Genomic DNA, 72,089 nt, shown 5'->3' on the forward strand with positions numbered 1-72,089 from the left:
TTTTAGATAAGTAGGTTTGAGGTATGAATTGATGATTTTTCATACCTGGTTTTAAAGCTGCTTACAGCATTGCTGCTCTGTGTATCCGCTCTCCAGAGAACAACACAAAGGGGAAGCTTTTTTCCCCCAATTTTAAAAAGTTCTAGCCTTCCCATTGGCTCTTTTGGTCAGGTGCCCACTCCCTTTCCTTTACCTGGGGGACTTTTTTTATCCCTTTACAGGTAAAGCAAGCAGAGAACAGCCACCAAAAGGGACTTTATAGCTAACTGGTTGGCTGGGTGTCCATAAAAGGGAGCTACCTTCCCCCCCACTTCATTTATCACAGCATCAATCTTCATGACTGAGGATGCGAGGGAGATTCCCAAACCTGAGCCATTCTTTTTAGGTGACAAATCTGAGGAACTGTCCCAAATTGAGGTGTCATTAGAGGAGGTTTTGGAACCAATTGATAAACTAAAGAGTAATAAGTCACCAGGACCAGATGGTATTCATCCAAGAGTTCTGAAGGAACTCAAATGTGAAATTGCAGAACTACTAACTGTGGTCTGTAACCTATCATTTAAATCAGCTTCTGTACCAAATGACTGGAGGATAGGCAATGTGATGCCAATTTTTAAAAATGGCTCCAGAGGCGATCCCGGCAATTACAGGGCGGTAAGCCTGACTTCAGTAGTGGGCAAACTGCTTGAAACTATGGTAAAGAACAACATTGTCAGACACACAGATGCACATAATTTGTTGGGGAATAGTCAACATGGTTTTTGTAAAGGGAAATCATGTCTCACCAATCAACTAGAATTCTTTGAGGGGGTCAACAAGCATATGGACAAGGGGGATCCAGTGGATATAGTGTACTTAAATTTTCAGAAAGCCTCTGACAAGGTCCCTGACCAAAGGCTCTTAAACAAAGTAAGCTGTCATGGGATAAGAGGAAAGGTCCTCTCAGGGATCTGTAACTGGTTAAAAGATAGGAAACAAAGGGTAGGAATAAATGGTCAGTTTTCAGACTGGAGAGAGGTAAATAGTGGTGTCCTCCAGGGGTTTGTACTGGGACTAGTCCTATTCAACATATTCATACATGATCTGGAAAAAGGGATAAACAGGTGCCAAAATTTGCAGATGATACAAAACTACTCAAGATAGTTAAGTCCAAAACAGACTGCAAAGAGCTACAAAAGGATCTCTCAAAACTGGGTGACTGGGCAACAAAATGGCAGATGAAATTCAATGTTGATAAATGTAAAGTAATGCACATTGGAAAACATAATCCCAACTATACATATAAAATGATGGGATCTAAATTAGCTGTTACCGCTCAAGAAAGAGATCTTGGCGTCATTGTGGTCAGTTCTCTGAAAACATCCACTCAACGTGCAGTGGCAGTCAAAAAAGCAAACAATGTTGGGAATCATTAAGAAAGGGATAGATAATAAGACAGAAAATATAATTTTGCCTCTATATAAATCCATGGTATGCCCACATCTTGAATACTGCGTGCAGATGTGGTCACCACATCTGAAAAAAGATATATTGGAATTGGAAAAGGTTCAGAAAAAGGCAATAAAAATTATTAGGAGTATGGAACAGCTTCTGTATGAGGAGAGATTAATAAGACTGGGACTTTTCAGCTTGGAAATGAGGCGACTAAGGGGGGGAGATGATAGAGGTCTATAAACCATGACTGATGTGGAGAAAGTAAATAAGGACAGGTTATTTACTCCTCATAACACAAGAACTAGGGGTCACCAAATGAAATGAATAGGCAAAAGGTTTTAAACAAACCAAAGGAAGTATTTCTTCACTCAATGCACAGTCAATCTGTGGCACTCCTTGCCAGAATATGTTGTGAAGACCAAGACTATAACAGGGTTCAAAAAAGAACTAGATAAATTCACGGAAGATAGGTCCATCAGGGTCACTGGCTACTAGCCAGGATGGCAGGGATGGTGTGCCTCGCCTCTGTTTGCCAAAAGGTGGGAATGGGCGACAGGGGATGGATCACTTGATGATTACCTCTTCTGTTCATTCCCTCTGGGGCACCTGGCATTGGCCACTGTCGGAAAACAGGCTACTGGGCTAAATGGACCCTTGATCTGACCAGTATGGCCGTTCTTATGGTCTGCCTCTTTCTGCCACACTCATCCATTCTCTAAATTAACTGGCAGTCTTTTGTATTTTTTTCTCCCTCACCCACATTGTGTTTTTCTAAGCTTGAAGTTCCCCTGTGGTGCAGGGGAGGTGAGGAGTCGCACGGCCACCAGACCACCCTTTCTTCCCATGCGCAGCTCCCCGTGATTCCTAAGAGAAAGAACCCGCCTTGAACTGTTTCTGGCCCCTCTGGCTGTCCGTAGCCGGGACTGTTCTTTACTCGGCGGGAGGCTTGGAGGCTGCTGGGAGCTGAGTAGCCATGGCGACGGCGGGGCGCTATGGCGCCGCTGCTCTGCTCCTGGCGCTCAGCGTGCGGCTCTCGGCTGGGCAGAGCTTCTCCCTGCCTCTGCGCCAGCCGCAGGACTGCGGCGATGCCCGTTACTTCGATATCTCCAGCCTGGCGTGCGGCCAGTGCGGGCCCCACCAGGGGCGGAGCGCCTGGGGTGAGCGCGAGCGAGGGGCCCATCCGCGACGCGGGCCGGGGGAGTCCTGTCTCCTAGCAGGCGGGGTGGGGTGTGTGAGAAGCCTAACCTGCCCCCAGCCCCCTCCGACTAGGCACTGGGGGGGGGGTGAACCCCCATCTCGGGGGGGAGCTGGTCTGAGAGGCTCCGCTCGTCACGGGGTGGCAGAGCCCCTGGGCTGATGGGGGCTGCGTCATGTTACGGTCCGCCCCGCCTGCGGGCTGCGTTCACAAAGTACCCTTTAAAGCTGTGTTTGTGGTAGCCCCTGGGAGCTGAGCAGTGCGTCACCCTAATCAGGGGCGGACGGGGGCGTTGTTCAACCTTTGGCTCTTACAACACTGAAGCGTTTGTTTCAATTCATCTTTTGCATGTCAGAAACCGGGATGTTCGCTCTTTGCCCATGAACTACCTGCGAAATGGTGACATGTCTCCAGTGATCAAACATGGATAGTGGGGTAGTGATGCTGCCAGGGGAAAGTGGTGATCTAGAGCATTTTGTCCTAAGACTTTTTGTTCTTCAGAATAGCATAGGTGGGTTGAATTTCCAGTACATTCACCACCGTGGGGCAACAACTTCACCTTGTGGGAACTTTGCAAGACAAGTTTCTCATTTCTGCAGTGTTTAGTTTGTTTGTGGGTTTGGGTTTGTTTTTAAGAATAGGATTAAACCTGAAATGAACGTCTTATTTTTATTGACTAGCTCTACTACAATAATACAGCTGAGGAAGAAATTCAGTCTCCTCGGACTGTGTGAATCTTGGACAGATATGAAGCAGAGAAAGAGGAAGGTTAAAAAATATATGGTTTGAGCATTGGCCTGCTAAACCCAGGGTTGTGAGTTCAATCCTTGAGGGGGCCACTTGGGGATCTGGGGCAAAATCAGTACTTGGTCCTGCTAGTGAAGGCAGGGGGCTGGACTCGATGACCTTTCAAGGTCCCTTCCAGTTCTAGGAGATGGGATATCTCCATTAGTTATTATTAATTATTATATCATTTTGACCAGTTGAATGTCATTCTGATGTGATCAGCTTTTTCATTTCATGTAACAATTATCCCAAGCTACAGCCTAGAAATGAAAGAACAAAGTTTGTTCTGGCTAGTTTACACTGGCAATGCTGTGCTTTAATGTGGCTTGTGTGGTTGCTGCACAGTGCTGGGAGAGAGCTCTCCCAGCGCTGGTAAAAACCCACCTCCACGAGGGGCATAGCTACCAGCACTGGGAGCCCGGTCTATACTGGCACTACAGCGCTGAAACTTGCTGTGCTCAGAGGGGTGTTTTTTCACACCCCTGAGCGAGAAAGTTGCAGTGCTGTAAATTGCCAGTGTAGACAAGCCCTTAGTCTTTTTCCTTTTTGTATTAAATATGTGTGAATGTGGTGCTCATTAACTGAAGAGTTGATAGCCTTGATTAAATAAAAAGAACAGGAGTACTTGTGGCACCTTAGAGTCTAACAAATTTATAAATTTGTTAGTCTCTAAGGTGCCACAAGTACTCCTGTTCTTTTTGCAGATACAGACTAAGGCCTTGGCAGCACTGTGAAGCATGAGTGTAGTTGCGCTGCCAGCGCTGCGAGAGCTCTCTCGCAGTGCTGCAAGTACTCCACCTCTCTGAGGGGAATAGCTTGCAGCGCTGCACTTGCTGCGCTCAGGGGGGGTGATTTTTCACACCCCCGAGCGCAGCAAGTGCAGTGCTGTGAATTGCCAGTGTAGCCAAGGCCTAACACTGCTGCTACTCTGAAACTTGATTAAATACTCTTTCCACAATATGTGGTTGATATACGATGATTATAAGTATTTCTGGGTCTTTGACAAAATTGTACATTTCTGCAAACATTTACTTGATCAGATAGGTCCAGTATAGTAAAACCTCAAAGATATGAACACCAGAGTTACTGACTAAATCAATGGTCCCCAACATGGTGCCCGCGGGCACCATGGCGTCTAAGTGCACCCGCGTACTGGCCGGCGGACAAGCATCCGCTGAAATGCCGCTGAGAAGCAGCGTCATCCAGAGGCGTCGCCGCCGAAAATCAGCAGCATTTCGGCAGCGACGCCTCTGGATGACGCTGCTTCTCGGCAGCATTTTGGCTGCGACGCGTATTGACATTGCCGCTTCTCGGTGGCATTTCGGTGGATGCTTGTCCGCCGGCCACGGTCCTCGGTGGCGCCAGACGAAAAAGGTTGGGGACCACTGGACTAAATGGTCAACTGGACACCATGGGGAACCAGAAGTAACCAATCAGGCAGCAGCAGAGACTTAAAGAAAAAAAGCAAATACTCTACTGTGCCTGTATCTTAAAGGTAGGCACATCTGGGCTGCCTGTCCCCCACTATCGGGCAGCCACTTACAGGTGGGAGGTGGTGAATGCTGTTTTTCCCTCTCCTTCCACCTTGGCCAGGAGGAGGACAAGCTTGCAAGCTCAGAGCCTGGGAAGAAAACTTCCTGAGCTGCTACTGAAACCTGGCCTGGAGTGTAAGCTGCTGGAGACGGAGCCTGAGCTCTGGAGGAGCAGCTCCGTTTTAAAGGACCACAGCTTGCACCATGCACCCACTGACACTGCGGTGCCCCAGGGTGCCTCACTCATCACCCTTGCATCTGGGGGCTAAAACCAGCTACCTGTCCCCACCTCCACTCACTGGGCAGCCACTGCAGGGCTGTGAGCCCCTGCTCTGAGCAGTCTGCTCTGAGGAGCATCCAATAAAGGCTTGTTCAGATTTACGAACATTTCAGCGTTATGAACAACCTCCATTCCCAAGGTGTTCGTGACTCTGAGGTTCTACTGTTGAATAGCCTGAAATGAGCTACAAGGGCAATGCAATAACTAGTTCAAAATTATGAAGCAGATTGGAAGCTGAAAAAGCAGGAAAGCTTATTTTCCTCTTTGAATCTATATATAAAAACTAGGTGTGAGAAAGGCAAGATCTACTACAGTAGAACCTCAGAGTTATGAACACCAGAGTTATGAACTGACCAGTCAACCACCCACCTCATTTGGAACTGGAAATATGCAAACAGGCAGCAGGAGAGAGAGAGAAGCAAATACAGTACAGTATTGTGTTAAATGTAAACTACTAAACAAAGGAAAGCAGTATTTTTCTTCTGCATAGTAAAGTTTCAAAACTGTATTAAGTCAATGTTCAGTTGTAAACTTTTGAAAGAACCATAACATTTTGTTCAGAGTTACGAACAACCTCCATTCCTGAGGTGTTTGTAACTCTGAGTTCCACTGTATTATGCGATCTGCTGAGAGCATTTAGAATAGCTTCTGTTTTAAAATGTGTATATATATAAAAAATTAAAAACATGCTGTTGATACATGAGTACTGTATATTCATGTAAAGAAGGGAATAATAGTGATATGAAAAAGTTCTGAGAATTTTTTTAAATGGCATTGTCAAATTGAGTATTGACATAGCTCAATATTTTACATATTTAATTTTATATCAGCTTTTGTTTTGTAATAGAAATAGCAAAAAATGTAAACAATTAGTGGCCCATTCCTGTGTGGCATGGTGTGCCCTCAACTTTCACAGCTGAAACCAGTGGAAGTTGCAAGCACTGCACACTTCACAGCATCAAGCCCGTGGAATAGTATTTGAGGATAGGTTATTTTACTATTCATGTTTAAATAAAGGAAAAAATATATTTTAAAAGTATTAAATTTAAAATAGCTCACAAAATAACTTTGACGCTCTTTGCACACAAAAAAGACAGTTGTTTTCCTTGGCTATCTTTAATCTTTCAGAGTTATTCTGCTTTTGAAGGGTAAAAACTGAACTCTAACATGAACATTCTAAAAGGAGTGTTTTTACTGCAGTTCTTACTCAAACATTGTACTTGTTTAAGCAGGAAATTGAGAGTCTTCATTTAAGAGCTGCAGCCATTGCTCTAAAATAGAGTTGGGTTTTTTATTTGTATAAATTGGGGTGTAAAATAAAACATTTACTTTTTAGGTATTTCATGTGTATGTCTACCAGGATTCAAGATGGTTTCTAATAATGGTGGGCCTTCTGTTGTTTGTGAAAAATGCCCAGAGAATATGGTAGGTATAAACTTTACATGTTGCGATGTGATGATACATTTTTGCAGTTTTACAGGTTTTCATGTTTCGATTAAAAAAAATTACAAAATTTATTTAATTTTGTTTGGAAAATTTTAAACTTTGTTTTAACAGCAGTATTTTTTTATTTAGAACTAGTCAAAATTTGTATTCAGGTATAGGTAAGAGTGCCATATTTATGAAACTTGTAATTCATCTTACAACAGTTTTAGCTGACAAATTTAGCTATGACAAATGTGGGGAGCTTCCTTTGAATGTAAGATGAGAACATTGTTTTTAATTTTTGTGGGAAAAGTTGACTTTTTTTTTAATGTTTAAAGGCTGTAAATTTTATGTTTGCAAAAGTGAGCCATTGCCAAGAAATGTTCAATGAGGCTAGAATAAGGATACTGAAATAAACAGTAATACTGAATGTAAATAAGTCAATAGGCAAGTGTAAATCTGCCTAGAATAACTGTTTGGTTTGCTCATTCTCTCAACCAAATACTTTTCTAATCAAATAAGTTGTAGAACAACAGGTTGCTGAAAAGCTGACCAATTTAAGCGTGATTTAAGAAAAAATAGGCGTATAAAATGTCATGAGTGAGCAAACAACTTACGGGTATTCTAAATATTGGTTTAATCTCTTATTTATGTTATAGTCTTATCTTTATGGCTATGTCTACACTGCACTTTCATCAGTAAAACTTTTGTTGGTCAGGGGTTTGAAAAACAAAACAACCCCCCCCCCCCGACCGACAAAAGTTTTACAGACAAAAAGCCTCCTTGTGGACAGTGCGAGACGCTCTGCCGACAACAAAGTTACCATCCCTCGTGGGGTGGAGGATGGGGGTATTTTTTCGGCAGGAGAGCAGTGTGAAAGTGAAATGAATTATATTAAAGAAATATAATGAATTAAAGAATGCTGTATGTACCTTTAAGTAGAAATGAGAAATGCTGCAAGCCAGGGGGCAGGAAAGCAGACATTAACTGCTTAATGAATTGCCCCACTTAAGGGCAATTGGTGAAGCATTAGCCTTAGATCGATAAGAGTTAATAAGGAAGCAGGATATGCATATTGTGTCCTATGCAAATTTTACAACTTTGCTCTCTCTGTCCCTTTGTTTTAGTTCGCACCCTTTTATCTGTATAAATAAGACTGTTTGAATCTTGCATGGAGGCTCACATTATCTGAATGTATTAGCAGAGCGCTGTGCTAATAAAACAGAGTGGTCTAACAAACTATGAGTCCTGAGTCTGACTTTGACAGCAGCTACACTGTATACCTTACAGCGGCAGGGTAAGGTGTGCCGTGTAGAAATAGCCATGAGTCACTTAGGCTCTCTCTATACACAAAGACTACTCCTTTATGAAGTCCCTAGGCTCAGTTGTTTTTTTTGCTTCTTTTTTCTTGTTTATTTTTTAGTATTTGGTCGGAAGCCTATGGGGGGGAGGGTCGTAGTATTGCCACCCTTCCTTCTGTGCTGCCTTCAGAGCTGTGCAGCTGGAGAACGATGGCTGCTGGCCAGGAGCTCAGCTCTGAAAGCAGAGCCACTGCCAGCAGCAGCGCAGAAGTAAGGGTGGCATGGGGTATGATGCCATCCTTACTTCTGTGCTGCTGCATGCAGAGCTGGGCCTTCAGTCAGCAGCCGCCACTCTCCAGCCGCCCAGTTCTGAAGGCAGCAGCCCAGAAGAAAGAGGTATGGTATTGCCAACCTTACTTCTGCGCCGCTGCTGGCAGGGTGCTGCCCTCAGAACTGGGCGCCTGGCTAACAGCTGCCGCTCTCCTGCCAGCAGCAGTGCAGAAATAAGGGTAGCAGTACTGCAACCCCCTGTACAATAACCTTGAGACACCCCCCCCCCTCCCAATTCCTTTTTGGGTCAGGACCCCAACAATTATACCATTGTGAAATTTCACATTTAAATAGCTGAAATTTATTATTTTTAAAGTCCAGTGACCCTGAAATTGACCAAAATGGACCATGAATTTGGTAAGGCCCTACTTATAATCACTTCTGCATTGGTGATAACCATAGCATTCTTTTTGTTGTTGTTGTTAGATGTTGTTACTCCATTTCTATTGTAAAACAAGCACTTTTAAACACTTTATTTCCAAGATGGCATAAATGGATTTCAACTAATGCTTTTGAAGAACAAACTAAGTACAAACTCCTCTTGTACTCTAACTAGGTACTGTATTGTGACCCCAAACCTCTGAAAAGATCCGTCGGATCCTTAAGTCTGAATGGAGCCCCATTGAATATATTGATGGTTCTCCTTGCTAAGGTCTTTAGTATGTTCTTCAGACAGCTTTGTGAATGTTATGCATGTTAGAATACATGAATAATTTCTATTTTAAATAATGTATTTCAGTTCTAGAGGACTTTTATAAAGGATTTTACAAATATTTTAAACTTTATTTAGAGTGGCGTTACTGAAGATGGGTGGAATTGTATTACTTGTCCTAAAGGCTTAACTACAGAAGGAAAATGTAAATGCGCCATTAATGAAATTTTGGGTAAGTAATCTATACACAATATGAAATGTTGTTCTTAAACATCTGAGTTTATCAAAACAGCATTGTGTATTACCACAGCAAGCCAGAGTTATCAAAGTATTGATGTTTACAGTTCTAATGTAAAAAAAAAAAAAAAGTATTCATCTTGTTTTTTAAACCCATCTCCCCTAAAAAACCCCACAAACCCATAGCAGACAAAACAGTGTCCTCTAGCCATTATTCCTTGCATTTGAAAGTAGAAAATAAAACTAAAGACTGATTATTCTTACCGGACCCTTTCTGCCTACCCCTGGCAAGCATAGAATGATCTCTGTATATCCTGATTTTTATAGACCTGCTTGAAGCATAAAAGGCTTCTGTCAATTTGGTGTATTTAAGATCTTGCTCGTTGCTGCAAGGTGGCACAGTTCTGAAAAACCCTTAACAGGAATTATTGTAACTGAATCATATGTCTCCTATTTCAAACGCTTTTGGATGTAGAGAAGCCTGATCATTATTATTTATCTTACACTGAAAATAAGACCAATACAAGATACGTTATCCTCGCCTCATAGCTTGCTTTCTGGCTACATACAGGCTCGGGAACTTGCTGTAGAAATGTTTAGTATTGGTTATCCAAAAGAGTTTTGTTCTTTTAAAAACAGAAACCAGGTGTCTTTGTACTAGGTTCATTCTTCCTGATCATTGATTTAAGTCTTAATAATGTGACTGAGGGTGGCTTTAAGATACACCCAACTGTCGTTTAATGTTAGAAAAAGAATACCAGTTTAAGAGCCAGAATACATTTTTAGCTGAAACCTCTCCCTTTAAGCATCATGAGGGTTACAAAATACATTTCTTATCCCCATAGGAAATAATCTAAAAACTACGTTTAAAAAAAAAAAAAAAAGAAGGAAAAAACTTAAACACCAAAGAGCTTTGGGGGAAAAATATCTTGCGTTTGTGATATGTTCACATGTGCATCATCTTTGCACAGCATCTATAATTTAGTTCTTTAACACTATTAATCTATGGTTTTATTAGTTGCTTTAGAAAGCTTAAATTTCTAAATTTAAGCTATTTTATCCCATAAAAATGATTAAATTACTGCTGTTCAAAGAGAATTATTTCTTACTTCAAAATTTTGCAGTTTAGTTACAAATATCCTGTTTTGAATATAAATTCCTCCTTAACAAAAGTGTAGAGAAACTCGCTTCATTTTTGCCCCTGGCTTATAATTAAAACTACTAGGGTGTGTGTATTACTTACACAGGATATTTGTTAATTGTGACTCAGGAGTTTTAGAAAATGCAAACTGATTTTGTATTAATTTCTGAGCCAGATTTTCCTAGATATGTTCTTTAAAAGCATTATTTTTGTAAGCAGCTTTAACACCTATGCGGAATACTCTATAGCATGCTATTGCTCACATTTACATTTTTTTTCCCCACTTAGTGGAAAGAGATGTTAATGGCACGTTGTTGAATGAAGCATTGTGTATACGCTGTGATGCAAATGAACCATCATTCTCTGCTTCAAATGTTTTGGGAGATAGGTAAGTATTCTTTCTTCTTCTAAATGTATGTATTCAGATCTGCTTTGTATGGATCCTGATGATAATGATGATGTGATTTAAATGGAATGCTCCCTGGGAACAAACTATCTGTTGGATAAAATATGAATACTTCTGGTTAATTGGGGCATTCTCTCTTGCATATACTATAGATGTCCCTATTGCTTTGTGGCAATATAAATAGCAGTAAGACAAGAGGTTTCAACTCATGTTCAAGTCAGCGGGAGTAGAAGTTGCTAAATATCTTGCAGGGCCAATATCCTAAATTTGCAACTCCAGTCTTTCTTCTGACTGATGGTAGAGTGGGAACAACGTGTTCTCTTATTAATATGTACCGCTTTATTTGTTGCTAATTGAATAATAGTGGAAATGAGCTTGTAAAATTAATTTTTGTCCAGCTCCCATTGAAAACCATGGAAAGCCTCCCACTGACTTCATTGGGATTAGTCTCAGGCCTCTAATAAACATTGTGCTATGAACACAGAGGGAAAAAAAAGACTCGATACTTGAGCTGAAATGTGATCCCAGGACTTAATCTGAAGTTTTGAACATAAGAATAGCCATACTGGATTAGACTAATGGTCCATCTAGCCCAGTATCCTGTCTTCCAACAGTGACAAGTGCTAGATGCTTCAGAGAGAATGAAGAGAATAGGACAATTGTTGAGTGATCCATCCCCTGTCATCTACTCCCAGCTTCTAACAGTCCCAGATTTAGGAACAACCAGAGCATGGGGTTGTGTTTCTGAACATCTTGGCTAATAGCAGTTGATGGACCGGCAGTGTTGTAGCTGTGTTGGTCCCAGGATATTGGAGAGACATGATGGGGATATCTTTGGTTGGATCAACTTCTGTTGGTGAGAGAGACAAGCTTTCACAGAGCTGAAGGAGAGCTCTGTGCAAGCTTGTCTTTCTCATCAGTAGAAGTTGGTCTCTCTTCTAGGATGAAAAGCCCTAGTCTTTTTTTAATCTCTCCTCATATGCAGTCTGTTCCATAACCCTACCTATTTTTGTTTCCCTTCTCTTTACCTCTTCCAATATATCTTTTTTGAGATGGGTGACCAAATCCGCATGCAGTATTCAAGATGTGGGCATACCATGAATTTATATAAGGAGCTGAAGGGTGAAAACATTTTCTGTTTTATTATCTATCCCTTTCCTAATGGTTCCTAACATTGTTAGTTAGTTTTTTTGTTTGTTTTTGTTTTTTGACTGCCACTGCACATTGAGTGGATGTTTTCAGAGAACTATTTACAGCTGACTGCAAGATCTTTCTTGAGTGGTAGCTGCTAATTTAGAACCCATCCATTTTCTATGTATAGTTTAGGATTTTTTTTCTAGTGTGCATTACATGGCACTTACCACCACTGAATTTCATCAGGCATTTTGTTGCCCAGTCACCCAGTTTTGTGAGATCTCTTTATATTTCTTCATGATTGGCTTTGGACTAAACCAATGTTTTTGAAACCATGGGACGCGACCCAGTACTGGCTCACAGCATGAGCTGCACATTAAAAGTCCCGTCAGCAGTGCTGCCCAGCTAAGGCAGGCTAGTGCCTACCTTCTCCGACACCATGCTGCGCCCTGGAAGCGGCCAGCAGTGAATCTGGCTTCTAGGTGGGGGAGCCACAGGGCTCTCCCCGCTGCCCCCCACCCTGAGCACCAGCTCTGCATTCCCATTGGCCGGAAACTGGCCAATGGGAGCTGTGGTGGAGGGGACGCGGTGCCTGTGGGCGAGAGTTGTGCAAAGCGGCTTGCGCACCTCCGCCTAGGAGCCGGACCTGTTGCTGGTTGCTTCCTGGGTGCAGCGTGGTCTGTGGTGCCAGGATAGGCGGGAAGTCTGCCTCTGCACCCTAGCTACACCGCTGACTGGGAGCCACTGGAAGTAAGTCCAGGCCCTAACCCCATGCCCCAATCCCTGCCCCAGCTCTGAGTCCCCCCCCAAACCCAGAACCCCTTCCTGCACCCCAACCCCCCCACCCCAGAGCCTGCACCCCAAGCCCAGAGCCTTGACCCCCTCCTGCACCCCAACCCCCAGCCTGAGCCCCCCAAACACAGAGCTCCTCCTTCACCCCAAACTCTCCATCCCTGGTCCCTCCCCAGAGCCTGCACCCCCAGCCCAGAGCCCTGACCCCCTCCTGCACCCCAACATGCTGCCTCAGCCCAAGACCCCCTCCACACCCTGAACCCCTAATTCCTAGCTCCACCCCGCCGCCCTCACCCCTGAGCCACTCCCAAACCCTTCATCCCCAGCTCCGTTAGGTCGCGGGCATCAATAATTTTCTTCAACTGGGTTCCCAGAAAAAAAAAAAAAGTTTAGTCCAGTGGTTTTCAACCATCTTGAGTAATTTTGTATTGTCTGCAAATTTTGCCACTGACTGCACTGCTCCTAAAGCAGGGGGAATGTTGGCTGGGCTTGCTGAGGGAAGGCAGCTGTGCTTTATGGCTAGGGTGGGGGAACGAGGTTGGAAACTGCTGCAAAGGATGAACGGTGTTCAGCTTTGCAGTGCTGACTCACCCCCCAGGATTGTCAGGTCTGAAGACTAATAAAGGTGGGCATTGGAAGCCCCTTTTTCCATGCAGCAGAGAAGGCAGCACCCACCCTCCTTCCCCTAGAGATGGCGAATATCTGATTGGGTTAGGACCTGCTGTGGGCATTGTGCTAGCCACTCCTTTTTAAGGGGGGCTGGAAAGGAATTTTTCCTGCACCAGATTGGCTTCAGTGGAATGAATTTTTTTCCACCTTCCCCACAGCGGGTATCAGGGAGGACCTTTTCTGGTAAGAAGAAAAGATGGTAGGCTATATGTCACAGCTTATTTTGTAAGTGTGAGGCGGATGTCCAGTGCAGGTACTCCATAGGGAAGGCATCCAGTGAACAGATAAATGGCCTGGCAAAGGACTTAAAAGAACATGCAGGATAAAGGAACAGAACAGGGGGAGGGGGTTGGGGTCTCCTATGATTAGTACAGCAGGGAGCCAACCACGCTTCCCCCCACACACACCCCGTTCTTATAGTTTACCTTAACCATCTTACGAGGAGGGTGGATAGTAAGGTCTGAGCCATGGGTTGGCTGGGGGCACCTGGATGGAAAATGAAGGGGGGCTGATGGAAGCCCTGGGTAATGATATGAAGAAGCATGAATTTGACTGCACTATATGCTTTCTGCTGGGTAGTCCCAGACATCTATATAATAAAGTTGCAGCATGATTAAAATCCATATCAGGTGTCTCCTGTGCTTCTTTCGGTATATCCAGACAACTGTTTACCCCTTTTTCCGTATCATTTATTAATATGTTGAATAGCACTGCTCCCAATACAGTTCCCTGCTATTTACCATTTTCCATTATGAAATCTGACCATTTATTCCTACTCTGTTTCCTACTTCAACTACTTACTGATCCATGAGAGGACCTTCCCTTTTATCCCATGTCTGCTTATTTTGCTTAAGAGCCTTTGGTGAGGGACCTGGTCAAAGGCTTTCTGAAAGTCCAAGTAAACTATATCCACTGGATCACTCTTGTCCATATGCTTGTTGACCCTCTCATAGAATTCTAGTAGATTGGTGAGGCATGATTTCTCTTTACAAAAGCTGTGCTGATTCTTCCCCAACATATCATGTTCATCTTCTGTGGTTCTTGCTACACATTGCACTTTCCGTAATTGAACAAACTTGTTCTAATCTAACGTTTGAAGAGAATAGCGTTCTTAACATTATAAAGTCTTATAGTTAACCCTATTTTAAGTGTTTCTTCATGTTCATATTTGTGTGTGTGATTTATAGGTGTATAAGATGTGAACAAACATTCATCAATATAAGTGAGTCTTGTGACTGTTCGGACCCAAATATTTTGGTAAGCGAAACAGTTTATATCAAAGTGTAAAGGAAAAAAGTTATGTTGTAAAGTGGTGTGTGTGTATAAATATATTTAATGGAATTTGTCTTAATTTTATCTTTTCAGACTGGAGGGTTATGCTTCAGTAACAGCAGAAACTTCCCCTCAAAGGCAGTTGCAACTGTACGTTATGGACAGCTAGTAAGTGTTTTTGTCCTTAACATTATCAAGCTTCATGTTATATATTATGAATAGGTTTTTTTGTGCTGAAATGTTTTAAGAGCATTTTGTTACCCAACTTAATTTTAATGGAACATTTTCTTATGCCTGGTATTTCAGTTTTTCATCTACTTATGTATCTTTCAAAGTCAGTTTCTTATTTTCCATGCTCTACCCCAATCTGCTGCACATACAGTAGTCTCTCAGTGAGATGGTTTATGTGAGGAAGTACTTACCTATCAAGGAAATAGCATGGTCAATTGGTTTAATTAGGGCCTGAAGTCTAGAGGCCAGGGTAATAGTCCTGATTCTGTAAATAATTTGGTGTGACCTTGGACAAGTCACCTAAATTTTCAATGGCTCCATTTCTCTGTGTTTATTAAAAAACAAAAACAAAAAACTTGCTTACCTTTTGAAAAGTACTTTGAGATCCTGGGATATAAAGCACTATATAAATGAAAGGTAGTTATCCAGCATCACTCAATACTGAGTGTCAAGGGGTGTTAAGTCAGCCAGGAAGCCCCTCTCTAACTTACAGAAGAAGAAAAGATCTTTAAGTTCTAGTGATAGTTATAATGACCAGCAAAACCACTTTGGCTGGTGCAGGTTGGACATCAGCCCACTGATGAAAAAGTGCTAGAGACAACAGGTCTATGCAGACTTGATAACAAAACATGTCTGAGTAAAACTGCGTTGGGTGTTGATCTCTCTCCAATAGCCTTTAAAAGTGTATGTTTGTGTGAACACAAAAGGGGTTTCAGCCTGAAGTCAGTGCCAGTCTTTGAGGGCAATCATCGAGTAATCCATCCTGTCATCCACTCCCAGCTCCTGGCCATCACTGGTCTAGGGAGATAGTCAGGATGCAACCCCATGGTCTATCTTGGTTTTCATAGATTCATAGATTCTAGGACTGGAAGGGACCTCGAGAGGTCATCGAGTCCAGTCCCCTGCCCGCATGGCAGGACCAAATACTGTCTAGACCATCTCTGATAGACATTTATCTAACCTACTCTTAAATATCTCCAGAGATGGAGATTCCACAACCTCCCTAGGCTGGTTAACAGACATTGATGGACATATCCTCCATGAACTTATCTAATTCTTTTTTGAACCTAAGTTATACTTTTGGCCTTCATAACGTCCTCTGGCAAAGAGTTCCACAGGTTGACTGTGCATTGTTTGCAGTACTTCCTTATGTTTGTATTAAACCTGCTGCCTGTCAATTTCATTGGGGGACACCTAGTTCTTGTGTTATGTGAAGGGGTAAATAACACTTCCCTATTCACTTTCTTCACACCAGTCATGATTTTATAGACCTCTGTTGTATCCCTCCCCCTTTAGGTAGTCTCTTTCCTAAGCTGACCAGTCCCAATTTTTTTTTTTAAACTCTCCTCATATGGATGCTGTTCCATATCCCTACTTTTGTTGCCCTTCTCTGTGCCTTTTCCAATTATAATACATCTTTTGAGATGGGGGACTAGATATGCACACAGTATTAAAGGCAACAAAGAGTCCTATGGCACATTATAGACTAACAGACGTAGTGGAGCATAAACTTTTGTGGGCGAATACCCACTTTGTCAGATGCAACGTCTGAAGTGGGTATTCACCCTCAAAAGCTTATGCTCCACTACGTCTGTTAGTCTATAAGGTGCCACAGGACTATTTGTTGCTTTTTACAGATCCAGACTAACATGGCTACCCCTCTGATGCTTGACACAGTATTAAAGGTATGACTGGACCATGGATTTATATAGTAGCATATATTTCTATTCCTTTCTCAATGGTTGCTGTGATGGGTTGGATTACAGAAACCCCCTTGGGGGCTGCCACCCAATGTACCAAGACTACCCCTGTTCCTGTTTTCCCTGCCAGCTCAGGACTCCAGCACCCTGTCTTGCTGAGCCAGACACTCCCGTCTGCTCCAACACAGACCCAGGGTCTGAATCATTTGCCCCAAAGCTGCAAGTTTACCTGAAAACAGCTCACAGAAGTGTGCCTGTCTCTAGCACTCAGACACTCAACTCCCAATGGGGTCTAAACCCAAATAAATCCGTTTTACCCTGCATAACGCTTATGCAGGGCAAACTCATAAATTGTTCGCCCTCTATAACACTGATAGAGAGATGCACAGTTGTTTGCTCTCCCAGGTATTAATACATACTCTGAGTAAATTACTAAATAAAAAGTGATTTTATTAAATACAGAAAATAGGATTTAAGTGGTTCCAAGTAGTAACAGACAGAACAAAGTAAGTCACCAAGCAAAATAAAATAAAATGCACAAATCTATGTCTAATCAAACTGAATACAGATAATCTCACCCTCAGAGATGCTTCAGTAAGCTTTTTCTCAGACTAGACACCTTCCAGGCCTGGGCAAAATTCTTTCCCCTGGTACAGCTCTTGTTCCAGCTCAGGTGGTAGCTAGGGGATTCTTCATGATGGCTCTTCCCCTCTTTGTTCTCTTCCACCCCTTTATATATCTTTTGCATAAGGCAGGAACCTTTTGTCCCTCTGGGTTTCCACCCACCCTCACTGGAAAAGCACCAGGTAAAAGATGGATTCCAGTTCAGGTGACATGATCACATGTCACTGCAAGACTTCATTACCCATTTGCCAGCACACACATATACAGGAAGACACAGGTAAACACAGCCATCTGCAGACAATGATCCTAGTTAATGGGAGTCATCAAGATTCCAAATCACCATTAGTGGTCCACACTTTGCATAATTACAATAGGCCCTCAGAGTTATAGTTCATATTTCTAGCTTTAGATACAAGAGTGGTACATTTATACAAATAGGATGATCATACTCAGTAGATTATAAGCTTTGTAATGATACCTTACAAGAGACCTTTTGCATGAAGCATATTCCAGTTACATTATATTCACTTCTTATGTTTTTATAAAACCATATAGACTGCACAACGTCACAGTTGCTATATTGTTAGCTTTTTTGACTGCCACTGCACACTGGGCAGGTGTTTTCAGAGAACTATCCACAATGAATTCAAGAGCTTTCTTGAATGGTAACAGTTAATTTAGACCCCATCACTTTGTATGTATAGTTGTGATGTTTTCCAATGTACATCATTTTGCATTTATCAACAAAAATTTCATTGCCCAGTCACCCAGTTTTGTGAGATCCCTTTGTAATTCTTTGCAGTCAGCTTTGCACATAACTATCTTGAGTAATTTTGTATCGTCTGCAAGCTTTGCCTACCCCTTTTTTTCAGATAATTTATAAATATTCTGAACAGCACATGTCCCCGTACAGATCTTTGGGGGACCCTGCTATTTACCTATCGCCATTGCGAAAACAAACCATTTATTCCTATCCTTTGTTTTAACCAGATCCATGAGAGGACCTTCTCTCATCCCATGACTGCTTACTTTGCTTAAGAGCCTTTGGTGAGGAACCTTGTCTAAGGCTTTCTGAAAGTCCAAGTACACTAGATCTGCCGGATCACTCATGTCCATATACTTGCTGACACCTTCAAAGAATTCTAACAGATTGAGGTATAATTTCCCTTCACAACAACCACATTGACTCTACCCCAAAAAATGGTATCTCTCATCCTAGTTCTCCTTTTAAGGCTTTGTAGGCTGGTTATCAACATCACCATGTAGATCAGTGCAGAATTGGTTCAAGGCATCTGCAAGATTTGTCAGATTGATTATTGCATCATGAGGATAAAGTCTGTCACTTTTTACCCTTTCTATGGCCCTGCACCCAGTAGCTAACTTCTACCTGGGGGGAGATGTGAGCTAATTCATATACAGCAACAGAGGGTCCTGTGGCACCTTTGAGACTAACAGAAGTACTGGGAGCAGTACTTCTGTTAGTCTCAAAGGTGCCACAGGACCCTCTGTTGCTGTATATGAATTAGCTCACATCTCCCCCCAGGTAGAAGTTAGCTACTGGGTGCAGGGCCATAGAAAGGGTAAAAAGTGACAGACTTTATCCTCATGATGCAATAATCAATCTGACAAATCTTGCAGATGCCTTGAACCAATTCTGCACTGATCTACATGGTGATGTTGATAACCAGCCTACAAAGCCTTAAAAGGAGAACTAGGATGAGAGATACCATTTTTTGGGGTAGAGTCAATGTGGTTGTTGTGAAGGGAAATTATACCTCAATCTGTTAGAATTCTTTGAAGGTGTCAGCAAGTATATGGACATGAGTGATCCGGCAGATCTAGTGTACTTGGACTTTCAGAAAGCCTTAGACAANCCATGCCTCCGGACCCTGTGCCGCTGGAGCCCGGGAGGGGAAGTGCCCGGCCGGCGGCTGGGGTCCGGAGGCAAGGGGGCTGCCTGAAGCCCATAGCGCTCAGGCAGCTCGGCTCTTAAACAGAGCCGAAGAGTCAGGGGAGGAGCAGAGCAGCCGCGGGAGGGGAAGTGCCCGGCTGGCATTTTCCCGGACATGTTCGGCTTTTTAGCAATTCCCCCCGGACGGGGGTTTGATTGCCGAAAAGCCAGACATGTCCGGGAAAAAACGGACGTATGGTAACCCTACGCAAAAAGAACAGGAGTACTCGTGGCACCTTAGAGACTAACAAATTTATTTGAGCATAAGCTTTCGTGGGCTACCGTGCATCCGAAGAAGTGGGCTGTAGCCCACGAAAGCTTATGCTCCAATAAATTTGTTAGTCTCCAAGGTGCCACAAGTACTCCTGTTCTTTTAGTAAAATGGTAGTTTGGGTTATAAGAAGGGTTTGGAGACACCATTTGGGGAACACTTATTCTCACTCTTCCGGAAATCAGTAAAACAAAACTATAATTAAAAAGAAAGGGCCAGGCTTCAAAACTGTGTTCACTTTCTTCTCTTATAAACCACAAAGATTATGTAATTCAGTTGTCCTCTTTCTACATCAGTCTTTATCCTTTTCTAGATTGTGTACACTGAGATGTCTAACTTTTCCTGGAGAAAGATGTATTCTTGTCTAATTTTATGATCTGTGGACAAATGTAAGCATTTAAGACTGTATACTTCCCTGAATCCAAAGTGGATCTCCCACTGATAAGTTGGAAGTTTGTACAAAGATCCAGAGTAGAATATTCTTTTCTGCAGTAACTAAAAATTTAGTTACCACTATTTGTTCAGTGCCTTATTTAGCATCTTTCAGTGAGAAAATTTAAGACATTATCCTATCTTCCTGTCCCCGTTTCTCTCCATCTTTGTGCATCCCCTCTGTCTTTCCCTCCTTATTTCTTTCATGTACTAATGTGTAATTTCCTTTTCCATGTGCTTAAATCCTGACTAGAACTGAACTAGTTTTACTGATGTTTGTTTGTTTGTTTGTTTAGTAGTTGAACAGAAACTGAATTGTCTTCTTGATTAAACTAAAAACTGAAATATTTAAGTCAAACAAAATGTTTAGAATGTTGATTCAAAACAAAATATCAAACCAAAAATGTTGAGTCAAAATGAAATGTCAAAATGGTTCATTGACATTTCTGAAGTAGTTAGCTTTTCAGCTGAAACTAATGTCAGATTCGACCTGATTTCACAAATAATTTTGATACCCCAAAAGTAACATTTTAACAAGTTTATGATTTGCTAAAAAAAGCCTGCATATTGTCCTAACCCTTTCTCAATCCATCAGCAACTGTATAGTTAATGTTTACTTAATTCTCATCATTAGTCTTTAGCATTAAGGCTTCAATAAAATTAACAAGCAGTGGAGGAGTTCACACCCCTCAATTATTTTTTTTCAGCATGTCTGCAGGCTCAATAACAGCTCTATATTATTTAGACTCCATTCATATTTGGAAGATTTATTTCTTGCAACCACGAGGGTAGAAACTTAAACATTTAAAAAAAATATGAAATGAAAAGCTAGAACGTGAAAACTGGATGAGTCATGAAAACCACATAAATATATCAGGGTGACCACATATTGACTATGGTCAGTGTTAAGGTAAACTACATGGAACATCAGCTGCTTGTCAGAAGGTGCTGTGAAATTAGCTATTCTATAAATGGCTGTATGATTACCAACATTATAGGCCAGGGGTCAGCAACGTTTGGCACGCGGCTCGCCAGGGTAAGCACCCTAGTGGGCCGGGCCAGTTTATTTACCTGCTGACGCGGCAGGTTCGGCCGATCGCGGCCCCCACTGGCCGTGGTTCGCCGTCCCAGGCCAATGGGGGCGGCGGGAAGCCGCGGCCAGCACATCCTTCACCCATGCCGCTTCCCGCCACCCCCATTGGTCCAGGACGGCGAACCGCAGCCAGTGGGGACCGCGATCAGCCGAACCTGCCGCGTCAGCAGGTAAATAAACTGGCCCGGCCCGCCAGTGTGCTTACCCAGGCGAGCCGCATGCCAAACGTTGCCAACCCCTGTTATAGGCCATCTCCACCTTTTCAGTTTAATATGCTTAAGTATATTCAAGAATATGTACTGTAATAATTGTAATTTTTATATTAAAACCTTGATTTTTTTTTTAAATTTAAATGAGGCTGCTGCAGAATTTCTAAGCTGCCACACCAATGCACCACAGAAACCAGAGGCCTTCCAAAGAGTTTATAGCCAATTTGCTGCAGAGTTCATGGGGAGCCTTGGACTTCTTGGTCTAATATTTAGTAGTTTTATGTTAAGACAACTAGCTGACAGGGTCTAGAAGGATCAAAGGACACTGATTAACCATGTCCATCATCAGTCTGTTAGTGTGCTAAAGGGAAATGGGCACAAATAAGATTTGAAGTTTTCTGCAAAAATGCTGGATATACACACAAATATGTGGTTAATGATGGAAGAAAAATCTTTTTGTGCATGAATCATAGAATATCCGGGTTGGAAGGAACCTCAGGAGGTCATCTAGTCCAACCTCCTTCTCAAAGCAGTACCAATTCCCAACTAAATCATCCCAGCCAGGGCTTTGTCAAGCCTGACCTTAAAAACCTCATGAGAATATATGGTTCCTCAAAATGTCAAAGCTAGTAAATGTATATTATTGGTGGAAACCTGCTCAAATTTTAGCTGTTTGAAAAAGCAGCAGTAGGATCCAGACATGAAATTAAGGAATGCTGCCAGTTGGTTGACTTAGTTTTTCATAGATTAAAGCAACTGTATCAATAGAGACGTTTTGGAACAAATTGATAAATTAAATAGTCATAAGTCAACAGGACCAGATGGTATTCACCCAAGAGTTCTGAAGGAACTCTAACTCGAAATTGCAGAACTACTAGCTGTGGTCTATAACCTATAATTTAAATCAGCTTCTGTATCAGATAATTGGAGGATAGCTAATATGAAGCCACTTTTTAAAAAAAAAAATGCTCCAGAGGTGATCCTGGCTATTACAGGCCAGTAAGCCTAACTTCAGTACCAGGAAAATTGTTTGAATCTGTAGTAAAAAAAAACAGAAGTATTAGACAGATGAACACAGTTTGTTGGGGGAAGAGTCAACATGGCTTTTGTAATCATGCCTCACCAATCTATTAGAATTCTTTGAGGGAGTCAAACATGTGGACATGGTGATCAAGTGAATATAGTGTACTTGGACTTTCAGAAAGCTTTTGACAAGCTTTTCACCAAAGGCTCTTAAAGTAAGCAGACCTGATATAAGGGGGAAGTTTCTCTCATGGATCAGTAACTGATTAAAAGACAGGTGTGACAGCATGACTCACCACTGTGTTGCCTCCTGCTGGCTGTCCTGGGAATTAGCACTGCACCCTGTCTTGGTGATGTCTCACCCACTGTCACCTCTGTTCCTGGACCCACGTCACTCCCAGGACCGCAGCATCCTTTTCAGTGATACTGCCCTCCAGCTGTGCACACTATGTTCCCCCCCCCTTCCAGGGGGACCTGCAGTCTACTGTCCAGCCACTTCCTTCAGTGGCAAACTGCAGTTCACCGTCTAGCCACTTGCCACAAGGCTCCAGCACCCTCTTTGCCTTTGCATCAGGGCCTCAATCTGCAGATCCCTGCAGCCTGCCAGGAGCTGCCTTGAGCTCTCTGGGTTTCTGCCTGCAGCACTGCGCTGTCCAGGGTGCTTGCTGTCCTCTGCCTGCAAGGCAGCCTGTCCTCATCCTTTCTCAAGCTTTAGGAAGTGACTGAAACTGCTCAGTTCTGAGCCCTTCTTATATGGGCCAGCCCAGCCCTGATTGGCTGCTCCTATAAGCCCTTCTGTGATCGGCTGCCTTCTGCAAAGCATGCCTAGGGCTGCTTTTAACCCTTTTTCTGCAAGTGTGGGGCTGACACCCCATCACAACAGGAAACAAAGGGAAGGAATAAAGGGTCAGTTTTCAGAATGGAGAGAGGTAAATGGTGGTGTCCCCCAGGGATCTGTATTGGGACCAGTGCTGATGAACATATTCATAAATGAACTGGAAAAGGGGTAAACAGTGAGGTGACACAATTAGCAGTCAATACTAAATTACTGAAGATAGTTACATCCAAAGCATACTGTGAAGAGTTAAGAAGAGATCTCACAAATCTGCGTGATTAGGCAGATGAAATTCAATATTGATGAATGCAAAGTAATGCACACGGAAAATATAATTCCATGTATGCATACAAAACGATAGTCTTGTAGCAGTTCAGACCCACCGCCACGGCACCTCCTGCTGGGAAATAGCTCTCTTGGACCATCAGAGTGCCTTTTCTTAGCGGTGTCTCACCCGCCTTTACTTCCACTTCCTCCACTGTCTCGACCAGCGGTGCACCTGGACCACAGAGTCCTCTTCGGGACACAGCCCTCCAGCTGTGCCCCAGCCTGCTGTCTCCCCCCTTTCAGGGACAGGTAGTCCTGAGTCCTTCCACTTACCTCAGCAGCCAGCTGCAGTCTCTAGTCTAGCCTCTGGCTTCAGGGGCAAATTGCAGTCTGGATTTAGGCCACTCTCATTGGCAAGTAGGGGTAAAGAGAGTAGGGCAAACCAGACCCACCTGCTACCCTGGGTCCCATACCAGGAACCCTATAGCTGGCAGCCACTTACTGCCCCTCCTCCTATTCCCTCTGCCTACTTTCCCTAGGCCTTTTCCCCTGTAGCCCTCGCACCTTCCCTGCCCTTGCTTCAAGGCCTCAGTCTGGCCGTGGTCAGCCAAGAGATCCCCTATTGTTCTGCTACTCTGCCCAGCACTGCAGTATCTCCAGTGCTCATCAGCAGACAGTCCTTCTCCTTTGCCCTCCAGGGAAAGACTGCCCCCTTGCTATGCTGAGCAGCCCTTTATATATGGGCTGCTCCAGCAAACCTTCTCCAGATTGGCTGAGTTCTATGCCGCCTCTCCCTTCCCTCTCCTCAAACCCTTCTCCTACCTGTGTGGGGCAGCTGCCCCACCACAGGTCTAAAGCAGTGGTCACCACTCAAGAAAGAGATCTTGGAGTTATTGTGGATAGTTCTCTGAAAACATCTTCTCTATGTGCAGCAACAGTCAGAATGTTAGGAACCGTTAGGAAAGGCATAGATAAAACAGAAAATAAAATGCCAATATATAAATCAATGATATGTACACATCTTGAATACTCTGTGCAGTTCTGGTCACCCCATCTCAAAGAAGAAATATTAGAAATGGAAAAGGATAGAGGAGGACAACAAAAATGATTAAGAATATGAAACCGTTTCCATATGAAGAGAGATTTAAAAGACTGGGACTATTCAGCCTCGAAAAGAAATGACTAAGGAAGGATATGATAGAGGTCTATAAAGTCATCAATGATGTGGAGAAAGTGAATTGGGAAGTATTATTTACTCCTTCACATAATGCAAGAACCAGGAATCACCCAATGAAATTAATAGGCAGCAGGTTTAAAAGAGACAAAAGGAAATTCTTCCTCACACAAAGCAGTCAACCCATGGAACTTGTTGCCAGGAGATATTGTGAAGGCCCAAACTATAACTGTATTAAAAAAAACAATTAGATAAGTTCATCAATGGCTATTCTCCAAGAGGGTCAGGGATGCAATCCCATGCTCTGGGTGTCCCTACGCCTCTGACTGCCAAATACTGGGACTGGAAGGCAGGGGATGGATTACTTGATTGCCCTGTTTTGTTCATTCCTTCTGAAGCACCTGGCACTCGCCACTGTTAGAAGACAGGATACTGGGCTAGATGGACCATTGGGCTGACCAAGTATGGCCATTCTTTTGTTCTTCTATTCAGAATTGAAGAGTGCTTTATGAAAGAGAGGAGGAAAAAATAGTGTGTTTTAAAGCAAGATTAGTCATGCTTTCTAAATAGTTTCAGTTACTGAAAACAGGCCTTCAGTTTGTATTTCATAGACAAAAGATACCTTTTTTCATTTTAGATCTGTCTAGTTGCATTATTTCCCTTTTTATTACTGTTATCAAACTCAGAGAGTTTTAGCAAATAAAGCCCTGAAGCTGTTTCACATATATGGACCCTTGTACCTGCCCAGAACCCCTTTGAAGTCACTGACACCCCTCAAGGGCAGTATGATCTGCCCATGTGTGGCAGCATGCAGGTTCAAAGTGTAAGTCTTTCTTTTTTGGTTCAGGCACTAACATCTTGGAGAAAATGTACCTTACTGAAGCAGCACAAACTTTTCCTTTCCTATAGTCTACCTGTTTTGTACCAAGCTGTAGCTCTGAGTGATAGATCAATTCCAAAGGGACATTATTTTTCAAGGAAAAGAGCTTTTAGAAAAGCTACAAAAATAGTCCCAAGTCTTTCAATTGGCATGCCATATTATTTTCCAGACTCTGATATATTGAGTTAATTGACATTCTGTTTACAGCTGAAAGCAGATACTGTGATGCAATGGTTCCTTATTTACAGGGTATAACAGTGGTATCAGCATGGTTTCTGAAAAACCTACAAGCATCAGCGGCTGCTTGTTGGGTAAGTTTTGAGCATGTTTTGAATTTGTATCTTGTATTTTACTTAAAAGAAATATTAATCTGATAAATCTGAAATACATAATACATGGCACTTTAATTTTGAAACTTGATGTATTCAATTTATTTTTAAAGAAAACTTATTTTGCGATGACAGTATACATGGCAGAGAAAATTGATACTGTGTTTTTTAAAAAGAACATTAGACAGTAATCAATGCTAGTGGGAGTTATAGTATAGGAGAATCTTACACTTTTTTGGGAATTAATCTTAGACTACCTCTCTCCCCCCCACCCCTCAAAAGACTAAAAGATTATGAGAATGTATAGGTTTTTAGTTTGATTTATCCTAAAGGTGAAGCCTTTGCTTAATTTACAAAGAGTAAATTTGTTTTATTGAAAATTGATATTTAAATTAGATTTTTTTAAAAATATTTTGTTACTTGAGTTTGCTTTTTCTTTTATTAGCTCAGCTTTGGTTAATTGGAGCCTTTTCTGACCGCAGAGAAGAGACCACTTATGGTTAAGGCACTAGACAGGGATTGAGAAGATCAGAGTTCATTTTCCTACTCTGCCACAGATTTCTTGTGTGATCTTGGGCAAATCACTTAGCCTCTTTGTGCCTCAATCAACCATCTACAGTATTAAGTAGGGATGATATTAGTTGAATGGGTTTTTTTAGGATTAATCCATTAATGTTTAAGAAATGTTTGGACTCTAAGAGGGTGGGGACCACATAAATACCTACGTATAGTTTTGTGTCTTGTACAAGTCACAGCAAGTGACTAGAACAAAAGGAATTTAAGAAAGAGAGCTACAATGTGTAAACAGGGGTTTATTTAAAAACCTAGAAATCTGATATACACCTCTACCCCGATATAACGTGACCCGATATAACACGAATTCGGATATAACGCGATAAAGCAGCGCTCCGGGGGGGCGGGACTGCGCACTCTGGTGGATCAAAGCAAGTTCGATATAACGCGGTTTCACCTATAATGCGGTAAGATTTTTTGGCTCCCGAGGACAGCGTTATATAGGGATAGAGATGTACTTAAAATAAAATAAAAAATCCTGCATGACCAGTGGTCATCTTACCTTGGCTGTTTGATATTCATCATTGGTTCAAATTTTCAGTGATGATTGGCTGCTGGCTTTACCAATTGGCTTTCAATTAATCATTGAGCTTTAATCTCTACAAAGAGAAATAATCACCACAGAGTCTGCCTTCTCTGCTTTCTCCTATGTTATGTAAATCTTCAGTATGATGAAACATGCGCTGAAGATGAAGTAGATGCTTATCAACTTACTCAAGTTAGATATGTATTGATTGTTCTTAGATCTTTGGAGAAATCATCTTTGACGTAAAACCTGAGCAATCTGAATTCTAAAATCAGGGTTTTTTTTACCCCCAAACTTTGAAATTACTATTCCATTATATTATCTGTTTGCTTTAACCTAAAATTAAAAAACATATAAAATCTGAAAATCAAGGTGGCTTGTGTATAAAAAGGTGATAATACTGAATGTGTGTTGCCATGCATAAGCCAAATATAACTGTAGGCTGTGTGCTTGGAGGAAGACATTAGATATAAACAAAGCAATAAACTTCAGAGTAAAAGTAATGCTTTAGGGATGAATTGTTAAGGTTTAAAACTACCTCATTTTTGCCATACCAACAAGATGTAGCTATCAGCAATAGTTTTCTTTACTGTTTTTTTTTCTTTGTAGCTGTACTCCAATCTAACATCATGCCAAGCACTTGGAAATATGTGTGTGATGAACATGAACTCATTAAGCTCTACCACTAGTGATGCATGTGGTCTGTTTCAGTATGTCTATGCAAATACAGCAGGGCTAGGCACTGTTCATTCAGTATCCTTCTGGTATGTTACATCTTCTATAATTTTATCAATTCAGACATTTTTTTTCAATATTAATGTTTACATAGAAATTACTACAAATGTATAGTTTTGCATGAAATATTAAAGTCCTGTGGAGAAAACAAAATATAACTGTTTGCAGGAGACAGAATCTTCCATGGCTGTACTACGGTGACCAGCCAGGATTAGCATCTCAAGTACTTGATACAACCCAGTTCCCTACAAGCTTCAGTTTTAAAGGAACAAACAAGGTAGGCATTGTGAGGTACAAGACATGACGATATTTTAAGGGGCCAAATTAATCTCTGGTATAATTCCATTAAAGCTAATGGAGTTGCACAAGGCATGGATTTAGCTAACATTTTAATACAGAATGTCCTTTTTTTCCAGGATATTCAATTAATCCCTTATTTTGCACACAATCCTCATAAATTTGTTTAAGTTAAATGCTCTCTAAAATTTGAATGAAGTACTAAAAAAGGGTGCTGGTTATAGTAAGCTGTCTAGCAATTACATTTTCAAGTTCATCATAAGTTGTCTTATAGTTGAATTCAGAAATAACAACCATCATCAAGTTTTCATATACAGTTTAGTCAGTGGTTTTTTAACTAACATTGCAATGCTTTGATGGTTTTTTTAAACGATTAAACCATTATTTTCATGTTATGGCTAAGTGTGTATTGGTCATAATTTATTTAATTCTTCAAAGGGACAATCATTTGCTGTGGAAATATCCTTTGGATGCTATCTACCTATTTAGAAAATATGCCCTTCTCTGCAGTCTGTTGCTGAGAAATTTAAAAAAAAAACAGAACTAGCTACTGTTTTTAGAACCTAGCCAAAACAATGTTGTCCTCCTTATGCTTCTTCACCAGCAGCCACCTTGGATATATCTTGAGGAATGTATTAGTCCATTGATTATTAAGCAGATCCCCAATTAATTTCTCTGAAGCGTTGTGTTTAGAAATCTATGCCATAATATGGCACCCAATATTTAGGGAATAACCAAACTAATATCTCACTAGAGCTGAGTGGAGAAAAGTATTCTGTTTCATGAGGGATTTCGCTCCTTTGAAAACTAGTTTCATTCTGATTTGGAACAAAAACCAAAAATTTTGAAATTCTTCACAAAAGGGAGTCCTTGCCTGAGGCAAGCTGTCTGGTGAGTTGCCCCAGCACTACAGACCCTGGAAGCCCTGAGGTTCTTGGCCTTGAGTATGTTGGAACCCTGCCTGGTTTCTAAAAGAACTTCATCAAAATCAAACTGTCTCCCTGGAACATTTTGATTTCAACAAATCAGCAAATTCTTATGGAAAAAAATTTTAGTAGATAGTTTTCTTACCACCTTTACTTTTCACATCACACATGATGATGATGATGATGCTAGAAGAGTTGGAAAGTAAATTAAAAAAGCGTGGAACAAAGCATGGAATCTTGCAACCAAGATTAATATTTATATTTACAAATAGAAAAGGAGAAAATGAAATGTTATATCCAAGGTTGTATTAAACTATTGAAAAATGGGATGGATGTGCCTAAAATTTATTATTCAGTCTTTTAAAACAGTTTTGCCTTCTGTTGTCAGAATATAAAACTGCAGCTTATCGCAGCTTCATATGATGCAGAGGGAAACTTTCTTAAATGGCAAAATTTGGAAGGAGGTGTCTTGCAGGTAAGTGTGATGTGATTTTTTTTTTTTTTTTTTTTTTAATTACATTGTTGCTACACTATCAAAATTATTGGTTGCCTGTTAGAGAAGAGATCAAAATGGAGAGGAGCACAAATACAGCACGTGAGTGTTCAGATAACTACAGTTATTTTAGTGCAACCTTATTCTGATCATGGAATTGCCTATTTAATAAAAATAGCTTTTTAGAGGTGATTTCTTGCTCAAGGTGGTTTCCCATTCACACCAATGTAACTCCTGAGCACCTAGAAACCTTCTAGAAGGCATGGCTTGTTGGCCTCTCGTGGCATCGGCCTCTTGTGGCATCAGCCACTTAGAGCCAAGGTCCCAGCCAACTCAGTTCTTTCCCTTCCACAAGCAGCTGTGTGTGCATGGCCCATGATTCCTCCTCTTCCATTTGTGGTTGGTGTGTACAATAAATGGTTGGGCTCTCAGGTGCATACTCTTCTGGAGAACGTTCAATGAGTCTGGCTCTGTTGGATCCTTACATTGGGAAGGCCTTTTAGTAGGGCCTTCGGTCTGTGAGTTGTCATCGAGTGCGCTGGTAGGCTCATCAGGACAGCTGTTGGAGAGTCTCAAACTCTGCTATCACTGTGGAAGAGTAAGTCAGTTGCAGGTTTCAATATCTTATCCTTCTTTACAATATTCCCTCAAGATAAGACTGTGCTGCTACTGCCTCCCAAATTTACTGCAAATGTGGTGTCTGAGTTTCTTCTGAATCAGATCACTAACCTCCAAAGCTCATTATCACCCGTGGGAAACTAGACTATCCTAGGTACTAAGAAGGCTACTGTTCATTTCCTAAATACAAAACATTTTGTAGCCTTTGGGAACCAGTGTAAGGGAACTCAGTACCTGTCTTACGTTATGCGTGTAGGACTAAGACAATATCAATAATATGTCTGTAATGATTCCTGGGGTTCTAGTCACATTTACACAGTTCTGTTCTCTCTAAATTTGGTGCTTACTTTGGCAAGATGGTTTTGCAGTCCTCATTTAATCAGAACTCAAGTAATCTTCCTGAGAGTTGCATTGCTTGCTACATTCCCACAAATGGGGGAAATGAAGAGGCCACCTTAAAGGAGAAATAATAGTTTCTTGCCAGGGTAATTCTGGTGCTTTGAGAGTGTCACATCTGCATATTCATACAATCCACTTACCTTCCTCTCTCCCTTGGAGTTCTTTTCTTATAGGACTCTGGGGTTTAGCCGCAGGAACTGATGCAGTGAGGCTGCATAGTATTTGTAACCCCAGGTCTGAACATTCAGTGCCATGAGAGGATGTTCATGCAGCCCTGTTGGACATTGCTTTCCATAAGGTTGAGAAGTTTGATGGTGGAGCAAAGAGCATCCCACAAGTATGAACAAGCAGAGGCAATATTCAAAGTACCATGGTAAATCATTAGTTTTTATTCTGTTTTCAGATTTTAAAAGGAGTATCTCCTTTTAAACTAAATAAATCTTAATTAGAACTGCAGGTGTATAAACTAGGTAGGTATTGTGTATTCTACAAGTTGAGAAAGTTGTGCCTCTGAATTAATGTACACAAAAATGTCTAAACTAATGATTTTTTTTTGTGCAGCTTTGTCCTGACACACTGACTAGACTGAATGCTGCTTATATTTTTGGAACAACTTATCAACAAAGTGTAAGCATGAAGTAAAATTTTATTTTGGAGCTTTTAGTTGAGTAATTTTTAAATCTTGTCAGTGAAGGTGTATGTGTGAAAAGAAATGAGTAAGTTGAGCCATGAGTCGTGGCACGGGCTTTCCTCTTGTGAAACTGTTGCTTATTCTTTTAGCATACTGAGTGAAATGAGTTTATTTGTTAAGTCTCCGATACCAATCACATCACAAAACAATGCAGCATTACATACCATACAGCCAGTGAAGGCTGGTGAAATAAGCATGAGACTTGGAACAATGAGGGATTCTTTTTTCTTTAAATCTCTGCTCTGCTGTTGCCTCACTATTAATAGAAAGACACAATATGCCTGACATCCCTACACTCAGATTCTTTGCATTTCACATAAGAATGGACATATTGGGTCAGACCAAAGGTCCATCTAACCCATTATCCGGTCTTCCGACAGTGGTCAAGGCCAGATGCTTCAGAGGGAATGAACAGAACAGGTAATCATCAAGTGATCCATCCCCTGTCACCCATTTCCAGCTTCTGGCAAACAGAGGCTAGCGACACAATCCCTGCCCATCCTGGCTAACAGTCATTGAAGAACATATCCTCCATGAACTTATCTAGTTCTTTTTCACCTTGTCTCACTCTCCCTTTTTATAAAATGGAAATATAAATTATTTACCTTATGGTGGGGGGGTTTCTTACGTATATTGTTTAACATTTGTAAAGTTATGTGGAACTGTATAGCACCTAGCACAGGTTTATTTATTCATCGTTGTTATAATTATTGTTAATTAATTTATCTGCACTTGGAAAATTTTCCTAACGGAAGTAGCAAAGAAAGTGCATTATTTATTGCTGTATAATAGCAGATCTGTTCTAGCTGCTTTTTGGCTGATTTGAAAATCTTACAGTACATCACTTTAGTTTTCACATAAATATTTGCCCAGTTATTTATGCCAATGTCTCTGACTTTAAATAGTCTTTACTATTTTTACACATGTATAAACACAGTAGAGTTCACTTATCTGTATTCAGATATCAAAAATAGAAATGGAAAGCTATTGGCCATTCAGTGTGGATCATTGAATTATGCCAGCTTGGCTCACACCTCTGTGGTGGTGGGGTTTTTTGTTTTGTTTTGTTGTCATGTTTTGGTCCATAATTACTGAAGTTGCTTTCTTTGTCTGTGACTAGGCAATGCATAAGCCACATGAATCCCTTTGTTGGATGTAAATTTAATAAACAAAGGGTATGTCTACACTACAGCTGGAACTGTGCTTCCCAGTGCAGATAGACAGACATGCTCTAGCTTGACCAGAGTTAGCACTTATGCTTGGGGTATGGGCAGATTTGTACTCAGGCAGCTAGCTTGAGCTGCCACCTGCGTCACCCCTGTTTACACTGCTACGGCGTTAACGTACCTTTAGACATAGATTCAGAAGTTGAAACTGGATTATAAAGGTTGTATCCCCATCTAATTAGTACCTTGCATATTAAGCTGCATTCAAAACTATCCAATGATTAGAACAGGCTCAAGTTCTGTGATAGAACAGGAAAAAAATTATTAAATGCCACAATATTTGTTCCATATGTTTCTTTAAGTATGTTTCTTTCTCCTTCTTGATATAAAACAAGATGGGAGGAAACAGCTAGAGGCTTACTTTCTGAGTTTGAAGTCTGTGCACGTGCATTAAAGTACAAGTGGCTTAGTTAAAAATTATGGATTTTATACAACTTAATTGCTGGAATGTCTTGTTGCATGCTCTTTGTAAGAAAGAGATTTCTTAGTTTGGTTGGGGAAGGAATTCAGAACTTTAAAATAAAAAAGGTCACTTTTGTCATCTAATTATTTCATTACATATTTTGTTCACATTTTTTCTATAGTGTACAATTTCTGTTTCCAAGATGTTATCGGATTTTGCTAATCCGATATTTTATGATGTGTATCTTGAATATCATGATGATGATAGTGGACAGCAATATCTGTGGGCCGTGCCAGTTTTAAACTTAAATCTCCAATACAATGAAATGTCTGTGAATCAAGGTAGGAATATCATCTGTGAATTGAATTACATTACATACCATCAGTAAAAATATAAATGAACATGAGTATACCAATAGTTTTTATTGCTCCTAAAAATCACTCCTCCATTTTAAATATATCACAGTTTACCATAGTTGTAAAAATCTTCTTGAATTTTAGAGCCAAAACCTGACCCTCGTTCTGTGCAGGAGTAAGAGACTTTGGCTGCATATGCTTGGTCTACACTGGCCTGACTGATATTATGTACAGTCATTCCAGTGCATAAAGGCTCATGGAGGATCTCTGGAATTTGGGAAGTGAAGAAGGAGCTGGCAAGGATTCAAATCTGTGGGGGCTCCCTCCACCTTTAATATATAGGTGGATTTTCATTTTATTTTTGGAGGGGAGTGGAATAGACGAAGTATTGTCATTGACAGGGATCCACCATCCATTCTCCTACATAGGTGGGGATGGTATAGTAGTAATGTGAGCTGATCCAGACCTGAGGTGGCAGTAGAGCAACAGCTGATTCTGCTGCTTTTCTGGTGATCTGGGAGAAAGGATTACTCCCTACCTTCACCCTTGCCACTTCCTACAGAGTTCCTCAGTACACTACTTGGTTACTTGAGATACACACTGAATATAGGATTTGGCCCCTAATACAGCTGTCCAGATGAATGAGTGTGCATTTGTTTAAAAGTGTGAGCCCATGTACATGAGAAACTAGATACAGGAATCTTGCATAGCACATTAACATCCTATGGAAACTAAGAATACAGAATACCATGTGGAAGAAAGAAGGTTGCATACATTTGTGTAGGGGAGGCAAATTTCTTTTGAGCGTGTAAAATATTAACCATAATGGGTACATGAGGGTACATAATGGGTTATGTTGTTTTTAATTTAATACATAGCCTTTCACCTCAAGCTCATGGTTGTATTACTGCAAATGTAGATATCCCACTGTCTTTTTTTTATTCAAGCACAATAGTAGCATTCATTTACCATGTTGCTTGAATAATGCATGTGCTAATAAATTTGGATCAGATCCACTGGCTTGTTAAATCAATGTTGTTCTGCTCTGGAAGCACAAAGGAGATTTTTAAAGCCAGTTTAACCAGCTACCTGTGGATTTTCCCCCACACAGTGAAGGTATGGCTATGGAGCTGCTACCTCTCCCTGATTCCCAGCTGCCAAAACATGTAGTGGCCCAGATTTCAGACATACAGAACAGCTCTGAGGTTTTCACTCTTTTGTGCCAAGGATCAGGGCTGGTATCTGTTGGCCCCAGGTTTAATGCCACTTTTGCTCTTGTTCTCCCCTCCCAAGATACTCTAGCATTGAAGCAAAGTAGAGCATAGCCAATCCAGTGAATTTAGGCCATTATATAAAGTGTATGTTTTTATCATAGACCATTACACACAATATTATATATGTGAGTATGTATAAAAAGAAAATCCAGTTTTTTGTTCATTTTTCAGAAAATAGTAATGTAATTGAAACCTATAAAAGCCAAGGAAATCCACAAATAAGGTGTCTTTCACACTTCCTAATGCCCATTGACATTCCAAAGGTCTCCAAACATACATCACTTATGCAGATCTTGTATCAAAACTAACATTGGTAGAACTATCTGTATTTAGTGTCTTACCACTAAATTAGCATCAATTGTTTCTCTGCAATATTTAAGTTCTCTTCCTCCCCTTTTTCTCTCACTCTGGATGAAACCTAGCCTTAGGTACACATGTAAAGGGAGGCCTGTAGACCTATTAGCCTGGGCTGAGAGACCATCTCTAAGAGCAGGGTTTCGATGGATCTGAGAGGGAAGACGCTAAAGTGCACACTAGCTGCCTTTTCAGCAGTGCTGGCTGGCAGTTGCATATGCTGTATTCTGTACTACAGTGGACACTGGGAAGTGGACCAATCCCAGTAGAGAGAGATCAGGAGGAGCTAAGCGGTGAGAGAAAGAGAGCTTGTTGGGAAGGAGATTGTGGAAAGGAAAGTGTATACTTAAGAGTAAAAGAGATGGAAAAGGAGAAAAATAATTTAAGGCATGGGGAAAATAAAAAACAAAAAGTAGGAAGAGATGGGTGAGAGATGGAAGGAAACAAAGAAATGGAAAGCGAGAATCAATGAAGAAATAAAGAAAAGGTAAGAAAAGTTAAACTTTTAATACGCCACTACATCTAATTGTATTGTCCTGGCAGATAGGGCAAAGGCAAAAGGAGAGTGAAAACCACTAAACCCAAGGTGGGGGACTCCAGGCTGACTACATCCCCATCCTTAAATCTGAATTTCCTTGTTTTTGTAGCTGTTATACATTATTGTGGGGTGAGGAGTGGGGCGCAGGGGTTTGAGATTGAGGTTAAATGGACATATATGGTAATTAACAAAGAATCATCTAAAGAATTTCTTAATACAATCCTGTACAAATAATAGCAATAAATATGTATAATCATTAATACAATGATGTAAATCACTTCAGTTTTAGTTACTTATTTCATTCCTGTTATAGTTTTGAATTACTATTTTTAAAGCATTATATGGTTTTACCATTTCTTTTTCATAGGCAGCAATAAGAACAATTGGCTTTTGACTCGTCGGATGTTTTTGGTGGATAGTTTAAGTGGACAAGAGAGTGACTTGGGAAAACAACCAAGAATAATTCGAATTGCTAGCAAAATAACCATCAGGTGAATAAATGACAGTGTAGGTTGTACATACATACAAGTGAAGCTGACCTTATGAAATTCAGTTGCACTGTTTCTGCCAAGCCTACAGATTGCATCCCTCGAACAGATGCCTCTCTGTGTATCCTTTGCTACCTTTCTTATTGCATAAGTAGAAGGAAGTAGGCAAAATTTCTGCAGGACATTTTGAGGGCGCTCTCTCTCTCTCTCTCTCTCTCTCTCTCTCTCTCACTCTCATCAAAATGAGAATGTTCAAAACTGGACTTACCGGTGCTGAAGTTCCTCTGGTTCTCATCCACCATTTAAGATTGAGGTCAGGATTTTACAGTCTGCTAAGTCAATTTTTCACCATATAAGCTGTGCACAAAGTGAACTTAAAATGGTAGGAGATGGCCAGTGGAGAATTCCCCTGTGTAGGGAAATGCAGATTTAAGGGGTCTCAGGCTGACACCTTGGCTTCTGGATAGCTGGAATCATTAGATACAAAAGATCCTGTTGGAAAAAAGGAAGCCTTTGACCTGCCAGACCTACTTGGTAGAGTGGAAGAGATTCTCCGTGCAGACAGTTCAAACTGTAGTAGATTCAAGAGAGTCAAATGCTTTTATCATAGACTATGTATTACTTTGAAACAGTCAAAACTGTCTTGAGCTTTCAGGGTCCACTTTATTATCTTATCTTTCCACCCTAAGGTACACAGATGAAAGGCTTGTTCCATGTACTTCCTCTGGTACAATGCACCACCTCTGCCTTGGGATGTGGATGATAAGATTCTTGCAAAGCTCATGAACTCTCTTTAGTCTGTTCTTTCTACCAGGTCTCTGTGAAGACACTGTTTTTAAAGTCATGACATAGCGCAGGAGAATCAGAGCTATAATACTGACAGCTGATCCACTATGTTTCACAAGGAAAAAGTGTTCCTGTGTGTGCGCACCACACGCACACACACACACACTCTCTCTCTCTCCTGTATCAAGTGATCTCTGATTTCCATCTCAAACAGGCCTGTAACCTGTCTATAATGTTTTATCTTTTCTCCCAAGCCTCAGTTGTATTGAGGAAGGTCATGCTCCAGTATTTTAGATGTTATGGGGGGCTTAAATTTGTTATCTATATTGAGCCAAACCTCTCCCCAGGTTTCTCAGACATATTGTGGCATGTGAAGGTAGGACCCAGGAGTTAGTCCATCTCAACTCAAAGACTGTCTAGATTGATCAGACTATGCATAATTGCTACGAGCTGGGAGACATTCAGCTACCTATGCATACCAGAAGACATAAGGACGCCCATACTGGGTCAGACCAATGGTCAATCTAGTATCCTGTCTTCTGAGAGTGGTCATTGCCAGATGCTTCAGAGGGAATGAACAGAACAGGGCAATTTTGAGTGATCCATTCTCTGTCCAGTTCCAGCTTCTGGCAGTTGAAGGTTTAGGACACCAGGAGCATGGGGTTGCGTCCCCATTAGCCATTGATGGACCTATCCTCAATGAATTTATCTAATTTTTTTTCTGAACCCAGTTATACTTTTGACTTTCACAATATCCCATGGCAATGAGTTCCATAGGCTGACTATGCATTGTGTGAAGAAGTACTTCCTTTTGTTTGTTTTTAACATGCTTCTGATTAATTTAATTGGGTAACCCCTAGTTCTTGTGGTATGTGAAGGGGTAAATAACACTTCCCTATTCACTTTCTCCATACCATTCATGACTTTATAGACCTCTATCATCTTAGTCGTCACTTTTCTAAGATGAACAATTCCAGTCTTTTTAATCTCTCCTTTTATGGAAGCTGTTCCATACCCCTAACATTCAAATAGATCTAAGGCCGCCTCTATTAAATATATGCGCATTGTGTCTGTCAGTGAAATATGGAAGTGTGCTGCTTGGAGGTGTATAGGTTCTTATGTAACATTATTTTGTCAACTTTTGCCTCTAGATCTCATACCCAATTTGAAAGAGCAGTCTTGCAGTTGCTTTTAACTACAACCTTTGGACCAATCTCTTGGAGATTAACTGCTTGTTAATCTGTTAAGAGTGGGGCAAGTTTTGCAAGGAAAAAATGGTTACTTAACCACATTTAGTACATTATCTTAGATGATTGCCCATATGGAATCAACACTTCCTCCCATACCTTCCCCACTTCTTCAGAGTCCCCTGAATTAAGGGAAGAAACTGAAAGGCAATGTGGGGTTACTCCCACTTGTGTATTCTCAGAATTCTAAAAGGCAGGGGTAAGTGGCTATCTAGAAGATTCTAAGATTGAGTGTTAAGAGCATATCCATATGAAAAATCACCTTGAAGAATCAGTTATTATGGTAAACTTTTTTTTTTTTGTATAGAGGGTGAAAGTACACCTTTGTATTCCAGTCACTTTTTAATTGCGATATAGTGTTATTTCTAAATCCAATTTTATTGAGCAGATTTTTTTGTTTTATATTTAGTATTTTACTTTCCAGTCAGTTTGTGTTTTCTAGCTAAAAATATTTTTTATTTGTATTTCTGCAGTATTCGTCTTATTCCCAGTACTCAGAGAGGAACTATCTATCCCCCTCTAATTACCATTGCCTACAAGGATGTTCTTGTCCAAAACCCAGATACCCAGAGTGTGATGGTGAGTTCTTCTCTGTCGTTGTCCTAACAGGACAGAATTATCAGGGGTGCTCACAGTTCTTTGACACTTACATTTGAGTTTGCACTTTACAAATTTAAAGATGAAGTGAGCAGAATTTCTAATCTGTTCAGTATTAAGATAGTATATATCAATAAAATATAATACATTTTAAAACAAAACAGTTGAAAATGTTTTCCTCTTCCACTTCCCTTATTTGAACCTTCTATAAAAAAAAACAAGTCATCTAAGATTGTGTATTTGTTTTATAGTGGTGTAGCATGCTGAAGTACAAATTAAAAAATAGAAACAAATTTATGAAGAATTGCAAGAAAAAGCAGCTCTTGTGAACTAAATATAATATTTTGATCAAGAAATGGCATATTTCCCTCTAAAATCCATGCATTAACAGGAAGCAAATATGGCATGAGTGTTCTGGCTTAATCAAATTCAAGTATTGGTAAAAGATCAAAAACCTACAGGGCAGTGTCTTTTCTTTTAGTATTATGTCACTTGCAATAGATGACTATGCATTAAAGAATTTAAAAAGTGAAATTTCATGTAGTAGAATAGCTGTTCTACAGTGAATAAACATTCACAAACTGCTGCTATCAAAATATCCTTCATTCTTTCTTTGTATGAACCCTTCTCCACAATTCAGGCCTCTGATACTGATAGGCTTCTGTTTGGAAGTATTTGGTGCTAAAAGTGTTCGCTGCGCTGAATGCTAGAGCTGCTCAGGCTGGAGTGGCATGACGGAAAAGAAGTGGGGAGACTGCATGTGTAGAAAAATAAGAGAGAAGAATAGTGTGTGTGTGTGTGTGTGTGTGTAAAACAGTGCCTCCCATCAGACAAGAAAACTGCCTTTAGAAAAGCAATTTGGAATCAACTGGAAGTGACAGGAACAGTAGGGTGGTCCAAATCATCTGACACCAGAAAGTAGGGAAAGTTTAAAAATAATAATAATAATAATTGGGTGGCCTGATGCACCTAAAATTTTGTCCCCTCGTCTGTCAGTTGTGATGGAGCACTCTCCCATTTAGACAAATTTGACATAAGGTCTGCTCTGTCAACAAAATCACTTACGAAAGTACATCCTGCCTTTTATGAACTCTTGTCTTCCTGCAGCTAAATATTTTTAGTCTCAAATCCAGTTAAAGTGACCATATTGGTTCTCTCGGCAGCAGCCACACATGTTTTCAGAAACCAAGGCAATAGTCACTAGCCTCAGTCTTTTATCCAATTGAAGGTGCTATCCATTTCCACCTACTTCTAGACTTTAGATCTTCCAAAAGTCACAAAGCTAAACTTAGGGAGATTCAGTCTGAAATCACAGGACAAAGATTTACTATCTTCTTTACATATTCTTTTGACCTCAGTCAATTTTTTTTTTTTAAGAGCAGGTGTACAGTCTGAGGAGAGCTATTTTAGATCCTTTAATGTTTTTGGTTTCCTTTACATTGATGGAAAATCATCTGTGACTGAGCAAACTAATTATTAAGGGCTTGCTTTTTTTCCCTTACATCAGTGTAACTCGGTCTACTTCAGTGAAGTTATCCCTGATTCATGTTGATGGAAGGAGCAATATCAAGCACTCAGTAATTTTTCTGGGGAATGTGAAGGATGTAGACCATTATGAGGATAGCTGGAACACTGGTTATAGCAGCTGAATTAAGTTAGTTTGTTATATGTTACATTTATTTACTTTTTGTATCCTACTGTTTAGGTTTCCTTCTCAGTTAATTATGAAATGAACCAATCAGAGGCTCAAATTCAGACAGATGTAAGTCTTGCCTCCCTTAATCTGTCAGCGTATTTGTTAATTTTTTATATAAAAAAGACAAAACAAATATGCAAACAATTTGTTTTCATTCTCTTTAGATTGCATTGGGTGTGCTTGGTGGACTGTCAGTTTTATGGTCTCTTCTGAAGACTGCTGGCTGGAAGAGGCGGATAGGGAGCCCTATAATTGACTTGCAGGTATGAAAACAGATTGTAATGGAAACCAATTTTCAACTATAGTATTAGCTACAACTGAACTATATAACATATTATGTATTACAGTGTGTGTATATATATAAAGTATATTTATACATATATAAAGTAATTTTCCTGTTTTAGAGCTCCATGTAATAATACACTGTTATAATTACAGACAGTTTTGAAGTTCTTGCTGTTTTATGCTGGAGACCTTGCCAACGTTTTCTTTATCATCACAGTGGGAACAGGGCTTTACTGGCTTATTTTCTTCAAAGTAAGTAGAATTTTCAGATTTGTGATACAGATATTATTTTCTGAGTAAATACATTGCATTCATATTTTTACACACAACTTTATTTTCCTTTTTTTGCCATTTCTGTCAGACTGTCAAGGCAAGTTATATACATAATACTCTGTGTTTTGTGCCTAATGTTTGTGTTCACCTCTTCCCCTCCCTTGAGACTTCATAGTGCCTGCAGTGTATTTAATAAAGTTTGAAAGATTTTGACTAAAATTCAAAATTACTACATGAGAAATTTCAAGAAAATCTATTTCAAAAATGTTCCCTGTTTTTCAACCAACTCTAGTATTTAGTATGATATTACACATGAAGTCTATATTATTTAATTGTAGCTCTTCACTTACAGGCACAGCAATTTGTCTCGGTTCTTTTACCACTTCCATCTCAAGAAGAGGATTTTGTTACATATGTAGGATGTGCTTTTGCTCTAAAGGTAGATGTTTTGCTGTAATGGCAATCATGACATTTTAATGGATGTTGTTTTTCATTATGCCTGTTTACAAATATCTTGAATATTATATTTTATTAAAATATGGAAGAATTATTTAGAGTTTTATGCTTTTGGGCAAAATAATTTTTCCTTAAAAATTGATTTTTCCTGTCTTTTGAAGGAAATCATATGAATAATCACCTATCTGAAGTCTTTCATATTCATTTAAGAGTACCAGGTGGAAAGGGACTTGAGTAAAATAACAGTCAAAACTGTATCAGAAACCAAAACATTAAATTCTAAAGAGAAGAATAAACATCACTATATTAAATCATGGCCAAAAAACTTTCCTAACCATCGAGTACAATTCATTAAACGCTCCCTTTGTAGAGTGGCAAATTGTTTGTAGACTTCAGAATTTAGTGGTTTCCCTACATGGGGAAAGTATTTTCAATTATGCCGGATACTATTTTGTATTAAAAATAGTAATATGCCCATCAACTTTTCCTCCCTAGTAAGGCGACTGGATCAAGTCAATTTTTGTCATGCATTTTACATTGCTTGCATTTTCTTGATAACACTAGACATTGCACATATCACTATTGTACCAATTAAGTATGAGGTCCCATAGAGGAGCTGTACTGATGATTTATAATAATATGTAACTCTTTAAAAATTTCAAATGCTTTACAAATTAATTTATGATAGCACCAGAACTTCATAATGAAGTTTACAACCTCATGTACAGTTCGGAGTATTATTCATAGTTTTGTTACATTAAAGGAAGAGTATCTGTTTGTTATGACTTTATCTTTTCATAGATGCTACTGCAAGTTTATTTTTATTTACATTTCATTGTATGATTTTCTTAGGCTCTGCAATTTTTGCATAAGCTATTTTCGCAACTTACTGTAGATGTTTTCTTTATTGACTGGGAGCGTCCTAAAGGCAAAATCCTTAAAGCTATTGAAGGTAACTGAAAGCATTCTGGTTTGTATAACTTCACTTAAATTCAGACATTACTTTCTCAAAGAATAACATTTTGAAAGCTTTACTCTTTGTATTCTTTCTAGGTGAAGGTGGCATAAAAAGTGCTGCTGCACCTGTGAGCATATGGAGGACATATTTTATAGCAAATGAATGGAATGAAATTCAGACTGTGAGGAAGATAAATCCACTCTTTCAAGTCCTTGCAGTTCTTTTCTTTTTGGAGGTATTTTTAAATCAAATTTTGATATACCATTTGATATACAAAATTGAACACCAATTTTGATGTTTGCAATCCCTACACCAATGGGGAGGCAACCTTCAAAGATTTATCTGGAAAAGTTGTCTTAAAGGAAGAAACCAGTGTTTTGGTATGATTTTATATGCCATTGCTATAGTCAATTATGTGAATCCAAAAAATCTACTATTAGGGCATGTCAACACAGAGCAGCAATTCCCATTAGAGGAGTGTGATTTCTAAAGTTTACCATGTGTTGTGCACTCACTGTCCCTAGTTGACCCTGCTTTCCCAGTCCCTGCTTTATATTAATTTTTATTATTTACTGAAACTCTCTAGAAGAGAAAATTAGAATGAAAATAACAGATTTTTTTTTCAGTGATGCTATTCATTGCTGTATGATGTATAGGTGCCTGATTTAAGAATAAGCTTTTTCTTTAATCTCTCTTCAGGTTGTTGGATTTTCAAACCTGGCATTAATGGATTCTTCTTCGAGTCTTACAAGAAGCAGTGAGAGTTACATAGCTCCCTGGAGCCGCATTCTGAGATTTGGTGTGTCTACTGTCCTCTGGCTAGTCATTGCCATGTTACAGGTACAGTTCTGAAATATGTAACTCTGAATCATCATTATGACCCTAGTTGACCAAATCATTTAACATGAAGGACATCAGTAACTTCTCTTTCAGCAAAGCTATAAGTGTCTGTTTAAGTGTTTCGCTGAATCAGGACCTATAGCTTATTTAGCATGTCATCACTTCAAAATTTTGTCCAAGTCACAAGGGATCTCATGGCTTACATAAGATCTTACCTTTCAGTTACCATCTTGAATTTCCTTTCTGAGAAGTCTTCCCTTATCTGCTTTATTTTGTTTTTAAGTAGTTATGGAGTGTCCTCACATTTTAAACCAAGCCTTTAAAGTGATTGCTGAAACTCTCCTCCTTGGAGGAGAGACTCAGAAAGGGCAGCCAGGTTTTACTGAGCCCAATGTGAAGCTGACAATTCCTGCAGTTTGTCATTTGTGACTGCTGCATTTTAAGCCAGTTGTACTATAGTTAAGAAAAGAAAGTCAAAGCTGATGAACTAATAAATAAAAATCTGGTTTGTTTCAGATCATATTCTTTGCTGTATTTTATGAGAGATTTGTAGAAGATAAGATAAGACAATTTGTTGATTTGTGCTCTATGAGCAATGTAAGTAATTTTGATTTCATCACTGTAATTGTTATCTTTTAAAATTGATTAATATATTAGAAATTATTAAGCGGTTCAATTTTTTATTTTTATTTTTTTTTTAGCTTTAAATATAATGCTGTACTAGCTAATATCCAAAGCTAATGTTCTTTACCATTGTGTGCGTCCTCAGGAGGCTTGGGGTTCTTGCTGTGGTGTACAAGAAGGCTTCAAATTGCCTGTAATATGGGTTAGGCTAGGGGTCAGCAACCTTTCAGAAGTGGTGTGCCGAGTCTTCATTTATTAACTCTAATTTAAGGTTTTTAAATTTAAGGTATTACATGCCCGTAATACATTTTAACGTTTTTAGACGGTCTCTTTCTATAAGTATCTATAATATATAACGAAACTATTGTTGTATGTAAAGTAAATAAGGTTTTTAAAATGTTTAAGAAACTTCATTTAAAATTAAATTAAAATGCAGAGCCCCTTGGACCGATTGCCAGGACCCGGGCAGTGTGAGTGCCACTGAACATCAGCTCGCGTGCCACCTTCGGCACCCGTGCCATAGGTTGCCTACTCCTGGGTTAAGCTCTAAAGAGTAAACTGTCATAAACATCATACAGGGTTTCAGGCATGTAACTCCATATAGGCATAGGACTAATTCTTCATGCTTTTATTTGAGAATGAAGCAATAACAAATCAGGACAGAAGGAAGGCATGCAGTCCATTTATTGTAGGCCTTGCTATTTGTTTGTATTATAACTTTTTCCTCTTAGAAGCGTCTCTGTTTTAATATGTTTATGGTTACAGTTTCTGCTTGCTACTTTTGGTTATCCATTGATTTCTTTTTACTCTAATTTAAATACCCCTTACTGATGTCATCTTCCTCTTGTAACCCCACTTACTGATTGCCCTCTGGATCCACCCCAAATTTCTTCCAGTTTAAATTCCCACTCTTGAGACTTTGTAGCTATCCTCTTATCAACCAAGGTAGAACACAACCAGAACCAGTCAATACAGGTCATTTATTTGACCAGAAAAAAGTGTGGTTTTTGAATATCATTCAGCATTTTTTCTGTTTGAGCCCTCCTGGGCTAAACCTACCACATCCACAAAGTTTCTGGATTTTGTTACCTTGTGGAATTAAAGACCTGAACCCAGGTCTGTTGTGTAAATTAGGCTGGAGAGCTAAACTAAAGTCTACTGCATGGAGGTGACCCAGATAGCTTTAAGAAACCATATTTAGTATGACAGACAAGTGATGTTCCTTACTGAGTAGATTTCTGTTATACATAGCTTGCTAGGAGTTGAACTGAAACCATTGAACTTATTTATTCTACTTCACTGAATGCCTTTTGAATTTTTTTATTAGAATAAAAGCTATAGTGTTTGTTTTTTTGTTTTTTTTCCCCCCCAGAGTCCTTGACTTAGATTTTTCTACTCAGCAGAACAGCTAGTGACACTTGCTGTTAATAATCTGAACTCTAGGACTGGCAATAGGGGTTTTGTGGCCCTAGGTAAATTGAATTATATGTATTGCACATAAATCATTACTAAACATTTTTCTGACACACGTATTTTGGTATTTTAGGACCTATTTTATCCAAGTAGTAGAGCTGGCTCTGCTGGTATCCATTAGTAACTTTTTAGTTTTGAATCTATGTATTAAATAAACTATTTTCCCCTTTTTGTTTTTTAGATTTCGGTATTTCTCTTATCACACAGATGCTTTGGGTATTATATCCATGGTCGGTCTGTGCATGGACATGCAGATACCAATATGGAAGAAATGAATATGAACCTAAAGAGAGAAGCGGTATGCAAAGAAAATACAAATATATGTCTTTTAATTCCCTTTTTTGTAACTGAATGTAGATAGTTTGGTGCATAACTGGTGCACAGTTATATGCCATATTGGACTCTGAGTTTGTTCTCTCCTTTTGGAGAGAAGGAAGAATTGTAAGAGTTGGTCCTGGAATAGCAATCCCTTATTAGTTGTTCTACTTCAAAGACTGATTCCCTGGGTTATTGAAAGTTCTGTCTTTCTAAAATATGAATTTTTTCTCATGTATTTAGATACTGTTGTTTTGATACTGCAGATTTTAGACTCTCAACACTCTGTAAAGAGGTGTTTACTAAGAAACCTTCATAAAGAGGCAAATCTGAAAAACACTTGTACAGAAAACAGTTTATTCTGTCTGCATTCTTCAATTCCAAATGCAGCTCTCTGGTGGCATTACTAATTTATTGTAGAAATCAGCTTGAATAGATGTTTTCACCCTCATCATAAAATATGCATCTGCTTAATCCTGCAGTGAAGTTAATTTGATATTAGTGACTTGTCATTAAATTTCAGTTTTCCTGCATCACTGCAGGATGAAGTAGGGAGAAAAGGTGAGTATCATAAAGATACAAAGAACTTTGACATTCTAGTAAATAAGATAAGGAAAAATTTAATTTTGAAATGTAGTTTGTTTTATCCCTAAAAAGTTCCCTTTAAATTGATTATCTCCTCCCCACTTTAATAGCTTAATTTAAAGTAATTTAGAGAGAAGCATTTTCATTCTGTGGGAACATCAGTTTTTGAAACATCAGTCTTTCCTCCTTTGCTGTTAGGTTTTTTTTTTTGGGGGGGGGGTGTTTTTTAAGTAGGAACAAAGGAAAAGATGGAAAGAGTTGGGAATTTAAAGGAGGAGGGTGAGGGAAAGCAAAAAATAAGGGAAAATAACTGAATAAATTGTAAATGCCTAACAATAAGTGAAGTAAGAGTGTGTGTGTGTGTGTGTGTGAAGATTAAAGATGTTCTAGAACTAACAAACTGTGTGCTGGTCTAAGGTGGGAAATATCCTCCCAACAACTGGGATCAGGGGTTCTTGTCCTAAAATACTTTTGCTATCATAGACTTAACAGTGCCAAAGGATTCAAATATTCAGATATATCTAACCTCTGTACTTGCATGAGAAAGGAGAGATGAAACAACTCTTGACTTCTCTGACTTGTACATGCATATTTCCATTTCTTTATGCTATTTTATGTTGTTTCAATTGTGCAGGAAAATTTGTGTAGTCAAAGAGGTTTATTACCCAACACAGATGGCCAGACGTTTCAGATTTCCATTTCAGGCAAGATGAGACAGCAGTATGATAGGATTCATGAAACCCTAACAAGGGTATGTATGATACTTTTTACACTGGCATTTTTCTATGTTTATATTTAAAACATGACAGACCAAGGATGTGTGCAGTCTTTAAATTAATGTTCACATCATAATATTTTTCAGAAACATGGTCCTGCTAGACTTTTAGATTCATCTGCAACTACTTTTGAACAGAGTACTAAGGCATACCATACCATGAACAAATTTCTTGGCTCCTTTATTGACCACGTACGTATACAGACTTTATTTATCAGGCTAAATAGAATGAAAGTGTGAGAGATGAGAGATTGTGATTTAGATTGAGATTTTGGGATGTAAGGTTAGAGACTGGTCATTGGAGATTGTATTGTTACTATAATACTTTGTAGAAGGCAAAAAATAACTGTACGGCCCAGTAATGCCAACACACTTTTCACTTACATCAATTCCCTAGATAGTATGAATTCATTGTATAACAGATACTCCTGGGGGCAGAATTCATGGCCCATGCGGATTTTTTTGCTTCTCCGCAGAAAAATGAGTTTCTGGCAGGGAAGCAAAGGGAAGCCACAAGAGTGGTTACGGGCCCCTTGGAGCAACAGGCAGAGAGGTAAATCACTATGGTGGGGCTGGGGACACTCCAGCCAGTGCCAGGTCAGACCCACTCCCGATGCATCCGGAACCCCCAATATCCAGACTCTCCCGCTGAGTTCCCTGTACCCGGAGCCCCCCTGTGCCCAGACCATCCCCACCCCCCGAAACCTCCTACTCCTGCACCCAGCCCTTGCCAGCCTCATCCCGGCCGGGGGGTCCTACCCTGAGCCGGGCTCAGCTGCTAGTCCCAGCAAGGCTGGGGGTCGGGGAGAAGGACACTTCCCTTGCACGGAGCGGCTGGGCCAGGGCCGGGTCAGATCCCCTGGCTCTGCACCTCCCCCCCCCCCACTTCCTGCCCCCATCACTCCTCAGCTGCGGGGTGAGGGGTCACTGTGTGAGGAGCTGCTTCCCTGTCTGCCCAACCCTCCTGCATCTGGACCCCCATCCCTACACCCAGACCACCCCCTGCACTCAAACCCCCACCCGATGAGCCCTACCCCCTATACACTTGGACCATCCCACGAGCCCCCCGCACCTGGATCCCAACCCCTCTGAGCCCCAACCAGCTCCACCCAGATCTCCACTCCCCCCAGCACCCAGACCCCCCTGCTGAGCTCCCCAGATTCCCCCCCATTATGCCCCATGTCCACACACTCAGAAACACCCCCCGTGAATCCCAGCTACATTCACCTGGAGCCCCTTGCAGAGTCCCATTGCCCCTGCACCCAGAAACCCCCCAACGAGCCCCTATGCATCCAGATGCCCTCTGCACCCAGACCTTCCCCCACTGAGCTGCCAGCACTCAGATTGGCCCACACAGAACCCTCTCACCCACACCTGGATCCCTCCACATACTTGTATCCTGCCGCACTGAGCCTGGTTGCTCACACCTGGTGTGCGTGGCACAGTTTTGCTCACCGTGGTGAGTTGCTTCACCTGCTACTCTTGAGGCAATAAATAAATATGGAGGTTCCAGCACGTACTGGGGCAGGCCTGGCCCTTGTGCTGTGTCAGGGTCAGGGTCAGGTGCAGCCTCACCACTCAGTTGGTGTCCTGGGGACGAGTTGCAGGGTGATCTCGCACCTCCGTGCAGCCATTGGCTTCTGTTCCCCACTGCTATGCTGGAGCCTCCAGATCTATTTATTGACAAATAAAATTTGCAGAATTTTAAAATATTGTGTGCAGAATTTTTAATTGTTTGGCTCAGAATTCCCTCAGGAGTAAACAGAGTGGACAGTACTCTTTTAATTCATACTACTATTTTAAGTAGTTATTCTCCACCTTTTGTAAAGTGCACTTCTAGCATTTTTTACCCTGAGGATCCTAGAGCTAAGTATTGGGGGGGGGGGGGTTGTTTGTTTTGTTTTCCTCTTGTAGGTTCATAAGGATATGGATTATATTGTAAAGGACAAGTTGCTGCTGGAACGAATTATTGGCATGGAGTTCATGGAACCAATGGAAAAAAGTATCTTTTACAATGGTATCAGCTTGATCTCTTTGACTTAATATTTATTTCACTATAAATGTGCAGGGTGCTATTCAAACAACTAAATTGACATGTCCTTGCCCTTGGAGTTCACACTCTAAATTGGAGTTTACAACAGAGAGGTGTGAGGATGAGAATTGTGATGGTATGGGAGACAGTTGCTGTGCATTAGCCAGAGTGACAATACCTTGGGTCATGAGGGTTGTTCTTCAGTGGCATGCCTTTGTAACAGGTCTTAGGTATCTGAAGGGTTGCTACTTGGAACTGTGTACACATTTACACAGTACTCTTTATGATTTGACATCTAGGTCTGATACTGGCCAGCAGTCCTTGTTTAATTAGAATGCTTCTCGGCATAGTTGGTGATTGTATTGCTTGTTAAACTGCCTGAAGTGGGGAATTTTCAGAAGCCATTTTCTGAAGGAAAAGCAAGGCTACTCATCAGGATCTATCATTATTTGAGACTCTTGCCTATGCATATTCACAATATCCACTCACCTTCCCATCTTTCTTGGAGTTCTGTTTCCAAGGTTTAGTGGAAGAAAACGAGGAGGTTGAGACTGCACAGCTTTTTTTATAGCCTCTCCTCCAAATACTCAGTGCTGGGAAACAGCACTTGTGCAACCCCAACAGGCACTGCTTTCTAGAAAGTTCCTGTGGTGCCAAGGGTGTGTATCTCACAGATGTACAAGGCCACACTTGAACTTCATTTAATGAGCAGTAACTTTCCTTAGGGGGAACAAGAAAGACCAGTTTCAGAGGAACAGGGGAAATTACAGGATTTCAGCTGTACTTGTTGATAAATCCTGCATTGCATCCATTAAACTAGAGCAGAGAGACTTAATGTGTTCCCTCATTTAATTTCCATAATATAGGGATAACCACACATCACTTCATGTGGTGATCAGGTCAGTATTATATTACCTGTATTTTGTGGAGCCTGTGCTATATCTGGAATCTGCAGCTGTGTGATAGTTTAAAGATGACATGAACAGTTGAATGTTACTACCTAGGGGAACAAAATGACAGAGGAGGTGGAATGCTAACCACAGCCAGTGTAAGTTGGGTTTGGGCCTTTTTTGGCTAGTTCTTGAGAGAATAAAATGGAGATAAGAGACTCCATGAAATGTGCCAAGCCACAGTTAGGAGATATTTTCCTTAAAATATATGGAAATTGGCTAACCATTAGGAAACCAGATTAGACACATGCCTCGTTGAAGCTGTAAAAAAATTGGAAGAGGATTTCTCTTTTCCAATTACTTATATTCAAGTAGATCTGTTACTGGATTTTATGCTTCCTGGTCAAAATGTTTTCTGATATTTTTATATTGTTTCTTTTTCTTTGCTATTATTATTATTGTTATTGTGTATAAATTCATGTTTCTCTGTAGGGAATGTTATCTATTGATAAAAGACATAGAAGAGGATAAGTGATCTGAACTTGAAAACATACTACACCTCTACCTCGATATAACGCTACCCAATATAACACCAATTTGGATATAACGTGGTAAAGCAGTGCTCTGGGAGGGTGGGGCTGCGCACTCTGGCGGATCAAAGCAAGTTTGATATAACACGGTTTCACCTATAACGTGGTAAGATTTTTTTGGCTCCCGAGGACAGCATTATATTGAGGTAGAGGTGTATATTAAAACAAAGGGATTTTTCTGTCCTGAAAACCAAATGAGGAGACATAACTAAAGACCTCCTGTTACTGAGGCCCTGATTCAGCAAAGCAATTAATTACTTTGCTGAATCAGGGCCAGAGTCAGCACTTGCTCAAGATGTTAGTGACAAGGAACTCGGACGTGCATATGACATAAAAATGGCTAAATTTACCATCAATCTGGACAATCTGGTTTAGACTTTCAGATTAGGTGCATGTAGGTATATGAATGCAGTTGTGAATGTGGCACACCTGTTTTTGAAAATCTGGCACTTTGTCAGGAAAGCTATATTGTAGATTATATTTAAAAGCTATTATGTTATTTTTGGTTGAGAACAATATCATGATTATGCTTCTGTGACGTATTTCCTTGTCCTAAATTTCCATTATTGTTTTATCAATCATAGAATATCAGGGTTGGAAGGGACCTCAGGAGGTCATCTAGTCCAACCCCCTGCTCAAAGCAGGACCAATCCCCAGACAGATTTTTGCCCCAGATCCCTAAATGGCCCCCTCAAGGATTGAACTCACAACCCTGGGTTTAGCAGGCCAATATTCAAACCACTGAGCGATCCCGCCCGTCCTAAGATTTTATAATCTTAGGTATACTGACCTGTATTAGGGAACTTCACAAATTATTATCATAGAAATTAATTTATATTTTTTTGCAACAAGTTATTTTCTTTCTATAGATGAAGGACATTCTTTCAGCGATGTTCTCTTTTACGGCAATGAGGCCACACTTCTCATCTTCGATATACTGTTTTTCTCTGTTGTGGATTTGGCTTCCCAAAGTTTTATCCTAGCAGCTGTTCTCACATATTTGCAACAGGAGGTAAATTTGCATTTTTTAAACCCCATATTTTAAAAATAAGGTAGTTTATCTAATCTATGTATTTAATAGGGTGTGCTCACAGAAAACTATACTAACAAACTATTTAAAAAAATACTGGCTTTTCTCATAAAATAAGAAAAGACTTATGAACCAAAAAAAAATTTACACTGCATGTTTATGCACCATGTATGTATAGGACACAAATAACAGCACTCAAAAGAAAATACACAGAGCAATGGAAATTAATCAGAGTCCCAGAATAGCTAATGCTGGGACTTTCAAAGGGACCAACGGGAGTTAAGTGCCCAAATCCCATTGAAATCTAATGAGCTGAGCACCTAACTCTCTTAGGCCCCTTTTGGAAATCTCCACCAAAATGAATGTATTTCCATTAATGTGTAGTTTCTTCCTTTTTCTCCTTCACACAATTCCATATATGATCAACTTGATAAGATTTGTAAATGTCACCAGTAGTAAAGATTTTTGGAATATAAACTGTTTTAAGATATGAATAGAAAGTTCTGATATAATAAGTACAAATATCAAAAATATTTGGAGGGTTCAGTCTCTTCCTCAGAAGGGAAGGGATGCTGCAAATATAATTAAAGGATTATTATTTTGGACATGATAACAAATTGCTTGACTCTCCACTCTTGGAAAAACATCTTGGATTACAGTATCATTAGTGTGACACAGAGACAATCCAGGTCATACGTTGTTACCATTATCACGATCATAGTTTACAGGTTTTTAGAGGCCCTAGGCTCAGCCTCTTAACTGTTGAGATGTAATAATATCTGTCATTTAACATTTGATTCCTAAATAAAAAAGCCTAGTGTTAGTATAGAAGCCCGTCTAATGCAGGTGTACTGTTGTGGAAAGTCCAAACATTTGATAGAGTACATAATTGATTGATTATTTTCTATCATGTACAGAAACTGAATTATTTAAAATATTTCTTCCATTGTTATGAAACTTGTTTAATATTATTTTTAGATTTTTAGGTTTATTCGTAACACTGCTGGGCAGAAGAATTTGGCATCCAAAACCTTGGTGGATGAAAGATTTCTTATTTAATTGACTCAAAAGATTAAATATTTTTGTACAAGAGCTAATCATGGAATGAAACCATCCTGAGCTACAGATTAGTCTGCAGTGCTATGTAAATCTTTTGACTTTTTATATTGTGTGCTAGAAAGTTTTGTTTTTGTATAACTTTCAGATTTTTGTGTTGTGAATAGTAAACCATATGTCTTGAAGTGAACGATACGTGACGCCAAGACAGTCAGAAATTAAGCTGAGTACTGTCATTAGCACAAGATAAAATCAATTTATTGCCTTCAGTGAGGGTATATGCCATTTCTTTTTAAGAGATAATTTTAGTGCTTCTGCTGCTGACTGGGGTTATAATTTTCCTCATATATACATGTTTCCAAAATAGCTTAAAGAAATTATCCCTTATTTTCAGAATTCCATTTTCTGACAGCATTTCCTATGAAATACAATCAAATGTATTTCAGGTTCACCACAAGTGAGGATCTGCCCTGAATTCCTAACTAGTATTGAAACAAATACTTAGAAGACCATTGAGACTAAGTAGTTGAATCTTTCTCATTTATATAAAATAACTTCAACGTGAAAGTTTAAATTGTGTGATTGCTGATGCGGTTTGATCCACTTTAGCCCACCCTTTGGGTTTGTCTAATTTATCGTTGGGGCAGTATTGCTTTTTTTTTTTTTTTTTTTTCTGCATTGATTGCATATAACATAGCACATGTGTGTTTGAACATTTGCTAGTCTCACAACCATACCAGCTGTGTGGCCCAGTGAATAGGGCAAAGGGTGGAGATGCAGGAGGCCTTGATTCCTTGTTCCCGATCTTCTGTGGAATTAATGTGACCTTGAGCAGCTCACTTAACTGCTCTGGGCTTGTTTTCATAGCCATGAAATTGAAGAACTGATACTTATCTTTTAAAACGCACTGAGATGCTCTGTGGATGGAAAGGGCTGTGCAAGCGCCTATTCTTATATTATTGTTTTAATATATTCCCTGATTATTCCATTTTCTGACAGCATTTCCTCATGATTTAACATAGTGACCATATCCCACATAAACTACTTCAGCCATTGGAATGTAATCCGCTGAATAGTTATTAAAATGCTACTTACAGGGAGATTTTCAAAGGCTAAAGGGGCAGGTGAGTGCCTAATCCCCAATTGTGCCTTTGAAAAGTCTCCCTGCTCTAGTGTGTTTTAAAATAACATTTGTTTTTCAGTAAATGATTACTCTACTGCATGGTGTCATAGTTTCATAGCCATGCCACTTGTCTTAAGATAATTCAGCAGGGAACAATCATCAGCAAAAAACGTAAAGATCCCAGTTCAGAAAAGCATCACTATTTAAGAATAGCACTTAAGTCCCATTGTCTTAATTGGGACTTAAGCAAATGTTTAATTTTAAACATGCTTATCTGACCCAGGGCCAACATATCTGATAGAGGTATTATATTTGAGATTCTTCTTAGCTACATAAAGAGGAAGATGTCTCTTATGGTGCCATATCATGTCTTTAAGCTGTGGTTACCATAGATTTCAGTCTCAAAGCCATTACAGATCCAGTATGCTTACTTTTGGTTTGCAAAAACAAATGCTGCTTGCTAATTCAGAATAGTTACCATTAACTGGTAAAATGTTGTGACTCTCCTGAGGTCATGGTGGAGTTAGATGGCATAATCTGAGGGCCTGACTTTCAGTGGGACATCCATTTATTCACATGCAGCTTATCACAAGACTATATTTCCATACACAGTTCCTGTGCACTAAAACCTGTTCACACAGATAACTGATACTAATACTGTATGTGTATGCACAGTACTTTGTTCAGGCATGTTTTGTTGTAAAGAGTTTTCAGTGCAAAAATTCCAATATCTGTATGAACAAGTGTTAGTTCACAAAACTGTGTGTGCTGGTGTGGACAAATTGGAGGCCATAGCCTGGAAATCAGGTACAGTAAATAGGGCTCACTGTAGCTTAGTTCATTGTTATTGTTATGATAGCTTTAAAGCACAGTTCTCTGAATAGCGGCTGTATAAATGGCATTGTAGTGTTCTGCGGTGGTGTCTCTCAATTATTTCTTTATCAAATGTGCTCTATTGAAAAGTATAAAGATTTTTTTTCTAACTGCCAACTCTGCAAACTGAGCCTTTTGCCATCTTATGCATCATGGCCAGTAATAAAAATTCTGCAACCCAAATGTATGCCCTCATGAGACCTGTGCAGCCCCATTGCCTTGAATGCCTTTGCACATGTAACTTAGCAGATCTTAATAAACAATTCTGTTGCTGAGGTACAAAATGGGCTTGTACAAGATGGTAGCTCACTGAGTCTTGACTAACCACAAGCTAACAGGTGTGAAAAGGTCTAGGAACTAATTTTTGTCACTAAAATGAGCAAATAGACCTTGAATGCATGCAATGCAGATCTGTTGTATAAGAAAATGCTGTTTTTATATAGTCACTTTTCAGAGTAGAACCACTCTTTAAACATACCTCTCAAAAATATTTTGATTTTATTGCTTACTTGAGTCAATTCAATTATACTGCCTCTTAATTTGTACTTAGTAAGCTTAATCAATTAAGATTTATTACACTAGTATAGTCTGGAAATAATTCAGTGGGGAGGTACTGCATAACAGTGTTTGTGTGTATCACACAGTAGTCACAACTCAGGTGCATAATGAAGCATCTAAAAAGTATGCTCTAGCAGTGTTAATTTGCTTACAATAAAGTTAGCTTTCTATATAATTTCTGAAGTTCTGGTGTGTCTTATATTATAAATTTGGTTTGTAAATTAGCCCTTCTTTTTACGTTTTAGCATGTTTTTCAAGATTTGTACCACATTTTATAGTCATTTTAGTAACTTTAGGTTTAAGAGAGTCATTAGGTACTAGGAGAATCATCAATACTGTCCTTGAATGGATGTGTTGCCTAGCATTTTTATCTCTGTAATTGGCTCTTAGTGACCAGGTTAAAGAGCTGTTCAAAGAAAACTTGCCTATGTGAGGGGATGGATGGGGGTTCTATCCGCAGCTTAGTTTTGACCTGAACACCTCTCTCTGAATAGGAAATAACTTTTTCCCTTTCATTCTTCCTAAATGGTAAGTTCCTCTTTGAAAAGCAGCTTCCCACTCATTCTTTGTTAATTTTGAGATTGAATTCACAGAAGACACTGGTAACTTATATACCACTTTTGGTCCAATAAAATATATTACTTCATCCACCTTGTCTCTCTAATATCATGGAACCAACATGGGTACAACAACACTGCATAAAACTTTTAGGCAGAGCACACAAAAGCTTTGGAATCCTTACAGTTTGGAGGGATTTTATTGAGGGACGCGTTTCACTTGTTAAAAACAAATTCTAAGTAAATACAAAAATATTCTTTCAGGGTTAGTTAAATATCTCTCCTCCTGTGTATTTCCTTTTTATGGGCATTTAGGTAAGAAAGAGGGTACTACAGCTACCAAGATGAAAGAACTTTAGGTAAGCTCAAAACCTTGTCTCTCTCACCAACAGAAGTTGGTCCAATAAAAGATGTTACCTCACCCACTTTGTGTGGTTTCAACTGAGAGAGACAGTTTTGAAATAATTGCAGATGATGAAACCTCCATTAGGCAGTTGAATTTTTCTTTCATACTTGCTTTATAATGGCTACATGAAAAGCATCGGTTGCGCTTTGTTCTCATTTTGGTGGACATTTGTTCAAGAAATAACACTTTTGATATTTTTACTAATTAATTATAGTGGATCTTTTTCATATTCAGTTAGTTGATTTCTACTTTATGCTTGTAAACATTTTGTAATAAATCATATGATATTTCTATCTTTCCATTGTACGTGTCTCTCTGAGGAGTAAGGGAATTTTTAAGGATTTGGGGATTTTTTGGTCAATGATAATTGTTATATCATGATGATTGAGGGTTGTATTATTCCTCCTACTTCAAGGAGCTTGAGAGGAACTGATCTACAGGAGAGGAATGCTGCCTCTGTGATATCGTCCTTGTCCCTCAACCTGCAGAAGGTCTTTCATAGGTGCATCATGGGAACTGGGCTTTGTAGATGGTGAGTGGATAGCAAAATGGCTGCTCTGCTATACAGTATTGTGCGTCACCACATCTGCTGGATGAATTAGCTTATTGCTGGGTGCTGATGCCCTATGATAACAGTGCTAAAAAAGTCAATGTAAAGTAAAAACAACTTACAATGACTGGGTTATATGCCACGACACATTTTAAGGGACTGAATGTGCAGAAAGGAAAATTAAAATCCATATGTAAATACTAGAAAACAGTAAAAAGGAAAAGTCTGTAGGTTTTTTTTTTTGTTTTGTTTTGTTTTTACATACATTAAAAGGAAAGAATGAATGAAAAACAAAAACAAAAAAACCCAAATTCCTTATATGTAGTCAGTTCGGATGCTGCTGGCTTTAAATAATGATAGTAAGATTTTTGCATATGCTTGCTGAACTACAGAGAGTGTCTGTCTCAGAGCCTGGGTGCCACCAGTTCTTTCAGGCACAGGCCTTTGAGCAGTAGTGCGACTTTTCTGAGACAGAAGGTTGTTCCAAGTAAAGCACAGTACAGCAAGTCAGTCTGTGGGTTACAAAAGACTGGTGAGATCACTGTCCTCAGGAAAAGCTGCAGCTTCCAAGTACTGAAAAGATGGAAGAATGATTCCTGATTGCTACTGAAAACTTAATTTTCATAATTAAGTCATGGACTAAAATTAGCCCCTATGTTGTATCCACCAGGCAAAGTATTAACAATTTCAACAGAACTTTATTTACAGTGCAAGTCTCTTCTCCAAGCTGTAGCTGCACACACTCTGTAACTCTCCCAGCCTCCTCAACTCCTCCCCCCTCCTTCCTGTTTCCTGTCTTTTCAGACTCCCAACAGCCAGTGCTCCCAGTTCTAATAATCACATTCCTTCCCCTCTTAAGAAACTTTCCAAATTAAAATAAACATTGTTGTTCTAACCCCAGGAACAAATATGAAACAAGACACTATACTGTTGGCAGGACTATTATACTGAAAACACTGTAGATACTACATAACATAGTGTTTAGTCCAGGCAGGTGGTCGTCTGAGTCTGACAGGCCGTCTCTCAAGCCCCGGTTCCAGTGCAATGTCTTGTTGTGTTGGTTCTACAGTGAAGTCATCCAATGCAGACTGGGTGTTGGCATAATCTCCTCTTGGTGCATAGGCAGGTGCAAGATAAGCATTCCATACCTGCCCATCAGAAAGTCGATAGGTGTAAGGTCCCTTCTCTATGATTTTAAGAGGAGCTGTGAATTTATGGCCCCCTTTGCGTAAGATTTCAGGAATCCGTATTCTGACAAAGGAACCACACTCAAACTTTGGTTCCTTAGCACCCCGCCATTTGTCTCTGAAAGCCTTAGACTTAGCTTGATTCTGTTCAACTGTCTTTCTCTCAGCATTACTTAGTGTCCTTGAAGCAAATGCAACAGTCCTCTCTGTGTTGTCCTCATGAAGTTGTGTGAGGACAGCCCCAAGTCCATAATCAGAAGCATCAGTAGTTACAATTGTGGGCAATGTGGGACTGAATAATGCAAGTACTGGACTATGTACAATCAAGTCTTTCACCCTTTCGAAACTAACTTGTGCATCCGTTGTACACACTAAGGTTGAACTTCTCTGTAGTAATTCTTGTAACGGTTCAATGACAGAAGCATAATTGGGAATGAATTTTGCATACCAGGAGGTAAGACCCAAGAAGGAACGTAAGGTTTGCAAATCTGTTGGAGGAGGAGCATTTGAAATTGCCAGGATATGATCTGGCTCAGGTTTTAGTCCAGCCTGTGAAATTGTATGCCCCAGAAAGGAGAGTTCAGTTTGTCTAAATTTGCATTTGGACCTATTGAGCTTGAGGCCTGCTTTGCTGATGCAGTTTAGTACAGACTGCAGGTTATTGTCATGCTCCTCAGTAGAATTTCCAAACACAATAATATCATCCAAATAGCCCTGAACTCCATGTTGATTCTTCAGAATCAATGACATCATTTTTTTGAAAGGCACTTGGGGCTGATGTGAGACCGTAAAGGAACACGTTTAAAACAAAATAGTTCCTCATGGGTAATGAATGCTGTGAGGTCTCTGCTATCTTCGTGCAACATAACCTGGTGGTATGCGCTCTGCAAATCAAGAGTAGAAAACATCTTTGCTCCACGGAGTTCTGCAAATACTTCCTCTATGTGAGGAAGAGGATGGCTGTCAATCACAATAGCTTTATTTGGCTCCCTTAAGTCCACACAAAGGCAAATGTCTCCACCCTTCTTCTGCGTCACTACTATAGGTGAAACCCATTCCGAGGAGTTAATCTCTTCAATAATGTCCTTTTGAACAAGTTTTCTAAGTTCCTCTGAAACAGCTTCCCTGACTGAAAATGGTAAGCGCTGTAATTTCTGTTGTACAGGCAACACATTATTCCGCATTTTAACTTTATGCAGAAACCCATAAGCACAGCCAAGTTTCTCCTCAACCTGGAGTTGGGTCCCAGCTGAAACTGGTGTGTGTACCGCAAGAGTGCTTTGCTGAGGAAGATCAATTCGTCCATTAACTACCCTGAGATTTAAAGCAGCTAATAAATCTCTGCCAAGGATAGCAGTGCCTTTCTGGACAATGTAGAACTCCGCAGTTACACAGCGATCACCAAAAGTAACTATTGCTGGCAGGCAGCCATGTACTGGAATATGATTTTTCAAATAGCATACCAAGTGAAGTTTGGGTTCAGTAAGAGGCATATCTTTAAAGTAATGCAAATAGATGGAATCAGGTAGTATAGATACTGCTGAGCCAGTGTCCAACATTAGCTGAATAGAGTGTGATTTGCCTGAGGGTATGGCAGAAACATTTACAGTGCACTTTATCTGTTCTGGAATATGTGCAGCAGTGATTTTGTCTACACTCTGCACAGTAACCTCTGGTATTGTAACTGCATGCATCTGTTGATTGAACTGGCTACTGCGACGTACTTTAGTAAAATGCCCAATCTTTTTGCAATGATTGCACTGAGATACTTTTGCTGGACATCCTGTGTAGCTTGCAAGATGTTATGGGGATCCACAGCGAAAGCATGCTTTTACTGTATTTTGCATTCACTGATTCAGTGGCTTTTCATTAGTTTTCCTTTTGCAATTGTTTGTCTGCAGTGAGAGTGAACTTTTCTGCAAAGGAGTCACAGCCTGGACTGGGCCTCTTGTACCCTGGCTCATTATTTTGGCTTCAGCTGTAGCTGACTCAATCTGAGTAGCAATGGTTATTGCTTTTTCTAGTGTAAGTTGTGGTTCTAGAAGTAAGCGTTCTCTTGCATGAAGCATTGTTGTTTTCTCAATGAGCTGGTCTCTAATCATCTCATCGGCCATATTCCCAAAGTCACAAGTTACAATCAGACTCCTCAGGGAAGCCATATACTGCATTATAGTCTCCCCTGGTTTCTACTCACACTGGCGAAATCTGTAGCGATTAGCTACTACATTCACTTTTGGCACAAAAAAGTTCTTTAATGCAGTGAGTGCAGTCGCATATTTATCATCTGCAAGGGGAAAAGTGTAAAATATACACTGCCCTTCTGCTCCAAGGCAGTGGATTAGCAGAGCACGCTTTCTTACTTCAGAAATCTCTGTAGCACTGATTGCAAGCAGATAAGTCTCAAACATACGGATCCAGGCAGTAAAAGCAATTGGAGGCTCACCTGGGCTTTGCAGAAAGGGTGCAGGTGGGTTCAGAGGCAGAAGATCCATCCTCATCGCCAAAATGTTGTCTCCACCAGGCAAAGTATTAACAACTTCAACAGAACTTTGCTTACAGTGCAAGTCTCTTCTCCGAGCTGTAGCTGCACACTCTGTAACTCTCTGACTCCTCAACTTCTCCCCACTCCTTCCTGTTTCCTATCCTTTCAGACTCCCAACAGCCAGTGCTCCCAGTTCTAATAATCACATGCAGCATCTAAACACCACACCCTAGTTACCCATCCTTTTGCCTTCCTGCATAGATAGTCATCATCACCAAATGAAATGCATTTCCATCCCCCTAAGAAAAATCTCTCTATCGTATCCAGGTGGGTCTTCAACAAGCTATCTCTTGTCCACATCTTAATCATCTGTGATGGGGTGAGACAGCAGTGTAGATTAGGACTTCACATATTGTTGACACTGAGATCTTACTGCCCTATCACTTTTCTTAGCAACTTCACTCACACCAACAATGTCTATAAATCTGTCCCTGGGGAACTCCATAGGAGCCACTGTTTTGGCCAATCTGCAGATACACTGGACAAACTAGTTGAAACTATAGTAGGGAGAGAATTGTCAGACACATAGATGAACATAATTTGTTGGGGAAGAATCAACATGTTTTTTCTAAAGGGAAATCCTGTCTCAGTAGTCTACTAGAATTCTTTGAGAGGGTCAACAAGCATGTGGACAGAGGGGTCCAGTGGATATAGTGTACTTAGATTTTCAGAAAGCCTTTGACAAGGTCCCTCACCAAAGGCTCTTATGCAAAATAAGCTGTCATGGGACAAGAGGGAAGATCCTCTCATGGATCAGTAACTGGTTAAAAGATAGGAAACAAAGGGTAGGAATAAATGGTCAGTTTTCAGAATGGAGAGAGGTAAATAGTGGTGTCCCGCAACGGTCTGTACTGGGACCAGTACTATTCAACATATTTATAAATGATCTGGAAAAAGGGATAAACAGGTGGCAAAATTTGCAGCTGATACAAAACTACTCAAGATTGTTAAGTCCAAAGAGCTACAATGGGATTCCACAAAACTGTGTGCTTGGGCAACAAAATGGCAGATGAATTCATGTTGATAAATGCAAAGTAATGCACATGGGAAAACATAATCCCAACTATACATATAAAATGATGGGGTCTAAATTAGCTGTTACGATTCAAGAAAGAGGTCTTGGAGTCACTGTGGATAGTTCTCTGAAAACATCCACTCAATGTGCAGTGGCAGTCAAAAAAGCAAACAATATTGGGGATCATTAAGAAAGGATAGATAATAAGACAGAAAATATCATATTGCCTCTATATATCCATGGTATGCCCACATCTTGAATACTGCATGCAGATGTGGTCGCCCCATCTCAAAAAAGATATACTGGAATTGGAAAAGGTTCAGAAAAGAGCAACAAAAATGTTTAGGAGTATGGAACAGTTGACATATGAGGAGAGATTAATAAGACTGGGACTTTTCAGCTTGGAAAAGAGATGACTATAGGCATCTATCATATCCCCTCTTAAAGTCATGACTAGTGTGGAGAAAGTAAATAAGGAAATGTTATTTACTCCTTCTCATTACACAAGAACTAGGGGTGATCAAATGAAATTAATAGGCAGCAGGACTTGGCTATGCGGACCATGGCCACTGCGATTACTATGCGCAGAAGCTCATGGCTTCAGGTGTCGGGCCTTCCAGCGGAGGTCCAGAATACCATCCAGGACCTCCCCTTCGACTCTGCTGGTCTTTTTGCAGAGCAGACAGACTCATGGCTGCACAGTCTGAAGGATTCTAGGGCAACCCTTAAGTCTCTGGGAATCCATACACCTGCTCCGCAGAGGAAGCCCTTCAAGACCCAGCCTCCCCAGTGCTTCTACTCGGGGGAGCACGAGGCAGGACTTCAACAGAAGAAGGGGCAGGAACAATAGGAGGAGGCCATCAAGATCCTCATCCGACCAGGGCCATGGTTCATTCAAACAGCCTCCTGGCCCTAAGCCTAACTTTTGAAGATGCGCCCGAGGACGGAGCACCAGTCCATCTCCTGGATCCTTCTCCCCCTTTTGCGAACCGTCTGTCCCTCTTCTACCATGCCTGGGCCCAGATTACCTCAGATTGCTGGGTACTGAGCATGGTAGAAGTGGAATATTCTAGCCAATTCTGTTCCCTCCCTTCCCCGTCCCTCTTTAGGGACCCCTCTCACAAGCAACCCTTTTTACAGGAGGTGCAGTCGCTCCTTGCTTTTGGGGCAATAGAGGAGGTTCCTCAGGAGTTCGGGGGGGAAAGGGTTCTACTTCTTATACTTCCTCATCCCCAAGGCTAAAGGCGGGCTCAGACCTATCAACATATTCATAAAGAAAGCGAAGTTTTGCATGGTCTCCCTGGCCTCCATCATTCCTTCCCTGGATCCAGGGGACTGGTACGCCACCCTCAACTTGAAGGACGTGTACTTTCACATCTCCATCATCCTGGCCAACAGATGATTTCTCCGGTTTGTGGTCAATGCCCAGCACTACCAGTTTACTGTGCTTCCATTCGGGCTCTTGGCGGTCCCTCAGGTATTTACGAAGTGCATGGGCATCGTGGTGGCCTTCGTCTGTAAACGTCAGGTCCAAGTCTTCCCGTACCTGGATGACTGGCTCATCAAGGCCAGGTCACAAGCACAAGTGGAGGAGCACCTGGCCCTCACTCATGCCATCTTTCTCAGGTTGGGCCTCATGCTGAATGTGCCCAAGTCCACACTGACCCCAACACAGAAGATAGAATTCATTGGGGCTCTCCTGGACTCCACGCAAGCCAGGGAATCCCTGCCTGAGGCCCGCTTCCAAGCTCTCAGGGACATTATCGAGAATCTCTGCCGATTCCCCACACCCATTGCCTGAAACTGCTGGAGCATATGGTGGCCTGCACTTATGTGGTCCAGCATGCCAGGTTGTGTCTCCGTTCCCTACAAATGTAGCTGGCGCAGCTGTACAAGCCCAGTCAGGATTCTCTGGACAGAATAGTCACACTCCCCCCTGAGGTTCTAGAGTCCTTTGGTTGGTGGTTGCAGGCTCAGGTGGTCCGCGGGGGAGTACCCTTTGCTAAACCGCAGCCCTCTCTAGAGTTAGTCACGGACGTCTCAGCACTCAGATGGAGAGCACAGTTGGGCACTATCAGGCCACAGGGCATGTGGTCCCAGGCAGAACTATCGCTGCATATCAACATCAGAGAGTTGAGGGTGGTCTGTCTGGCATGCCAGGCATTCCAAGCTCATCTTCAAAGCAACTGTGTGTCGGTACTGATGGACAACATCACAGCAATGTTTTATATAAACAAACGGTGGTGCTTGCTCCTCTCCCCTGTGCCAGGAAGCCCTCAACCTGTGGGACTTCTGCGTTGCCCATTCATCCACCTGGAGGCGTCATATCTGCCGGGAGCTCAGAACGAGCTAGGAGACCGACTCAGCCACTCATTCAATGGGCATGAATGGTCCTTCAGAGCAGATATCACCCTGGACGTCTTCTGGAGGTGGGGCTTTCCCTACTTGGACCTATTCACAACACAGAAACAGGAAATGTCATCGCTTCTGCTTCTTCCTGAACCTCAGCCCAGGTTTCATCACGGACGTGTTTCACCTGTCATGAGCGAATCACCTGCTCTATGCGTTTCTGCCCTTCCCTCTCATACACAAGGTCCTCCTCAAAGCCCACCTGGACAGGGCCTCATTAATCATCATAGTACCGTGGCCTTGCCAACACTGGTTCACCACACTGTTGGACCTATCAGTGGACAGGCCCGTAGCCCTTCCCCTGTTCCCGGACCTCATCACACAAGACAACGGCAGGTTACGACATCCCAACCTGGAGTCCCTGCACCTCACAGTGTGAAAGCTCCATGGTTAAACCAGTCTGAACTTCAATGCTGCGACTCAGTCCTTCTCGGAAGCCGGAAGCTCTCTACTCGAGCCACTTACCTTGCCAAGTGGAAGTGGTTCTTGATTTGGCCTATGCAGAAGGGTACTCCTGCACCATAAGCCTCGATCCCGTTTATTTTGGAGTACCTGCTTGACTTGAAATGGCAGAGGTTGGCGACCTCTTCCATCAGGGTTCACTTGGCCGCCATCTCTGCCTTTCACCCGGGGTGGAGGGTAGGTCGGTCTTTGGAAACTCGATGGTAGGCCGCTTCCTCAAGGGGCTGCATAGACTGTATCCTCAGGTGAGACAGCCTTTTCCTCCTTGGGACCTCAGTCTAGTCCTCGCCAGGCTTATGGTCCCTCCCCCCCCCCCCTTTGAGCCCATGGCAACGTTCCTTGCTCTACCTATCTTGAAAGGTAGCTTTCCTTGTGGCCATCACCTCAGCTAGAAGGGTCTCTGAACTCAAGGCGCTGACATCTGAGCCCCCTTACACTGTTCTTATAAATACAAGGTGCAACTACCCTGCGTTTCTTCCTAAGGTAGTCTCTCAATTCCGTATAAATCAGGACATTTTCCTACCTGTGTTTTTTTTCCCAAGCCTCATGCCAATAACAAAGATTTCATGCTTCATTCCTTGGACGTGAGACGTGCCCTGGCTTTCTATATCGAGTGCACAAAGCCGTTACAGAAGTCTCCACAGCTCTTCAGTGCTGTTGCAGAGAGGATAAAAGGGCATATCATCCTGGATCACGTCATGCATCAGGACTTGCTATGACTTGGCCAAGATTCCGGTCCCGACATTGACAGCGCCCTCTACAAGAGCTCAAGCATCATCTGTCGCTTTCCTAGCTCAAGTGCCCATTCAGGATATATGCAGCGCAGCCACATGGTCCTCTCTCCATACCTTTACCTCGCATTATGCAATTTTGTAGCAGTCCAGAGATGACGCAGAGTTTGGCAGGGCAGTGCTGCAATCTGCGACCAGATGAACTCCGACTCCACCTCCAAGAGTACTGCTTAGGAGTCACCTAATTGGAATGGACATGAGCAAGCACTCGAAGAAGGAAAAACTGTTTCCTACCTCTCATAACCATTCTTAGAGATGTGTTGCTCATGTCCCTTCCAAATCCCGTCCTCTGTCGGAGTATTCTGGCAAGAAAGAACTGAGCAGGCGGGATCACCAAGGACCTATATACACCACCATAAAGGCACCACTCCCAGGGGCTCCACGGCCGACCTGATGGATACCGCTAGAGGAAAAACCTTCCAACAATCATGCACGTGGTGTGCACACACCTAATTGGAATGGACATGAGCAACACATCTCGAAGAAGAACAGTTACAAAGGTAGGTAACCATTTTTTCTGTTCATTTCCTCTGGAGCACCTGGCATTGGTCATTGTTGGAAGACAGGATACTGGGATAGATGGACCTTTGGTCTGACCGAATATGGCTGTTCTTATGTTTGTTTTTTTTAAGATTATGCTTAGAAAATATACACTCATGCAAAGGGAGTGAAGAAGACACTTTTCCAGCACTCCTCATATATCTCTCTTTCAGGAAAAACAGATTAGCTCTTGGGATATAAAACAGGTTTTGCAAAACTGTAGTCTATAATAGACAGTTACTTGAATTTCCATTGGACAGCTCCATATTCAAAGGTAGTTGTGACCTCACAGAATGATGCTTTCACTTTCTGAGGGTGCGGGGTTCATTATAGAGGGCAAGTACAGGAGCTGGCCAGCTAGTACAGCTTTGGGGAAGCTGAGATGAAGAAACAGTGAAATGACTGCTGAATGTGCTCCTTGCCATTGGTTGGGGCACTTAGTCCAAAAAATGTTTATCTAATTTAAAAAAATCTTTGTTTTTTCTTAAAAATGATAAATGAGATGTTTACATCAGCTCTCTAAGCCAAAAATTGTACCGGCTCCTGTCGCCAGGAAACAGATCAGGGGTTTCCGAGCTGTTTTAATTGTTTCACTCACATTGACCTCTGTTCTTGTGAGTTGGGAAAGTCAAAATACCCATCATTTGAGTATGTCAGGGAGCAGGAGCTTTTAAAGTTCAACCAGGGCCCTACCACTCATGTGTCCTGTCCTCTAAAAGAAAGAATCTGCCAGAGAGAGGAGAGTGGAATTGCACATATATCCCAATAAAGCATGCTCAAATATAAGACCAAAACTTTCAAAGTTTTGTGCCCTTATATTTCATGTAATAAATTTATCATGAGCTTTTGCTTTATCAAAATCTGCTCAGGTTGTATGAAGTTGTAACAATATATAGCAATACCATTAGTAACATATATAGCAGGGGTCGGCAACCTACGGCATGCGTGCCACAGACGGCACACGAGCTGATTCTGAGTGGCACACTGCCTGCCCTGTGAGGAGAGGAGGAGGAGGGACGGAGGGGCCGGAAAGCGCCACGCTGGGGGAAGAAGAGGGAAGCTCGGCTGCCGCAGGACCAAGCTTCCCCTCTCCCCCGTTTCTTCCCACAACGTGGTGCATTCCGGCCCCTCCTCCTCCCCCCTCTCCCTGCTGGCGACGGCCCTTGCGAGGGGGAGCGGAGCAGAGCCCAGCGGCAGCGTGCTCGCTGCTCCGTAGAGCAGGCAGAGAGAGGTAGGGACGGGCCTTGGGGAAGGGGGNCTCAAGGCAGGGGGCTGGGAGCACCCCCACGAGCCGAGCACCCCAGCCCTCTGCCCTGCACCCCCTACACACCCTCCAGCCCTCTGCCCTGACCTCCCCCCAACACCCAGCCTTCTGCCCTGCACCTCCACACCCCTCTGCCCTGACCTCCCCCCAACACCCAGCCTTCTGCACCCCCCACACTCCGCCCTCTGCCCTGCACCTCCACACCCACCCCAGCCCTCTGCCCTGCACCTCCACACACCCCCAGCCCTCTGCCCTGACCTCGAGTCGCCCCCAACACCCAGCCTTCTGCCCTGCACCCCCACACACCCTCCAGCCCTCTGCCCTGACCTCGAGTTGCCCCGCTCAGCCCGCTGCAGGCCTAGGTGAACAGAACCCCAGTCTGGAATCGGGCTGAGCAGGCTGGTGGCGTAAGATCAGCATTTTAATTTAATTTTAAAGGACGCTTCTTAAACATTTTAAAAACCTTGTTTACTTTACATACAACAATAGTTTAGTTATATAATATAGACTTATCGAGAGAGACCTTCTAAAAAACGTTAACATGTATTACCGGCACGCGAAATCTTAAATTAAAGTGAATAAATGAAGACTCGGCACACCACTTCTGAAAGGTTGCCTACCCCTGATATGTAGTAATGCCATTAGTTTGTCATTATAAGAACATTTATATTTCAAAGGTTAGATTATGTAAAATATTCTGAACCCTAAATATAACATGGGTTTTCTTGTGTTACCAGCTTGTTTCATGCACAGAATCATTGGCTATCTCAATCTGGCAGCAGATGGCAGTAAATGCATGAAGACAGTCATTCAGTATGGTGAATATATTATGTTCAACATTCTTTGTTTCAGAAAGGTTTACTATCTACTTTTCTTTTCATATTGATCTTAATGTTATTCTTGAATCTCAGCATAGTCCAGACTCAGTATTGAATATTAGAAATATGAGAATAGTTATGTTAACAACATATGGGTATTGAACACAGTCTATTCTCTGGAAGTTTAGCATTTATAATTGTAACCCCCAAAAATGTAACCCTTCTGCCAAGTGGAGCCAGCAGCAACAAGGGCCGGGTTCAGTATCTAGGGGTTCCATTTCAACAATACACCCCCCCCCCCCCCCCCCCCCCCCCCTTTGAGAGGCAATACTTCCCCCTCGCAAGTACAGAGTCTGAGTGTAGCAAAAACTTTTATTAAAAGGAGGAAGTAACTCAGCATTAATCTGGGAAAACAGCACAACTAGGGTTAATAAATACACACCATGAGCAAAACATCCACCCCCAAGTAAGTTGGGTAATGTCCTTTTTCCCCTCAGGTTCTTAAGTCCAGCAACCCAAAAGTCCCTTTAACATGCCCGTCCCTTTTCTGCACCCCACACACAGTTGCTGTCCTTGGCCAGTGCAGCTCCAGAGTTCAGAGGTTCATCTGCAGAGTTCATCTCCCACCCTGTGTGTGTGTGTGTGTGTGTGTGTGTGTGTGTGGGAGTGGGGTAAGGAGGTACCTTACACACTCCACTGGTCAGGCACTCATTCATTGCCTCAACGGCCGATTGCCCACACCTCTGCGGAGCTCTGCTCTGGACCTCTCCACCAGCCGCCCTGATGGCTGCTTGCCATACCTCTCTGCCAGCCTCCCTGCTGGCCACTTGTAATGCTGACAAACCCTGGTCATCGGTGGACAGGGTCAAACCTGGGGCCTCTGTAGCTTAGTGCATGAGCCTCTACCGCAGGGGTCGGCAACGTTTGGCACGCCACGGCCAGCACATCCCTCACCCGTGCCGCTTCCCACTGCCCCCATTGGCCCAGGACGGTGATCTGTAGCCAGTGGGGGCCACGATCAGCCAAACCTGCAGCGTCAGCGGGTAAATAAACGGGCCCAGCCCACCATGGTGCTTACCCTGGTGAGCCGCGTGCCAAAGGTTGCCGACCCCTGCTCTACCGCATGAGCTAAAAGCCAACTGCCTGTTAGCTAAGGCTGTAGAGCAGATTCATTTTATCTCTCTCTCTCTCTAAGTGGTCTCGGAGCCACTAGATGGAATACAGCACCACACCCAGAAGGTGTGTGGGTTACATAATGATAGCTCCCATTATAGATCTAGTTATATCAGGGCTTTTGTTATAATCTCCCGTTTTTAGTTCATAATGCCTGAAAGTTTCAGGTCAGATATCTTTTTTTGGAGTTTGAGTAATACGTACTTTGCTGTGTTTGCGTTCTAGAAAGGTACACACTGTACTTCTCATTTTAAATAAAAAATTTTCTCACTGCTTAAAAATAATTTGAACTCCATAATTTGAAATGCTCAAAAAGGCTAATATAAAATCCGTTCTACATGTGCATTTTCATAGAATCATAGAATAACATAGAATCATCCTGCCATCACTCCCCACAGCAGAACCACCCTGCACCCTGGCACCGATCGACATCGAGGCCCCCCTACACTTCACGGCACCCATCCCGTCCATCAGAGGAGGATGCCTCTCCGGTGCAGTTTCGCACTGCTCCCCCTTGGCCGTCCCTCTCGAGATTACCCTCCCTCTGCGCAGGCAGGGCATCGGGGGCATCTGAGGCACCCAGATCAGGACTGGGAGCCTAAGGTAGGATGCTTTGGCACCCCAAAGGCAGCCTCAGTGGGAATTCTGGACCCCTTGGGCATACCATCAGGCCCAGGGTGCCCCCTGGCATCCCACTGCCTTCCAGATGCAATTCTCAGCCGCCCACCCCAGGACCCTCCACAAAACCCGGACCCAGCCCCACATCCGCCTGTGAAGGCTATGCCTGGTGCTCATGAGGACTCGGTCCCCGAGGATCAAGAGGCCACCACGGAACCAGTCCTGCTAGTGGCTTCCTCCTCCTCGTCCCCTGACGAGGCGGTGGCAGGCACTTCAACGTCTGGGCCACCACCCATGGATTACAGGGCCCTGCAGGAATCTCTCCGACAAGTAGCCCTGAATATGAACCTCCAAGTGGAGGAGGGGGTCGAACAGGTGGACCCTATAGTGGATATCCTGGCACCAGAGGGGGCCCTCTAGGGTGGTCTAACCCATTATAAAAACTATTCAATCAAACACCAAAACTATTTGGCAAACACCTGCCGCCATTCCTCCTACGGCCAAGGGGGCTGAATGTAAAACTCATATCCCTTAGTGGGAATAAAGTATCTCTTCACCCACCCTTCCCCATGCTCTCGTGGTGGAGGTGGTAAATGAAAAAGAGAGGCAAGGTCAGCAGGCCCCCGCACCCAAATCAAGAGACTCATAGACTCTAAGGTCAGAAGGGACCATTATGATCATCTAGTCTGACCTCCCGCATGTTGCGGGCCACAAAAGCTGACCCACCCACTCCTGGAAGAATTCTCTCCCTTGACTCAGCTGTTGAAGTCCCCAAATCTTGATTTAAAGACTTCAAATCGCTGAGAATCCTCCAGCAAACTCTAAACGGTTTGATTTGTTTGGAAGGAAAATTTATTCCACAGGGGGTCGCTCTCTCAGGATCACTAATCAACTCGCTGTCCTGAGTAGATACAACTATAACTCATGGTCCTCGATCTTAAAATTTAAAGAGCTCCTCCCCTTTGAGTCACAAGCAGAGTTGGGGGCCATTGCCGAAGAGGGTAAAGCTGTCGCCCGGACTTCTCTTGAAGGCTCCCTTGATGCCGCGGACTCGGCGGCGCATATTCTGGCATCTGAGATTGCGATGAGGTGCAATGCCTGGCTCCAATCCTTTAGTCTTCCCCCAGAGGTCCAGCAAACCCTACAGGAACTTCCTTTTGATGGCCAGGGACTACTTGCTGAACAAACAAATTCCAGACTGCATAGCCTAAAGGACTCCTGGAACACAATAAAATCCCTCAGCATGCATGCTCCAGCGACCCAAAAGCAGTCCTTTAAACTGCAGACCACCCCCTAGGCCCAGACAGGACTTCTCTTGTAGGAGAAGTAGATACAATCGACACAAGCCGTTGCGTCTTCCCTCTGGGCAGGGCAAGGGGCAATTCAAACCCCCTTTGGGCCCTAAGCGCCCCTTTTGAAGGTGTGCACGAGGACGGATTACCAGTCCACAACCCAGTTATCTCCCCTCCTTTCCTGAACCGTCTATTCTGCTTCTACTGTGCATAGTCCCTTATTACGTCGGACCGGTGGGTGCTCCGCACAGTAGAGGTGGGATATTCTATCCAATTCTGCTCCTTCCCACCCTCCCATCCCCCTTACCCGTCCCTCTTCAGGGACCCCTCTCACAAGCAAGTTCTTGTCCAGGAGGTTCAGGCTTTCCTCACTCTAGGAGCGGTGGAGGAGGTCCCTCAGGAGCTCAAGGCAAGGGTTTCTACTCCCGATACTTTCTCATCCCCAAAGCAAAGGGAGTCTCAGGCCCATTCTGGACCTGTGGGAGCTCAACAAGTTCATAGTCAGCTTAAAGTTCCGCATGGTCTCCCTGAGCACAATCATCCCTTCCCTAGCCCCGGGAGATTGGTACGCCGCCCTTGATATGAAGGACCCTTATTTTCATATATCTATCACCCCGGCTCACAGATGATTCCTCCACTTTGTGGCGGACAAGGTGCATTATCAGTTCACGGCTCTCCCATTCGGGCTGTGTACAGCACCTTGCATCTTCACCAAGTGCGTGGTGGCTGTAGCAGCTTTTCTCCACTGCCACCACATACATGTCTACCCTTACCTGGACAACTGGCTCCTTCGGGGCTGCTCCCATCAGCAGGTGGAATCGCAGGTGCAGACAGTCAGATAGACATTTGAATGATTAGGTATCATTCTCAACGTCAACAAATTGGTGCTTACCCCAACTCAAAGGATAGAGTTCATTGGAGCCGTTCTGGATGCAACTCAAGTGAGAGCGTTCCTGCCTGGCCCTCTCACAGATAATCAGCAACCTTTGTAGCTTCCCCACAACCACGGCGAGGCAGTGTCTCAGGCTCCTAGGCAATATGGCATCCTGCACTTACGGGGTTCAACATGCCAGGTTATGACTTAGGCCCTTGCAAGCGTGGCTCGTGTCTGTGTATCGCCCGGGCCGTGACAGTCTGGACATGGTGCTGACCATCCCTCGATTCCCTACGGTGGTGACTGGATCCCTGCATGGTAGGCACCTGGGTTCCTTTTCACCCACCCCAACCCACCTTGACTTTAGTCACAGATGCATCCGCGTTGGGCTGGGGAGCGCATCTCGGAAGCCTGACAACTCAGGGCTTATGGCAAGTAGAAGAACTGGCTCTTCATATCAACATCAAAGAATTCAGGGCGAGACGCCTCGCCTGCCAAGCTTTTCTGACACACTTGCAGGGCCACTGTGTAGCAGTATTGACAGACAACACCACGGCCATGTTTTATATAAACAGGCAAGGCGGAGCCCGCTCGTCTCCTCTCTGTCAGGAAGCCCTCCTACTGTGGGAATTTTGTCTAGCTCACTCCATCCTTCTCCAGACCTCATACCTGCCAGGCGTTCAGGACGTGCTGGCAGACAGTCTGGCGTTTCCTCACGCACGGGTGGTCGATTCACCCGGACATCATCCACTCCATCTTCTTCCGCAGTTGGGGGTTTCCCCAAATCGACCTGTTCACCACACGGGCCAACAGGAAGTGCCCAACCTTTTTCTCCTTCAGGAGTCACAGCCCAGGCTCAGTTGCAGATGCATTCATGATTCCATGGTCTGGTCAGCTGCTATACGCCTTCCCATCATTCCCGCTCATCCACAAGGTGCTTCTCAAAGTTCGCAGGGACAAGGGAGATATCATTTTGGTGGCCCCAGCTTGGCCTCGCCAGTGTTGGTATCCCATCCTCATGAACTTG

The 72,089-nt window shown here is 41.7% G+C and overlaps 1 protein-coding gene across 6 annotated transcripts; it reads left to right on the forward strand.

Moving 5' to 3' along the window:
• Nucleotides 1-2,379: 2,379 nt before the first annotated feature.
• On the forward strand, nucleotides 2,380-52,102 carry TMEM67 (transmembrane protein 67). 6 transcript variants are annotated; one of them, XM_034763277.1, is made up of 28 exons: nucleotides 2,380-2,591; nucleotides 6,564-6,652; nucleotides 9,074-9,167; nucleotides 10,602-10,701; nucleotides 14,502-14,571; nucleotides 14,680-14,754; nucleotides 25,525-25,587; nucleotides 27,314-27,468; nucleotides 27,608-27,716; nucleotides 29,051-29,137; nucleotides 30,734-30,799; nucleotides 32,674-32,833; nucleotides 35,382-35,505; nucleotides 38,009-38,114; nucleotides 39,838-39,894; nucleotides 39,993-40,091; nucleotides 40,267-40,365; nucleotides 40,739-40,825; nucleotides 41,695-41,794; nucleotides 41,896-42,035; nucleotides 42,500-42,640; nucleotides 43,157-43,237; nucleotides 44,919-45,035; nucleotides 46,272-46,388; nucleotides 46,500-46,604; nucleotides 48,327-48,429; nucleotides 50,794-50,936; nucleotides 51,933-52,102. In XM_034763277.1, the coding sequence occupies exons 1-28, from the start codon at nucleotides 2,408-2,410 to the stop codon at nucleotides 52,011-52,013; spliced, it is 2,952 nt and encodes a 983-aa protein (XP_034619168.1). In that variant the 5' UTR covers nucleotides 2,380-2,407; the 3' UTR covers nucleotides 52,014-52,102. The 6 variants fall into 6 exon arrangements, with proteins under 6 accessions (XP_034619168.1, XP_034619169.1, XP_034619172.1 ...); XM_034763278.1 differs by lacking the exon at nucleotides 43,157-43,237; XM_034763281.1 differs by lacking the exon at nucleotides 50,794-50,936 and having other exon boundaries at nucleotides 51,933-52,072.
• The last annotated feature ends 19,987 nt before the right edge of the window (nucleotides 52,103-72,089 follow it).

Source organism: Trachemys scripta, chromosome 2 (genome assembly GCF_013100865.1).
Source record: "Trachemys scripta elegans isolate TJP31775 chromosome 2, CAS_Tse_1.0, whole genome shotgun sequence".
NCBI classification, from domain to species: Eukaryota; Metazoa; Chordata; order Testudines; family Emydidae; genus Trachemys; species Trachemys scripta.

What these genes read in the sequence shown, in the direction of transcription:
- TMEM67 (XM_034763277.1), top strand. Translation starts at nt 2,408, where the DNA reads ATGGCGACGGCGGGGCGCTATGGCGCCGCTGCTCTGCTCCTGGCGCTC. An exon ending in GATGTGCTTTTGCTCTAAAG is followed by an intron (nt 40,826 to 41,694) that starts GTAGATGTTTTG and finishes TGATTTTCTTAG; the next exon opens with GCTCTGCAATTTTTGCATAA. An exon ending in AATCCTTAAAGCTATTGAAG is followed by an intron (nt 41,795 to 41,895) that starts GTAACTGAAAGC and finishes TATTCTTTCTAG; the next exon opens with GTGAAGGTGGCATAAAAAGT.